This window comes from Coregonus clupeaformis, chromosome 22, assembly GCF_020615455.1.
Source record: "Coregonus clupeaformis isolate EN_2021a chromosome 22, ASM2061545v1, whole genome shotgun sequence".
In the NCBI taxonomy this organism is placed as follows: domain Eukaryota; kingdom Metazoa; phylum Chordata; class Actinopteri; order Salmoniformes; family Salmonidae; genus Coregonus; species Coregonus clupeaformis.
This window is the reverse complement of record NC_059213.1, coordinates 2,952,014-3,021,861: the sequence shown is the minus strand read 5'-3', so window position 1 is coordinate 3,021,861 and position 69,848 is coordinate 2,952,014. Positions and strand designations below refer to the sequence as shown.

The 69,848-nt window shown below is 43.2% G+C and overlaps 3 protein-coding genes across 3 annotated transcripts; all 3 read right to left on the bottom strand.

Annotated features, from left to right (window-relative positions):
• Positions 1–19,880: 19,880 nt before the first annotated feature.
• Positions 19,881–23,462, bottom strand: LOC121563739. The gene is made up of 3 exons (XM_045206307.1): positions 23,445–23,462; positions 23,241–23,336; positions 19,881–22,115 (listed from the first exon to the last, which is right to left on the bottom strand). Exons 1-3 carry the CDS (start codon positions 23,460–23,462, stop codon positions 21,393–21,395), a joined length of 837 nt encoding a protein of 278 aa, XP_045062242.1. The 3' UTR covers positions 19,881–21,392.
• A 1,287-nt stretch (positions 23,463–24,749) lies between these two features.
• On the bottom strand, positions 24,750–35,133 carry LOC121563422 (zinc finger protein with KRAB and SCAN domains 8-like). Its single transcript, XM_045206368.1, has 3 exons — positions 34,956–35,133; positions 26,472–26,602; positions 24,750–26,393 (listed from the first exon to the last, which is right to left on the bottom strand). Exons 1-3 carry the CDS (start codon positions 35,026–35,028, stop codon positions 25,173–25,175), a joined length of 1,425 nt encoding a protein of 474 aa, XP_045062303.1. The 5' UTR covers positions 35,029–35,133; the 3' UTR covers positions 24,750–25,172.
• Positions 35,134–35,667: 534 nt separating this feature from the next.
• LOC121563737 (zinc finger protein 28 homolog) lies at positions 35,668–42,430 on the bottom strand. The gene is made up of 2 exons (XM_045206370.1): positions 42,291–42,430; positions 35,668–36,784 (listed from the first exon to the last, which is right to left on the bottom strand). The coding sequence occupies exons 1-2, from the start codon at positions 42,342–42,344 to the stop codon at positions 35,891–35,893; spliced, it is 948 nt and encodes a 315-aa protein (XP_045062305.1). The 5' UTR covers positions 42,345–42,430; the 3' UTR covers positions 35,668–35,890.
• Between the last annotated feature and the right edge of the window lie 27,418 nt (positions 42,431–69,848).

Below are 69,848 nucleotides of genomic sequence, written 5' to 3'. Positions count from 1 at the left end.
GGATCTCTTTCGTACGCTCTAAGTTATTATCTAACTTGTTGGGAAAATTGGTCGAAGTAGCTGATTTTGAATGGTGGGAGTCATGTCACAATGGGCCCTTTAGAATGCTGAGGAAATTCCATGGAAGTAGATGGACAAAAATCTTAATAGTTTAAAAAGTATAAAATATATCAAAAACTTGTTTTAAAGTTTGAATGGTGTTTCTATCTTAAATTGTGTAAGAGGAGTAGCGTGCTAAATAATAATAATAACTAGATGGTAATTTTACATTAAGTAAAATTGTGGGACTTGCTTGACCTGTTTAAAAGTATTTTTGCAGTTTTAAGCACTTCACTATAGTCCAAGTTAAAATGTAGTAAAATAATTGGTCCGATTACTTTGATATACTACTATGTCAACCTTATTACTTTGGATTGTGGGGCAATTAGATCACACATTTCATCAGAAATAACTACACTCTGACTACTACTCTTTTATACACCCTCCTACTAGAATACCACAGTATATGCAAACTGTAATAACAGAAGACAATGAGGCATTGTTGAAGTTAAGTAAATGAAAAACATTTTTTCACAACGTATTTGGACAACAGTGGGATGTTCATGAAGTCCTCTCTGGGCTGGAGGAGGATCAGTGGGAAGAGGGACTCACTGCCTGGAACGGGGGAACCCATTCCCTCTGAGCATCTCGGCCCCCAGGGGTGACACATATTAACTGTGCATAGCATACTGTACATCTGAGATTCATTATTTGAAATCCAAATGTAGACCGTTAATTTATTTTGATGTTTGTTTTTTTATATACTTACATGAAGACAGAGCTAATGCAAGCAGTGAAATGTGATACCAATGTTTTGGTCAACATTCATACCTGAGAGATGTCTGAAGTGAAAATGCAGTACACTGGGTTGTGATAGCTTTAGTACCTGAGCACACCTGAATGGAAGCAACTTTGTGGTTGAGAAATTAACACTGGATCCAGCAGGGTATTATTTTCTGTGGTAGTAGCTTGTATCAACAGCGCGTACCCTCTCTTGTGAAACAACGTCAAGATGGGCTTGTCGATCGCGACAGCAGATCCTTGTGGAAGGAGTGTGTGTTTGTGTGTGTACTGGTTTCAATGTTTTTGTGACTTCTTACCAGTAGAAAACGATAATTGTGACACTTCAAACAGACTGAGTAAGCGGGGCTATTAATGCAGTGAGACCAAATGTTGCTATGGTAACCAGGGAAACGTCACCAACAGAGTTACATGACAGTGGGAGGTTAGCTCAATGAAAGCAGTTGCTGCGGTTACTAAAACAGCTCTGATTTCATATTTGAAAAGCAGAGGAAGATTTCCTACACTAACTTTTTGTCAAACTTGTTGGGAAAGTGGTCCGAATTTCAGTATTTTTAATGAGGTTACTAAAACAGCTGTATCGTTAGATTGGTAGAATATATATTTTTGCTATGATTTCAGATTTGAATAGCAGAGAAGTAGAGGAAGAGTTCATACACAAACTTTGTCTAACTTGTTGGGAAAGTGGTCAAAGTAGCAGATGTTTGTCAAAAGTTACATTGTTGTTTACAGTGAATAGAATATAATGTTGGAAGTCATGATGTCACAATGGGCCCTTTAGAATGTTGAGGAAATCCCATGAAAGTAGATTTCCAATGCCTCGCAAAGAAGGGCACCTATTGGAGAGAGAAAAAAAAGCAAACATTGAATATCCCTTTGAGTATGGTGAAGTTATTGATTACACTTTGGATGGCGTATCAATACACCCAGTCACTTCAAAGATACATGTGTCCTTCCTAACTCAGTTGCCAGAGAGGAAGGAAACCGCTCAGGGATTTCACCATGAGGCCAATGGTGACTTTAAAACAGTTACAGAGTTTAATGGCTGTGATTTGAGATAACTGAGGATGTATCAACAACATTGTAGTTACTCCACAGTACTAACATAAATGACAGAGAAGGAAGCCTGTACAGAATACACATATTCCAAAACATGCACCCTGTTTGCAACAAGGCACTAAATTAATACTGCAAAAAAATGTGGCAAACAATTCACTTTTTGTTCTGAATACAAAGTGCTATGTTTGGGGCAAATCCAACACATCACTGAGTATCACTCTATATATTTTCAAGCATAGTGATGGCTGCATCATGTTGTGGTTATACTTCTAATTCGTTATGAACTGGGGAGTTTTTCAGGATAAAAAAAGAAATGGAATGGAGCTAAGCACAGACAAATCCTAGAGGAAAACCTGGTTCAGTCTGCTTTCCACCAGACACTAGGAGATGAATTCACCTTTCAGCACAACAATAACCTAAAACACAAGGCCAAATCTACACTGGTGTTGCTTACCAAGAAGACAGTGAATGTTCCTGAGTGGCCGAGTTACAGTTTTTACTTGAATCTACTTGAAAATCTATGGCAAGACCTGAAAATGGCTGTCTAGCAATGACCAACAACCAATTTGACAGAGCTTGAAGAATTTTGAAAATAATCATGGGCAAATGTCATCGCTGCCAAAGGTGCTTCTACAAAGTATTGACTCGGGTGTGAACACTTACGTAAATGAGATATCTGTATTTCATTATCAATAAATTAGCAAAAATGTCTAAAAACATGTTTTCACTTTGTCATTATGTGGTATTGTGTATAAATGGGTGAGGGAAAAAAAAGATTTAATCAATTTTGAATTCAGGCTGTAACAACAAAATATGGAATAAGTCAAGGGGTATGAATACTTTCTGAAGGCACTGTATATTCCGGACTCTGACGCTCGTTCTGATATTTCTTAATTTCTACTTTTAGTATTGTGTGTATTGTTTTGTATTACTAGGTATTAATTACTGCACTGTTGGAGCTAGTAACACAAGCATTTGGCTGCACCTGCAATAGCATCTGCAAATCTGTGTATGCGACCAGTGAACTTTGATTTGATTAGATGTTGGTTATAAAGTGCTGTCGGGTGTATGCAGAATAGGGTGAGATCAGATGTATACTAAAGAGAGTCAATTAAAGTTTTAGAATGAAAAGCCCATTTTGTGTCTAGTAAACAAACAAGTTTTAAATATACCATATGAAAACCACACACAGAACAACAAAAAAATCAGCATTAAATAAACTGCATTCATTTTTGTCATTAAAATTGTCTTGGTGAAAAAATCTAGTAGGTGAATGGATGTAATAAAATAGGCATTTGTGAACATCATATAGCCTACACCAGTGGTCACCAACCGGTCAACTGCGATCTTCAAGGCATTCTTAGTCGATCACTAAACATTTCTGTAGAAAAGCCGACGATGTGTAGCGCTGTTGGCGGTAGGTGCACTTGATTTAGAAGCCCTGCGCACCGGGTAAGCAAAGTGTTCCCATTTTGAACCATTTCATTTGTCTGAAAAGACAAACTCCACCTACCCGGCGGACGAGAGATCTGTGAGTACATCGAGTGCACCTACTGCACTGGCCAGTCGGATAGCTCAGCTTGCTTTTTGACTGCGTAAGTGACTGCGTAAGTGATCTTGAAAAGGTTGGTGACCACTGGCCTACACAGTACAAACACAATATGTAACAGACTTTTTAGGCTTATATTTGCCTTATACAGTGGGGAGAACAAGTATTTGATACACTGCCGATTTTGCAGGTTTTCCTACTTACAAAGCATGTAGAGGTCTGTAATTTTTATCATAGGTACACTTCAACTGTGAGAGATGGCATCTAAAACAAAAATCCAGAAAATGACATTGTATGATTTTTAAGTAATTAATTTGCATTTTATTGCATGACATAAGTATTTGATACATCAGAAAAGCAGAACTTAATATTTGGTACAGAAACCTTTGTTTGCAATTACAGAGATCATACATTTCCTGTAGGTCTTGACCAGGTTTGCACACACTGCAGCAGGGATTTTGGCCCACTCCTCCATACAGACCTTCTCCAGATCCTTCAGGTTTCGGGGCTGTCGCTGGGCAATACGGACTTTCAGCTCCCTCCAAAGATTTTCTATTGGGTTCAGGTCTGGAGACTGGCTAGGCTACTCCAGGACCTTGAGATGCTTCTTACGGAGCCACTCCTTAGTTGCCCTGGCTGTGTGTTTCGGGTCGTTGTCATGCTGGAAGACCCAGCCACGACCCATCTTCAATGCTCTTACTGAAGGATCTCGCGATACATGGCCCCATCCATCCTCCCCTCAATACGGTGCAGTCGTCCTGTCCCCTTTGCAGAAAAGCATCCCCAAAGAATGATGTTTCCACCTCCATGCTTCACGGTTGGGATGGTGTTCTTGGGGTTGTACTCATCCTTCTTCTTCCTCCAAACACGGCACGTGGAGTTTAGACCAACAAGCTCTATTTTTGTCTCATCAGACCACATGACCTTCTCCCATTCCTCCTCTGGATCATCCAGATGGTCATTGGCAAACTTCAGACGGGCCTGGACATGCGCTGGCTTGAGCAGGGGGACCTTGCGTGCGCTGCAGGATTTTAATCCATGACGGCGTAGTGTGTTACTAATGGTTTTCTTTGAGACTGTGGTCCCAGGTCTCTTCAGGTCATTGACCAGGTCCTGCCGTGTAGTTCTGGGCTGATCCCTCACCTTCCTCATGATCATTGATGCCCCACGAGGTGAGATCTTGCATGGAACCCCAGACCGAGGTTGATTGACCGTCATCTTGAACTTCTTCCATTTTCTAATAATTGCGCCAACAGTTGTTGCCTTCTCACCAAGCTGCTTGCCTATTGTCCTGTAGCCCATCCCAGCCTTGTGCAGGTCTACAATTTTATCCCTGATGTCCTTACACAGCTCTCTGGTCTTGGCCATTGTGGAGAGGTTGGAGTCTGTTTGATTGAGTGTGTGGACAGGTGTCTTTTATACAGGTAACGAGTTCAAACAGGTGCAGTTAATACAGGTAATGAGTGGAGAACAGGAGGGCTTCTTAAAGAAAAACTAACAGGTCTGTGAGAGCCGGAATTCTTACTGGTTGGTAGGTGATCAAATACTTATGTCATGCAATAAAATGCAAATTAATTACTTAAAAATCATACAATGTGTTTTTCTGGATTTTTGTTTTAGATTCCATCTCTCACAGTTTAAGTGTACCTATGATAAAAATTACAGACCTCTACATGCTTTGTAAGTAGGAAAACCTGCAAAATCGGCAGTGTATCAAATACTTGTTCTCCCCACTGTATATCACACAATGTCTGGATGCAATATTCAACACTGAAATCTGTTACTCTCGTTAATCCAAATGCATCTGTGGATCTTTTCTGCTGACAACAATGAAAGTTCATCTTTGTCTTTAATGCAGAGATTGATCTAAATGTCAGAAGCTATCGAGTGGAATGGTTACTTTCTATGTTATAGAGTGGAATGGTTTTTCTGCTGGTGTATCCTGAGGTAGCTCCTCTCTGAGAACCTCTTCCCGCAATGCATACAGGCGAACGGCCTCTCTTCCGTGTGGATCTTCAGGTGCATCTTCAAATGGTGCTGGTGGGAGAACCTCTTCTCACACTGGGGGCAGCTGTAGGGTTTCTCCCCTGTGTGGACCCTCTGATGCCTTTTCAGGTCACCAGCCTGGGCAAAACGCATGTGGCACTGGGTACAGCTGAAAGGTTTCTCCCCTGTGTGGACCCTCTGGTGCCTTTTCAGGTTGCCAGCCTGGGCGAAGCGCATATGACACTGGGTACAGCTGAAGGGTTTCACCCCCTGTTTTTTGCCTGATGTTGCTCCCCCTCCCCGAGCCTGGGCTCTAGCCCTGTCGTTTGACTTCAATGCCTGATCCAAAAGGGCACGGCCATGTGAATCAGAAGGCCCCATCAACGTGGACACTGGGTCGCGATCCCTGAACGTGTGTAAAGGGGAGTGGATCGCAACATTTGGATTTGTCTCTAAGCTTTCCCTGTAATCTAAGAAATCTCTGCCCTGTGAGTGTCTGTCTCCTAGGTGACTATCTGCATTTGATGTGGGAGGAGCGTCACCCTCCATTTTCACAGTCACCTCATCTACCACTATAACCTCCCTTTTCTTATCTAGGCACCCTTCAGAGTATACACTACTACTGTACTGGTTCCAGTCCCCTCTAGACAGATCAGTGTGCGTCTCTAAATGCAAGGATACGTTGCCAGGGTCCATCTCGGTAGCGTAAGAACAAGACAGGTGATCAACGTCAGTGTATAACACCTCACCATCTCCACGGGAATGAACCGTCCTCTGGCTTTGGTGAAAAACCGGTAAGTATTCTGAGCCGGGAACAGGAGGACAGCCCAGTGGCCCCAGCCCCAGTCTCTCTGGGTCTGACCTGTGATCAGATCCTGTGTGTAAGAGCCTGTGTGTTACAGTTAAAGTATCAGTGTCCGTCTCTGACTTGAGGACAGCGTTTGGCGTTCCAATGACCTCTGTGATGCTGTGTCGGGTACTGGACTGCGCTGGGGCGGTGTCCTCCGTGGCTACAGGGGGCGCTCCAACCGGTCCAGTCTGGATGTCTCTGCTTTGCTGTGGGTCCTCCTCTCCTTCAGTCCTCTCCTGCTTGACCCCAGGACGTGCAGCCTCTGCATCTGCAGACTGACACAAGAAGAGAGGAGGTTGTAACCAGTACATGGGTAGAATTGGATAAATGTTGTAGGGAAGTTTCACAAGCTCCCTTATGGCAGATAAATAAGGATGTACATGTAAGCAAGTGAATAGCGGAGGAGAGCCTTTCTGAAATAAAAACAGGCCACATTTGATTTACAAAGTAACTAATTTTTTTATGTAACATTATTACACTAACCTCTATCACGATAACGTGCTGGGTTGAGGTTCCACTCCCCTCATCAACAGTGATTGGTTGGTCATCTCTCCATGTATTGTGTCCCACTGGCTTCACAAAGCTCCTGTGGCCTCCAGTGAGATGTCCTTCACCTGAGAATGTGATTGGGGGAAAAGAGGTGGTTAGGTTAACTTCTGTCAATGCTCAACGCTATATTGTACACTATTGACAGTTTTGAAACTGGCTATAATTGGCAGGTTGTAAGGTAACACTTCTCATAACTTATTGACATACTATTTATTGATAAATGTATTATGGTCGATGCATCACATTGTTTTCATTGAGTTAATAATAGGAAATGCAGTAAATATGAACGGCGACAGGCCGCGCAAGCTCGGCCTTCTGCAACATGTACAGTACCTCTTGCCATTCCTCTGTAGCGGTCGAGGATCTTGACACTACTTGGACGACTGGTGAGGACGCGCTCCCGTGCTACCTTCAGTTCCAGTAGCTGTAGTTTCCTCTGCAATGCCCTGTTTTCTTTCTGGCTTTGAGATATTTCCAAACGAAACACTGCATAGTCGTCGTCTACGAGTTTGCAGATGTCTGCCACGGCTGCATTTGCTAGCACCTCCATGATGGAGGCTATTTGAGTGTGAAAAACCATACTGTTAGCCATTGTTAGTTAACGTTAGCCGCTGGCTAGCGTTACCTCGATAACATTTGTCAACGAAGTCCTGTAAGTATGTGATGCTGTGCAGTTAAATTAGTCATATTTTAAGTTCCATTATGTTAATAAACGTCTAAATAACAACAATAAAAACGCTATCGTGGAAATTGTTCTTGGTCACTGTTAATTTCCGTTTACGCTTCTTCTTCTTTGGGTTTTATGGCGAACTACATGCAAAAATGTGTATTGTCGCCACCAACTGTGCGGAATTATATAAAAGATCCCAAAATACTAAAATTGATGTGGATAAAAATACTCATACTGACTAGCCGAAAATCACTCATCAACATACTCCTTGCTTCATCTGTTTAAATCAATAATTCATTGAATTCCTGAAAACACAGATACTTTCCTGCCGCAGCCACAATGCGTTCCAATTTCTTAGATTTCCTTTCTACTTGAGCTGTGCAGTTTAACACAGTTGCAATGAACGCCACAAAATCCACTTTCTTTATATACAGCATGTCCGGTTCTCTTGGTTGACAAATAGGCCGATTGACTATGGCCATTGGTGCATCAACTACAATTTCGTCAACTTCACTTGTTTACTCAATTATTTTGATTGCCTCCGCATAGGAGATCTGATGGACCGCCCTAACGTTTGCCACCTAAACCTCCTTCACCCTTAAAGGGCACTCCATGAACTCTGGGGCATGATCCCCACCACAATTGCAACAAGGCCATTCTTCACTCAAATCTGTATACTCCACCCGTCTGCACACACTTGAAACATGGCCAAATCCTTTACAATTTTTACACTGGCGACAAAAGCTCTTAGTGCGTAACTCATATACCCCAGCTTCACATGCGTATGGAGGTGCTCATCATCAAAAAACAATAGAACCGACAAACTTTCTTCCTTCCACCATGCGGGTCAAGCGACGGGCACTAACCACACCTGGGATTCCTGTCGCAAGGTTTTCCTCCTTACCTTCCATCGACACCCTACTTCGGAGTTCAAAGCACGATACTTTGGGTGACTCGATTCTTGTGAGGCCCACTGTCCTCTTCCTCTGTTCCTCAGACACAAAATTAATTAAGCCCACTCCTGGTCACTCTGATTTATTTAACTTTTCTCAACATACGATTCACCCTCTTTGAGACCCCAAATGGATTTCCCAGATAAACATCCTCATAAAAAAATTGCATCCCAACAATAAACAAATCCTTGTCCGATATACTATCATCTCCTTCAATTATTGACACTTTTCTTTTTCATCCCATTCTTCGACACTACTGTTGTCAATTCCTCTTCTCCAACTCCACTCGACACGCTTTTCATTTCAAACTCGGCATTCACTTCTGCCATTATCGACGCCTACCTCTGTTTACTTCTTCTTCTTTGGGATTGGGTTCTTCTTCTATGATATAATGGCGGTCCGCAAACAAACGTCAAAGGTGCATGCCGCCACCTACTGTGCTGATGTGTGAGGTCAATCATGGTTTACAACATTAGCTCCACATTTCTAAATCCTCCTACCTAACTCAGTACTTCTGAGAAAATAAAAAAGAGCCTTACTAACTTCTAATAGATCCTCCCCCATCCCCCCAAATCCCTTCCAAACCCCCTCCAACCCATCCAGCCTCAATGACCCTACACTTCAATCTTTCCCTCTCTTCAACATACTTACAACAATATAACATCACATGCTCCATCGTTTCATTGACCATACACTCCAGACACAAACCATTCACATTCTTGCCAACCAGATGTAATGTACAATGTCCTAGGCGCAATCGAGCAAACACCACCTCTTGCTTCCTAATCTGACATTTGATTCATGGTTCACCGACCTTTCTTTGGAGGGCATATAAATGCCGGCCCATCTCTTCTGCCACACATCTATCAAAATGGCTCTGATCTTACATTTGGCCTCACCTCTACCCAGTGGAACATTAATATAAACTTTATCTTGTTTTAAAGCTCTTTTGGCTATCTGGTCTACAATTTCATTACCTTCCACAACCGAATGGGCCGGGAGCCAGCAGAATCTCACTACTATACCCTGTCTCTCAAATCTCCATAATAATATGAATGCTCCAAATAGTAGATTACTCCTATTCGATTTGCCAGATGATAAACTATTCAATACAGACAGGGAATCTGAGCATACTATAATTCTAACAGGTTGTATGTCCTCCACCCACTGGAGGGCAACTACTATCACCAGCAGTTCAACTGAGAATACGGACAGTTCATCTGTTAATCTTCTACATATCTGCACATCAAATTCAGGAACGTAAACGCCTGCTCCTGTGTGCCCACTATCTGGGTCCTTGGATCCATCTGTGAAAAGCGGTAAAAATGCATAAAAACGTATACTAATGTAATTGTCAACTAGTTTCCCTATATCACTGACTTCTGACCAATCTTTTCTTTTCCCGACCAAGGTTAGATCAACAACAGGATCTGGGAGTAACCACGGAGGAACATCACCACAGAAGGGCCAACCTCCAACTCCCTCAGACCACTCTCATCAGCAAGCTTTCCAACTGTCCAACCAACCTCACAGCCTTTCAGCCTAACACAATAATCTAATGACAGTTTTTTAAGTCATACAGTTGAAGTCGGAAGTTTACATACACCTTAGCCTAATACATTTAAACTCAGTTTTTCACAATTCCTGACATTTAATCCTTGTAAAAATTCCCTGTCTTAGGTCAGTTAGGATCACCACTTTATTTTAAGAATGTGAAATGTCAGAATAAAAGTAGAGAGAATGATTTCTTTCAGCTTTTATTTCTTTCATCACATTCCCAGTGGGTCAGAAGTTTACATACACTCAATTAGTATTTGGTAGCATTGCCTTTAAATTGTTTAACTTGGGTCAAATGTTTCGGGTAGCCTTCCACAAGCTTCCCACAATAAGTTGGGTGAATTTTGGCCCATTCCTCCTGACAGAGCTGGTGTAACTGTGTCAGGTTTGTAGGCCTCCTTGCTCGCGCACGCTTTTTCAGTTCTGACCACAAACTTTCTATAGCATTGAGGTCAGGGCTTTGTGATGGCCACTCCAAAACCTTGACTTTGTTGTCCTTAAGCCATTTTGCCACAACTTTGGAAGTATGCTTGGGGTCATTGTCCATTTGGAAGACCCATTTGCGACCAAGCTTTAACTTCCTGACTGATGTCTTGAGATGTTGCTTCAATATATCCACATAATTTTCCTTCCGCATGATGCCATCTATTTTGTGAAGTGCACCAGTCCCTCCTGCAACAAAGCACCCCCACAGCATGATGCTGCCACGCCCGTGCTTCACGGTTGGGATAGTGTTCTTCGGCTTGCAAGTACCCCCTTTTTACTCCAAACATAACAATGGTCATTATGGCCAAACAGTTCTATATTTGTTTCATCAGACCAGAGGACATTTCTCCAAAAAGTATGATCTTTGTCCCCATGTGCAGTTGCAAACCGTAATCTGTCTTTTTTATGGCGGTTTTGGAGCAGTGGCTTCTTCCTTGCTGAGCGGCCTTTCAGGTTATGTCGATATAGGACTCGTTTTACTGTGGATATAGATACCTTTGTACCTGTTTCCTCCAGCATCTTCACAAGGTCCTTTGCTGTTGGTCTGGGATTGATTTGCACTTTTTGCACCAAAGTACATTCATCTCTAGGAGACAGAAAGCGTCTCCTTCCTGAGCGGTATGACGGCTGCGTGGTCTCATAGTGTTTATACTTGCTTACTATTGTTTGTACAGATTAACGTGATACCTTCAGGCATTTGGAAATTGCTCCCAAGGATGAACCAGACTTGTGGAGGACTACACATTTTTTTCTGGCGTCTTGGCTGATTTCTTTTGATTTTCCCATGATGTCATGCAAAGAGGCACTGACTTTGAAGATAGGCCTTGAAATACATCCACAGGCACACCTCCAATTGACTCAAATGATGTCAATTAGCCTATCAGAAGCTTCTAAAGCCATGACATAATTTTCTGGAATTTTCCAAACTGTTTAAAGGCACAGTCAACTTAGTGTAGGTAAACTTCTGACCCACTGGAATTGTGATACAGTGAATTATAAGTGAAATAATCTGTCTGGAAACAATTGTTGGAAAAATTACTTGTGTCATGCACAAAGTAGACGTCCTAACCGACTTGCCAAAACTATAGATTGTTAACAAGAAATGTGTGGAGTGGTTGAAAAACAAGTTTTAATGACTCCAACCTAAGTGTATGTAAACTTCCGACTTCAACTGTATATCCAAAGGCATCTCACCTGCCTCCACAAGTAAGAAACATACGGATGTTGATTTAAATGCACCAATACATATCCTTAAAGCTATATACTGGATTCTGTCCAGCCTCTGAAGCCAAGTGTTCTCCGCAGTTCCATAAACTATACACCTGTAATTAATTGTTGTCCTGATCAGAGCTCTATAAATATCCATCAACGATTGTCTGTCAGCACCACATTCATAACCAGAGACCGAGCGCATAAGATTCACCACCTTCTTACAGTTAGTTTCAACATCTATGACATTTCCATGTATATCGGTCATTGAACCATAGGCACAAATATTTGTACTTAGAAACCCTCCTCATAGGCTATCCATACAGAAACAACTGTATATTATCAGCAGCATTCTTCTTCGAGAAGAACATACAGCAAGACTTTGCCACTGAAAATGTAAAACCCCAGTCAATCGACCATCTTTAAAAATCCACTATAGCTTGTTGAATAGATTTGGTCACGAGAGACATTCTTTCCCCTCTTCCAAATAGCTCCATCATCAGAATATAGGAAAGCCTCAATACCCCTACGTACATTCGGAAACACATCGTTAATCATAATATTGAACAAAATAGGACTGATAGCACTGCCTTGAGGAATATCATTGTCAACTCCAAAGGCATCAGATAAAATGGATCCTATTTTAACTCGAAAAGAGCGATTAAATAAGAAGGCCAAAACCCAGTTATATAATCTCCCACCAATATCTTTCCATCTTAATCAGTAGGCCTTCTCTCCACATAGTGTCGTATGCCTTTTCAATGTCAAAAAAGACAATAGCCATTACTTCATAACGAGAGTTTTTTCCAATTTCATTGCTCACCTTTACTAATGCTTCCAAAGTAGATCTACCTTTATGGAATCCACTTTGACATTAACTCAATAAACCTCCATGTTCCAGGAAATATAATATATATGATAATATTAATTATCATCGTTTCCATCAGTTTACACAAGTTAGAGGTCAGTGCTATTGGTCTGTAACTATCAGCACATGAAGGGTCCTTACCAGGCTTTACAAAAGGTAATATTACTGCACGTTTCCACTAGAAGGAATAACCCCCTCACTCCAAATCTTATTAAATAATCCTAGAAAAACATGTATGACATCCTCAGGTAGATGTTTAAACATTACATAGCACAACTGATCATGACCTGGGGCTGTATATCCACAGCCTATTAAGGCTGAACGCATCTCATGTGTGGTAAAAACTGCATCCAAAAAATAGCCCTTTTCTTATACACATTAACATGAACATTTAAAATCTCACACCTGCGTTGCTTATATACTTCATCCAAAGTAACCCCACTGTATACCCTAGCAAATATCTTCCCCAACAAGTCAGCTTTGTCTTTATCAGTTACTGGACCCATTTTTGGACCCACAACCAAAACTGGAATTTGAGTGGACTTGCTTCTTCCAGTCATCTTCTTCAACATAGACCATATATCCTAATACCTCATTTCTACCAGCATGTTAAATGTGCAACCAGAGGAAAAAAAACTCTAGACCACCTTTACTCCACACACAGAGACGCATACAAAGCTCTCCCTCGCCCTCCATTTGGCAAATCTGACCATAACTCTATCCTCCTGATTCCTGCTTATAAGCAAAAACTAAAGCAGGAAGCACCAGTGACTCGGTTAATAAAAAAGTGGTCAGATGACGCAGATGCTAAGCTACAGGACTGTTTTGCTAGCACAGACTGGAACATGTTCCGGGATTCTTCAGATAGCATTGAGGAGTACACCACATGGCTTCATCAATAAGTGCATCGATGATGTCGTCCCCACAGTGACCGTACGTACATACCCCAACCAGAAGCCATGGATTACAGGAAACATCCGCACTGAGCTAAAGGGTAGAGCTGCCGCTTTCAAGGAGCGGGACTCTAACCCGGACGCTTATAAGAAATCCCGCTATGCCCGCCGACGAACCATCAAACAGGCAAAGAATCAATACAGGACTAAGATTGAATCGTACTACACTGGCTCTGACGCTCGTCGGATGTGGCAGGGCTTGAAAACTATTACAGACTACAAAGGGAAGCACAGCCGCGAGCTTCCCAGTGACACAAGCCTACCAGACGAGCTAAACCACTTCTATGCTCACTTCGAGGCAAGCAACACTGAAGCATGCATGAGAGCACCAGCTGTTTCAGATGACTATGTGATCACACTCTCCGTAGCCGATGTGAGTAAGACTTTTAAGCAGGTCAACATTCACAAGGCCGCAGGGCCAGACGGATTACCAGGACGTGTACTCTGAGCATGTGCTGACCAACTGGCAAGTGTCTTCACTGACATTTTCAACATGTCCCTGACTGAGTCTGTAATACCAACATGTTTCAAGCAGACCACCATAGTCCCCGTGCCCAAGGACACTAAGATAACCTCCCTAAATGACTACCAACCCGTAGCACTGACGTCTGTAGCCATGAAGTGCTTTGAAAGGCTGGTCATGGCTCACATCAACACCATTATCCCAGAAACCCTAGACCCACTCCAATTTGCATACCGCCCCAACAGATCCACAGATGACGCAATCTCTATTGCACTCCACACTGCCCTTTCCCACCTGGACAAGAGGAACACCTACGTGAGAATGCTATTCATTGACTACAGCTCAGCATTCAACACCATAGTGCCCTCAAAGCTCATCACTAAGCTAAGGATCCTGGGACTAAACACCTCCCTCTGCAACTGGATCCTGGACTTCCTGACGGGCCGCCCCCAGGTGGTAAGGGTAGGTAACAACACATCTGCCACACTGATCCTCAACACGTGGGGCCCCTCAGGGGTGCGTGCTCAGTCCCCTCCTGTACTCCCTGTTCACCCATGACTGCATGGCCAGGCACGACTCCAACACCATCATTAAGTTTGCCGACGACACAACAGTGGTAGGCCTGATCCCCGACAACGATGAGACAGCCTATAGGGAGGAGGTCAGAGACCTGGCCGTGTGGTGCCAGGATAACAACCTCTCCCTCAACGTGACCAAGACAAAGGAGATGATTGTGGACTACAGGAAAAAAAAGAGGACTGAGCACGCCCCCATTCTCATCGACGGGGCTGTAGTGGAACAGGTTGAGAGCTTCAAGTTCCTTGGTGTCCACATCACCAACGAACTATCATGGTCCAAACACACCAAGACAGTCGTGAAGAGGGCACGACAAAGCCTATTCCCCCTCAGGAGACTGAAAAGATTTGGCATGGGTCCTCAGATCCTCAAAAAATTCTACAGCTGCACCATCGAGAGCATCCTGACTGGTTGCATCACCGCCTGGTATGGCAACTGCTTGGCCTCCAACCGCAAGGCACTACAGAGGGTAGTGCGTACGGCCCAGTACATCACTGGGGCCAAGCTTCCTGCCATCCAGGACCTCTATACCAGGCGGTGTCAGAGGAAGGCCCTCAAAATTGTCAAAGACTCCAGCCACCCTAGTCAAAGACTGTTCTCTCTGCTACCGCACGGCAAGCGGTACCGAAGTGCCAAGTCTAGATTCAAAAGACTTCTCAACAGCTTCTACCCCAAATCCATAAGACTCCTGAACAATTTAACTCTACCCACATGTACATATTACTTCAACTACCTCAACTAGCCAGTGCCCCCGCACATTGACTCTGCACCGGTACCCCCCTGTATATATAGCCTCCCTACTGTTATTTTATTTTACTTCTGCTCTTTTTTTCTCAACACTTTTTTGTTGTTGTTTTATTTTACTTTTTTATTAAAAAATAAATGCACTGTTGGTTAAGGGCTGTAAGTAAGCATTTCACTGTAATGTCTGCACCTGTTGTATTCGGTGCATGTGGCCAATAAAATTTGATTTGATTTGATTTGACATCCCCTAGCTCAGTACCCCTGCCTATTGTAGAGCAGAACTGTCTCCATACATTTCTCTTGACAGACTTACGTACTAAAGCTATTTTCCTTTGGAAATCAACTAGATTCTCAGGAGTCATATTCCTACGCAACACTCTGTAAGCCCTATTTCTTTCTCGAATAGCCGCAGTGCACTCTTCAGTCCACCAATGAATCATCTTCCTTTTCTCACCCACTTCGCTCACTGGTACATATACATTTGTAGCACTCAAAATCAGTGATGTCACAGAGGCAGCACATACATCAACCGGCCTCTCTAACTCTCCAACAGACTTTAAGCAATGATCAGCAAACTTTTCTCAGTCTGCTTTATGAAAGCACCATCTTCTGAATGGTATCCTATCTAGAATAGTAACATCAAAGTTCATGGTACACGAAATCAAGAAATGATCACTTCCAACAGTAGAATCATTAATTCCATTCCATTCACACATAGATGCAATAGAGTTAGAAGCCAGTGTGAGGTCCAGGCAGGATGTAACCCCTCTAATAACATCAACTATTGTACCACATCCATTGTTAAGACATACTAATGCTCTTGTTCCCATCATATCTTCCAAAATAGTACCATAAGAATCTGTATGTGTGCTTCCCCATAAACTATTATGTGCATTAAAGACGCCATACCCTATCTCTCTAGAGCCCAATTCTCCTGATATTTCATCAAACATCGCTACAGATAGTTGACAACAAGGGTTGTAAAACAATGTGTGACTTCATAGTACTACCTGCACTGTAGATTTCCACCATCACACATTCATATTCAGATGGGACAGGGACAGGGACAGTGCATTCGGAAAATATTCAGACAACTTCCCTTTTCCACATTTTGTTACGTTACAGCCTTATTCTAAAATGGATTAACTTATTTTGTTTTCCTCATCAATCTACACACAATACCCCATAATGACAAAGTGAAAACAGGTTTTTAGAAATGTTTGCAAATGTATTACATATAAAAAACAGAAATACCTTATTTACATAAGTATTCAGACCCTTTGCTATGAGGCTCGAAATTGAGCTCAGGTGCATCCTGTTTCCATTGATCATCCTTGAGATGTTTCTACAACTTGATTCGAGTCCACCTGTGGTAAATTCAATTGATTGCACATGATTTGGAAAGGCACACACCTGTCTATATAAGGTTCCACAGTTGACAGTGCATGTCAGAGCAAAAACCAAGCCATGAGGTTGAAGGAATTGTCCGTAGAACTCAGAGACAGGATTGTGTTGAGGCACAGATCTGGGGAAGGGTACCAAAAAATGTCTGCAGTATTGAAGGTCCCCAAGAACATAGTGGCCTCCATCATTCCTAAATGGAAGAAGTTTGGAACCACCAAGACCCTTCCTAGAGCTGTCCACCCAGCCAAACAGATGGGGGAGAAGGGCCTTGGTCAGGGAGGTGACCAAGAACCTGATGGTCACTCTGACAGAGCTCCAGAGTTCCTCTGTGGAGATGGGAGAACCTTCCAGAAGGACAACCATCTCTGCAGCACTCCACCAATCAGGCCTTTATGGTAGAGTGGACAGACGGAAGCCACTCCTCAGTAAAAGGCACATGACAGCCCCCTTGGAGTTTGCCAAAAGGCACCTAAAGGACTCTCAGACCATGAGAAACAAGATTCTCTGGTCTGATGAAACCAATATTGAACTCTTTGGCCTGAATGCCAAGTGTCACATCTGGAAGAAACCTGGCACCATCCCTATGGTGGAGCATGGTGGTGGCAGCATCATGCTGTGGGGATGTTTTTCAGTGGCAGGGACTGGGAGACTAGTCAGGATCGAGGGAAAGATGAACGGAGCTAAGTACAGAGAGGTCCCTGATGAAAACCTGCTCCAAAGTGCTCAGGAACTCAGACTGGGGTGAAGGTTCACCTTCCAACAGGACAACGACACTAAGCACACAGCCAAGACAATGCAGGTGTGGCTTCGGGACAAGTCTCTGAATGTACTTGAGTGGCCCAGCCAGAGCCCGGACTTCAATCCGATCTAACATCTCTGGAGAGACCTGAATATAGCTGTGCAGCGACACTCCCCATCCAACCTGACAGAGCTTGAAATAGAAATAGACCTCTGAACCTTTCACCTGTTACTACCTGTCAGGGCAAGGAGATTGAGGTTGTAACCTCATATAAATATCTTGGAATTCTAATTGATGACGGCCTCTCTTTTAAATTGCATATTCAACAACTTACAAAAAAATTGAAGCTGAAATTGGGATTTTATTTTAGGAATAAGGCCTGTTTTTCTTTTGAAGCCAGAAGGAGGCTAGTATCAGCTACATTTATGCCTTTACTAGACTATGGGGATATTTTATATATGAATGCTTCCGCTCAGTGTTTGAGATCAATTGACACTCTTTATCATGGTACTTTGAGATTTATTTTAAACTGCAAAACCCTTACGCACCACTGTACTTTGTATACCAGGGTTGGCTGGCCTTCTCTAGTCACTCGTAGGCTCAGTCACTGGTATACTTTTATTTACAAAGCCATTTTGGGTTTACTACCTTTTTATTTGGGCATTTTTATTGTTCAGAAATGTGGTGGGTACTCTCTTCGTTCACTGGACTTTATCCTGCTAACTGTTCCAAATGTCCGAACTGAATTTGGTAAAAGGTCTTTTATGTACTCTGCGCCATCGTCTTGGAACACCTTACAAAATAATTTTAAACTGGAAGAACTTGTCCCGATTGGTGTTTTTAAATCTCTGATGAAGGATTTTGAGGCTGATTCCCTGACCTGTCAATGTCTTTAATTTGCTGTTTTTGATATTGTTATACTCTTGTGAATTCATGAATGGTTTTTACTAGATTACTTGTAGTTTTTCATGTTGTCTGTCTGTAATTTTTTGTAATGACATGGTGCTGCCTATCTTGGCCAGGACGCTCTTGAAAAAGAGATTTTAAATCTCAATGAGCCCTTCCTGGTTAAATAAAGGTTAAATAAAAATAAATAAATAAATTGAGAGGATCTGCAGAGAAGAATGGGAGAAACTCCCCAAATACAGGTGTGCCAAGCTTGTAGCGTCATACCCAAGACGACAAGAGGCTGTAATCGCTGCCAAAGGTGCTTCAACAAAGTACTGAATAAAGGGTCTGAATACTTATGTAAATGTCATATTTCAGTTTTTTATTTTTAATAAATTTGCTAGCATTTCTAAAAACCGGTTTTTGCTTTGTCATTATGGGGTATTATGTGTAGATTGATGAGGGAAAAAACAATTTAATCAATTTTAGAATAAGGCTGTAATGTAACAAAATGTAGAAAAAGTCAATGGGTCTGAATACTTTCCGAATGCACTGTAGCTTACTTACTTTCTCGTGTTCCTCTTATATCTATTCCTTGTGTGTTTTGGTTCTCCTTGATTTTATAGTACTATGGATATTGATTACTGCATTGTTGGGAAAGAGCTTGCAAGAAAGGCATTTCACAAAACTTTAAACTTTAAACAATATGAAAAAACTATTGGATTTAAATGAAATAAATGAATAAAATAAATTAATAAATAAAATGAGCAGTGTAAACTTTGTGGATTTGGAAACTAGAAGTGCTCCTGAGTAGAATAGACCCCCCTTTACTGCGATACACTGTACATAAAATTGTGTACAGTGCAATAAATTATAGGAGTACACACACAATTTTAGTTATTTATCATATCTTATAGAAATAATTTACATTATTTTTTGTATTATAACAAGTATAAAATATATTGATAATTTTACACATTTTCGCCATAATTATTAATTTATAAAGTACACAGGTCAGGACTCTTATTTTGAAGGATTCTACAAATCTGTGACCTGTAAGTACTTAGTTATTCTTGCCTGCTTCACAGCGGTGGCTAAGAGAGCATTTTAGCTAACCCCAACCCTTTTCCTAACCTTAACCTATTTCTCCTAACCTGCTACGTTAGTTTTCCTAACATGCTGCGTAAATTCTCCTAACCTGGGTTATGTCTAGACGGGATACAGCTTTTGTCAAATTGGATGTCAAAAGTAGATTATTTTGCATTTTTGTTAACCCTAAACCTTTTCCTAACAAGTTCTCCTAAATCTGCTACGAAAAGTCAATTTTGACAAAAGCTGTATCCCTTCTAGACAAACCCCTAACCTGCTACGAAAAAGTCACTTCCGGTCGTAGGTGTATACCACCTTGTCAAAACCATGAAAAGAGTATGCGTGCTTCTTCTTTTTTGGTGTATTGGCGGAACACGCTGTTCTTTGAAATACAGTACTGCTTATTACATCAAATATCCTGTGTTAGCAAGAACAGAGTATAATAGAATAGAATATAATACAATATGACTTTATTCCATCTACATCACCTCAGTAAGGTAAATATTAAACTGTCCTTTATCACGCCAAGGATTACTCTCTCTCTAAAAACAGGTATTTCCAAGCATGTTTCAAATGACAAGTTAACAAAGGGTTAATGAGGGTATGTGGTTAAATACCCTCCTAAACAGAAGTAAACAGGTCGTACACTTTGACCCAGTTTGTAGAGGCCAGTCAGTCTGGAATATCAAGTACATGTGCACTTTAGTTCATGTTTAATATTTAACCTCAGTCATCACAGGACTTATAGACCAGTGGTCACTAACCTTTTCTGAGTCAAGATCACTTTCTCAGTCAAAAAGCAAGCCGAGATCTACCGCTCAGAATATTTTTCAAACATGACTTAAAAAATGCAACCTTAACCTATTAAAAACTGTTCTGTAGGAATGAGGTTGTGCAATAGGCTTAATACATTATCACAGCATATTGCTATATGCCTGGCCTGCCAATATTGTTCTTATCAGACAATATCATATTTCAAAACTTGAGCTTTGATAACAAAACAGATCAGTTCGTGTAGCACTTGCTGAGCATAAATTGAAATAATTTGTAAATAATTAGCTTTTTTTATTTTACTGGACTGATGGTCCTAGGGAAAAACTAGGTCAATTCCTTGATGTCCGTGATCTTCAGGTTGGAGCTTTAGAAAGATGACTGAGTTTCCCAGTTGTCTTGGACGCACTGAAGTCTGAGATTTTCCGAGTTCCCAGTTGTTTTGAACACAGCATTAGTCTGAGCGGAGGGAAGGAGAAAGCAGCAGAGGGTCTGCCTCTTACGGTCCCTGCTCTCTCCTTTTCACTGACCAGAGAGGGGACACCGTCTTCCACCTGATGGCGAAACTCGAGTCGCACCGCATCCGCCTCATGCATCATTGTTACAATACACATTTCTACAAGTCAAAATTGTGTCCCACCCTTAGCCTTGTAAAGATGGCCTCCTCTTCTGTCTCTTCCTGCTGTCCTCCCCTCACCAACTTTACTCTGTAGCCTACTTGGAATAGATGCCTCCCCTTAGTGTCTCTAAGCAGTTCCACTGCTCCTGCCATCTCTGCACCACCACTGTCCATATCATTCCCTTAGCCGCTGCCTTGCTCATGGGCACCTCCACCTCCTCTCTCCTAACGGCCAGTTTAGCTAGCACATCTACTTCCTCATTCCCTTCCACCCCCACATGGGCTGGGACACAAGCTAAACTTATTTTGTAAACCAATCTGCCTCACCGGGAATGAATTTGGAGTACCTCATATAGCATGTCTTGTCTCCTCCGTGATCTAAAGGACTTCACTCATCAATACTGCACACGAGTCAGAACACACAACAACCCCGTATGGCTTAATTTCCTCCACCCACTGCAAGGCCAACAGTACTGCCATCAGCTCTCCTGTGTATACAGGCAGTTGGTCTCTGTGATACGTCTGCAGATTGCCACCCCACGTTCTTTCACTACAAGTTTGGTGGAAAAATTACCGTAAATGACCTGCAAAGCGCTTCCCACACGTGGGGCAGGCGTACGGCTTGTCGGCGTCCGTCCTAATGCTCGGCCTCTTACGTTGTGACCCAATGACACCAGAGGAGGTAGAAGCAGGATTTGAGCTCCCTTCTTGACCTCTAGCCATTGTTTGGGTGTTGTTGGGATTGTGTGCTGTGTTATAGGCTAGGTACCTCTTGTGGTGAACGCCCATCCTGACCCTGTCTGTATTGGTGGTGTAACCCCGAGGCAGCTGAGGAAGGCTAGACCCAGGCCTTCTATGAACCCATTTACCAGGCATTAGACGAGATCCTGATAGACTACCACCAGGGGGGTCTCCCACCACTCTCTGTGAAGGCTGAAGCCCAGGGTGACCTGCTCTGTTCATCATGGATACTGTGGTGTTTGTATCATAGGAACAGGAGGGTCTATCTCTATCAGCCCCAGGCCCTGCTTCATCCCTGCACTGAGACTGTGAAGAGAAGGGTCTGGGCTGCAGACTGGATCCCTGACTGGAACCTCTGTCCCTCTTATGACCACCAGGACTGAGGTTGTTCAGTCCACCTGTCCACTGTTTGTGTTCTGTGTGGTGGTGGAGTCTCTGTCCCTCGTGGTTCGGTCCTGGTTCCGACTTGGGAAGGAAGCGACCATCCGATTCAGAGGTCCAGTCTCTCCCTCCAGCAACACCGGATATCAGTAGGTCCTCATGGACTGCAGACTGTAAACACAAATTGAACAGAAAAGCATAAAGGTTTATATAAGAAAGTCTTTGTTGTACACAGAAACATGACATTATAAAATGTTAACCACAGTCAAGGCCATCTCTATAACTGTGATTCAAGTACCTACCAATATGGAGCCATTGGATATATTATAAAAAATACCCTCGCTTTGATAACATACATTTTAGAATACTTTGGAAAAGGTTCAACATTACAAACATCTTAATGTTCTTATCTTTATCTTTCTTTATCTTAACTTCATGTCAAGTAAACATGAATTAAGGCACTATCATTTCCTCATTATAAAACACCAGCATCAAACAACAGGACAAGGTTGTCACTTTTCATCAGTAAAGCATTTTTACAGACACCATCCCACCAACCATCACCATATAATCTACTCTGCTTCATCATACTCATTCTTTCCTCAGTTCACCTCATCCAGTTCCCTACTACATCCAAAACCAACAGAATTAACTACAAACTAACTAGTACTACATTACGTCACTATAGTCTATACATGGGATTTGTGCATTTTCTGCTGGTGTATCCTGAGGTAGCTCCATCTCTATAGAGCTGCCTATGCTGTCTGACAAAATCACAATCTTAGCAGTTCTTCAAAGTAAATAAGGCATACTTTCATGACTGATGAATACCAAATATCAATCTTAGATCATGTATTTACTACTACTGTCATTTGTCAATGGGCTTGTGTAGCCATTTAGTGTTGAGGCACTGGCATTGTCTGAGGTCTGGTTTTACATTAGGAGAGTGTGAGGAGGACGAAGGCCAGGTAGTGTCTGTGTTGTCGCAGGGTCCATGTTCCAGTTGATAGATCCTATAGAAGGCAGGCTGAAGGCAGCACCTGTTAGGGGGTTAACCTGAGGTGCCATCAGTCTCTCTGAATCACAACTATAGGAGCAGGACGGAGCATCGCTAGCCGAGTCTATGTCTGTTCTCTCTCGCCACATACGGACACCTCCACATAGACCAAATCTACACCTCACCCTGGTCTCAGCCAGTCTGTTGTCATGGAGACTAAGTTTGGTTGTTGTTTTGTAGTCAACTGTCTGTTTCTGGTTGTGATTAAGAGTGTTGTGGACACTGTCCCATCCACTGACCTCCACTATGTCGCCTCTGGTCCTGGCCTGCTCAGTGATGCCGTCCCCCGGGCCCTTGGCTTCACCGGTCTGGGTCTGGGAATCCAAGATGGCCTCCTAGTCTCCTGTTAGCCTCCAGCCAACCACCTGCAGGAAGAGGTTAGAAATAGACTTTACAAACATGGCAGAGAACATTCTACATATGGAGATTTTTGAGTCAAGTACCTGGTGAAGTTCATACATTATAATGTGTGTTTTTATATGTAAACATAAGTTGTATTGATTTCATTTTATGAATTAAGAAAAAAATAGCCAGGTGTATCACTATTCCCATTCCAGATCTATTACTGTATGTAGGCTTTATGTATTTCTTCCTTACCTTGCTCCCCCATCTTTAGTCCACTCAGCAGACCAATGATCTCTGGTCCATCTTCTATAGTTTCCTCTTTGACTATCAACAGATCAGGCTTCCCGTCCACCATGTCTACTGACTGTAAGAGATACAGAGTGAGAGGATGTTGGAATGAAGAAATCTGATATAAGCACCCTGCTATGGAGCATCTTGTGATTGGGCAATGAGGGATTGCTGTGAATACTATGCAAACATGTTAGTTCATTTGATACTATGCAAATGTGTACATTGATTTGACTATTCTACACTCTTTAAATGGTTTGATAATGGTCCCACACTTACAGATCCACAAAAGCAGAAATGCCCTTTGTTTTGCTGGAATACTATGGCTAGAACAGGTTGTCCCTGTACAATAGGGGCGGCATTGTCCTCTCTCAAGACCTGGGCCTGTTTCCACAAAGCCTCTCAGAGTAGGAGTGCTGATCTAGGATCTTTCCATATAATCTTATTCATTATGATCTAAAAGGCTAAACTGATCCTAGATCAGCACTCCTACTCTGAGAGGCTTTGTGGATCCGGGCCCTGACCTAATACCATTCAGACAGTAGTTTATATTGGGCTCACCTCAGTGAGACTGTGTGTGGTCCTGTGCTGCTCAGCTGGTTCCTCTGTGGGTTCAGGAGGAGGTGTAGTCTGGTTGTCCTCCATGACCATGGTCCCCTCAGGGTTCCCCAGACCCTCCTCCTTCACCAGCAGCACCTCTGGACCCTCCTCCTCCTGGAAGAGACAGGTGATACAGATTACACAGACATACACTCCCTCAGGTACGTACACACACAGATAATAAACACACTTTCAACATGGAGTGTTTAACCATCCCAACTACATTTGAGTCCTATACTGTAGTTACAGAATTATTTCATTGTTGGTGGACATAAATATGATGTGGGTAAAAATAAGTCAGCTATGATAAGTCAAAAGTCATCATCAGACAAACCTGACTAAACTATTGTGACGTGTACAGTAGGTGTTTGTTAGTGTGTGGGTATGTGTAGGTATATTTAGTAAGAGTATAATGGTTATAAAGTGCTGTTGGGTGTATGTAGAATAGGGTGAGATCAGATGTGATGTATACTAAAGACAGTTTCAATGAAAGTCTTAGAATGAAAAGTCCCATTGTGTTTATTAAACATAAACAAGTGTTAAATACACCATATGAAAACCACACATACACATGTCTCAACTAAAAATCTGCATGAACTTGATAAACTTAATTAATTTTCTCATTAAAAGTGTCTTGGGGATAGAATTAAGTAATTTAATGGAAGTAATGAAATAGGCATTTGTGAACATCATATAGCCTACACAGTACAAACACAATATGTAACATACTTTTTGGGCTTATATATGGCTTATATATCACACAATGTCTGGATGCAATATTCTACCCAGGAATATTCTACACTGAAATCTGTTACTCTCGTTATTCCAAAGTCATCTGTGGATCTTTTCTGCTGACAACAATGTAATTATTCTTTCTCTTTAATGCAGGGTTTGATCTAAACCTCAGAAGCTATGGATTGGAATGGTTACTTTATATGTTATAGAGTGGAATGGGTTTTCTGCTGGTGTATCCTGAGGTAGCTCCTCTCTGAGAACCTCTTCCCGCAGTGCGTACAGGCGAATGGCCTCTCTCCCGTGTGGATCTTCAGATGCATCTTCAGCTTGTCCTGGCGGGAGAACCTCTTCTCACACTGGGGGCAGCTGTAGGGTTTCTCCCCTGTGTGGACCCTCTGGTGCCTCTTCAGGTCACCAGCCTGGGCGAAGCGCATGTGACACTGGGTACAGCTGAAGGGTTTCACCCCTGTGTGGAACCTCTGGTGAATCTCCACCTTCTGGAGGCAGCTGAATCCTTTGTTACAGAACATGCAGAGGAACCGTTTCTCTTTACTATTGTCTGATGTGGCTCCTCTTCCCTGAGCCTGGGCTCTAACGCTGTCGTTTGAGTTCAATACCTGATCGAAAAGGCTGTGTGAATCAGAAGGCTCCATCGATGTGGACACTAGGTCGCTATCCCTGAGCGCGTGTAAAGGGGAGTGGGTCGCGTTATTTGGATTTGTCTCTAAGCTTTCCCTGTAATCTAAGAAATCTCTGCCTTGTGAGTGTCCTTCTCCTAGGTGACTATCTGCATTCCATGTGGGAGGAGCATCACCCTCCACTTTCACAGTCACCTCATCTATCACTATAACCTCCCCTTTCTCATCTAGGCACCCTTCAGAGTATACACTACTACTGTACCGGTTCCAGTCCCCTCTAGACAGATCAGTCTGTGTCTCTAAACCCAAGGGCATGTTGCCAGGGTCCATCTCTGTAGTGTAAGAACAAGAAGGATCATCAACACCAGTGTCTAACGCATCACCATCACCATCTCCACGGAAATGAACCGTCCTCTGGCTCTGGTGAAATACCGGTAAATACTCTGAGCCGGGAGCAGGAGGACAGCGGAGTGGCCCCAGCCCCAGTCTCTCTGGGTCTGATCTGTGGTCAGATCCTGTGTGTAAGAGCCTGTGTGTTTCAGTCAATGCCTTGGTGTTGGTCTCTGACTTGAGGGCGGAGTTCGGCGTTCCACTGACCTCCGTGATGCTGTGTCGGGTCCTGGGCTGTGCTGGGGCGGTGGTGGGGTCCTCCGTGGCTACAGGGGGCGCTCCATCCGCTGCTCCAGTCTGGATGTCTCTGCTGTGCCGTGGGTCCTCCTCTCCTTCAGACCTCTCCTGCTTGACCAGAGACGATCCTCCAGGACCTGCAGCCTCTGCATCTTCAGACTGACACATGAAGTGAGGAGTTTATTACCGGTACATGAGTTGAATTGGATAACAACGTCGTAGGGAATGCTCTCTAACCTCTATCACGATAACGTGCTGGGTTGAGGTTCCACTCCCCTCATCAACAGTGATTGGTTGGTCATCTCTCCATGTATTGTGTCCTGCTGTCTTCACAAAGCTGCTGTGGCCTCCAGTGAGATGTCCTTCACCTGAGAGAGTGATTGGGGGAAAAGAGATGGTGAGGTTAGCTACTGTCAATGCTCAGCTGTATATTTATTGACACTGTCTAGAATTGGCAAGGATGTAAGGTAACACTTCTCAACTTCTTGATATACTATTTTTTAAATCGATGTATTATGTTCCATGCATCACATTGTTTTCATTGAGTAAATAACAGAAAATGCAGTAAATCAATCTGTTTAGAATATGATATTTGGTCTTTGCGCAAGATAGCTAAGTAATCCAGGGAATTATTTCTTACTATCCAAAAACTGACCAAGACCCAATTCTGGGTAACACATCTGAACACATGTGCAGAGGGGAACGGGGCGAGCTGTAATGCTGCATTCACATCGTGACGTATTTTATTACGCCGTACGTCATCTTCACGCAATCTCATTCCGCTACTGGACGGAGACGAAGGCCTTTTCTCAATTCGATTTCTCAAGTCATCTCTCCTCCGTCCTCTCCCGCCTCCTTTTGAAATGTGGCAGATCAAGGCAATTTCCATAGGCAGCCACATAGAGAAGTCAGATTTGAAAACTCCTAATAAGACACTTTAGTCCTCATCTTTGTGCACAAAACATCCATTGAATTATATTTGAAAAAATTATAATAATCACTCACAGCCAAAGATATTAACATTTTATATTCAGCCAATGTCTGCCATGTTTTTGGATGACGTGATCACGTCGTCGCTGCTCGCGCTGCTACCTGTTCGCATTGAGTGCTAGTGCGCATGTGATGTTAGTCTGTATAAACCGGATGCAACCTGGATAGACGGTCCATGAATCGGCGTATGCGAACATGAGTTGATTACCTTAAACTACGGTCTGACATTTTAGATGCAGTCGGCAGTTCTTATTATACGTCAGTGAATGACACGCTCCTCGACCACTTATCGGTTTCTGGATCACGGAAGAGACAAAGATTATGTATATACTGACAAGATACACGTCTCTCCGCCCTAACAATGGGAGTCATTGTCAACAAAGCGGCACGGAGGGCTGTCTAGCTCCCGCCTATCCTTTCTTTGGATTGGTGGATACGTCTCATTATTGTAATCCATTTTTGAATATTCGATGAGGGTTGTTGACGTAAACCGCCACTATTCAATGGAGAGAGATGCTATGCTACTAGCCTCATGTAATGAATATGCATAGCCATCTCGAGACGACTCCGATATAAAGTGTTGCTGGGATGTCACGTGTCCTACTTACATCAGTACACTCATAACGTAAGCATTACAAAACTTGTATTTGATCAAATACATTTCACGTACCAAGTAAGCCATAACATTTTTTTGTTGACCAAATTCGACACTCTCTCATTGACCTCCCTACAAAAACTCCTTGCTTGGTGGGCGAAACAATGATAAAACGCCACCTGCTGGAGGGAGACAGATTTTCCTCCGAGTTGGGCCTCTCTCTTCCTCTTCGGGTCAGATGCCAAGCAGTTACAGTCAAGATGCTCTCAATAGTGCAGCTGTAAAACTTTGAGGATCTGAGGGCCCATGCCAAATCTTTTCAGCCTCCCGAGGGGAAGAGGCGTTGTCGTGCCTTCTTCACGACTGTGTTGGTGATGTGGACACCGAGTAACTTGAAGCTCTCGATCCGCTCCACTACAGCCCTCTCAATGTGGATGGGGGCGTTCTCTGCCCTCCATTTCCTGTAGTCCACGATCAGGTCCTTTGTCTTGCTGACGTTGAGGGAGAGGTTTCCAGGTCCCGTTTTGAGGACCCATGCCAAATATTTTCAGTCTCCTGAGGGGGAAAAGGTGTTGTCGTGCCCTGTTCACGACTGTCTTGGTGTGTTTGGACAATGATAGTTTGTTGGTGATGTGGACACCAAGGAACTTGAAACTCTCGACCCGCTCCACTACAGCCCCGTCGATGTGAATGGGGGCATGTTCGGCCCTCCTTTTCCTGTAGTCCACGATCATCTCCTTTGTCTTGCTCATGTTGAGGGAGAGGTTGTTGTCCTGGCACCACACTGCCAGGTCTCTGACCTCCCTATAGGCTGTCTCATCGTTGTCGGTGATCAGGCATACCACTGTTGTGTCGTCAGCAAACTTAATGATGGCGTTGAGTCGTGCTTGGTCACGCAGTCGTGGGTGAACAGGGAGTACAGGAGGGGACTAAGCACGCACCCCTGAGGGGTCCCCGTGTTGAGGGTCAGCGTGGCGGATGTGTTGTTGTCTACCCTCAGGATCCAGTTCAGGTCCAGTTGCAAAGGGAGGTAATCAGTCCCAGGGTCCTGAGCTTAGTGATGAGCTTGGAGGACACTATGGTGTTGAACGCAGAGGTATAGTCAATGAACAGTATTCTCACGTAGGTGTTCCTCTTGTCCAGGTGGGAGAGGGCAGTGTGGAGTAAAATAGAGATTGCATCATCTTTGGATCTGTTGGGGTGGTATGAGAATTGGAGTGGGTCCAGGGTGTCTGGGATGATGGTGTTGATGTGAGCCATGACCAGCCTTTCAAAGCATTTCATGGCTACAGATGTGAGTGGTTCGGGGTGATAGTCATTAGAGACAGGTTACCTTGGCATTCTTGCGCACAGGGACTATGGTAGTCTGCTTGAAACATGTAAGTATTACAGACTGGGTCAGGGAGAGGTTGAAAATGTCAGTGAAGACACTTGCCAGATGGTCGGCGCATGCTCTGAGTAGGCGTCCTGGTGAGCCGTCTGGCCCCACGGCCTTGTGAATGTTAACAGGTTTAAAGGTCTTACTCACATCAGCTACGAAGAGCGAGATCACACAATCATCCGGAACAGCTGGTGCGCTCATGCATAAATAATAATACATTTTATTTGGCGGAAGCCTTTCAGGGTCCTCAAGGACATCTTACTTAGTATAAAAATGTATGCACTCACTAACTGTAAGTCGCTCTGGATAAGAGCATCTGCTAAATGACTAAAATGTAAAAAAATGTAAATTAAAAGTAGGCCTACATAAAAGCTAGTGCAGTACATAAAATCAATCAAAGTAAAATGTTAATAAAAGGACCAGACGAAATAGGACAGATAAAAAGAGGAGGGAGGGGTTGGGAATAGGATACAGACCCAGTTTAGGGTAAGGGTGTGGGTTGGGGGGACACGTAGGGATGCATAGGTATACTGAGAATGCACAGAAGGAGGGGGGTAGGAGAGAGTCAATCATAAACTCAGCAAAAAAAGAAACGTCCCTTTTTCAGGACCCTGTCTTTCAAAGATAATTCTTAAAAATCCAAATAACTTCACAGATCTTCATTGTAATGGATTTAAACACTGCTTCCCATGCTTGTTCAATGAAACAATTAATGAACATGCACCTGTGGAACGGTCGTTAAGTCACTAACAGCTTACAGACGGTAGGCAATTAAGGTCACAGTTTTGAACACTTAGGACACTAAAGAGGCCTTTCTACTGACTCTGAAAAACACCAAAAGAAAGATGCCCAGGGTCCCTGCTCATCTGCGTGAACGTGCCTTAGCATGCTGCAAGGAGGCATGAGGACTGCAGATGTGGCCAAGGCAATAAATTGCAATGTCCGTACTATGAGATGCCTAAGACAGCGCTACAGGGAGACAGGATGGACAGCTGATCATCCTCGCAGTGGCAGACCACGTGTAACAAAACACCTGCACAGGATCGGTACATCCGAACATCACACATGTGGGACAGGTACAGGATGGCAACAACAACTGCCCGAGTTACACCAGGAACGCACAATCCCTCCATCAGTGCTCAGACTGTCCGCAATAGGCTGAGAGAAGCTGGACTGAGGGCTTGTAGGCCTGTTGTAAGGCAGGTCCTCACCAGACATCACCGGCAACAACGTCGCCTATGGGCACACACCCACAGTCGCTGGACCAGACAGGACTGGCAAAAAGTGCTCTTCACTGAGTCACGGATTTGTCTCACCAGGGGTGATGGTCGGATTTGCGTTTATCGTCGAAGGAATGAGCGTTACAACGAGGCCTGTACTCTGGAGCAGGATCGATTTGGAGGTGGAGGGTCCGTCATGATCTGTGGCGGTGTGTCACAGCATCATCGGACTGAGCTTGTTGTCATTGCAGGCAATCTCAACGCTGTGCGTTACAGGGAAGACATCCTCCTCTCTCATGTGGTACCCTTCCTGCAGGCTCATCCTGACATGACACTCCAGCATGACAATGCCACCAGCCATACTGCTCGTTCTGTGTGTGATTTCCTGCAAGACACGAATGTCAGTGTTCTGCCATGGCCAGCGAAGAGCCCGGATCTCAATCCCATTGAGCACGTCTGGGACCTGTAGGATCGGAAGGTGAGGGCTAGGGCCATTCCCCCCAGAAATGTCTGGGAACTTGCAGGTGCCTTGGTGGAAGAGTGGGGTAACATCTCACAGCAAGAACTGGCAAATCTGGTGCAGTCCATGAGGAGGAGATGCACTGCAGTACTTAATGCAGCTGGTGGCCACACCAGATACTGACTGTTACTTTTGATTTTGAACCCCCCCCTTTGTTCAGGGACACATTATTCAATTTCTGTTAGTCACATGTCTGTGGAACTTGTTCAGTTTATGTCTCAGTTGTTGAATCTTATGTTCATACAAATATTTACACATGTTAAGTTTGCAAGGGAGCGGGCATAGACTTGGAGAAGGTCAGAGAGGTAGGTGGTTCAGTGTCGCTTGCCTCGAAGCGAGCATAGAAGGAATTAAGCTTGTCTGGTAGGTTCGCGTCACTGGGCAGCTCACTGCTGGATTTCCCGTTGTAATCATGATAATTTGCAAGACCTGCCACATCCGACGAGCGTCAGTAGGATTCGATCTTAGTCCTGTATTGACGTTTTGACGGCTCGTCAGAGGTCGTAGCGTCCGGATTAGTGTCCCGCTCCTTGAAAGCGGCAGCTCTTGCCTTTAGCTCAGTGCGGATGTTACCTGTATTCCATGGTTTCTGGTTGGGATATGTACGTACGGTCACTGTGGGGACGACGTTGTTGATGCACTTATTAATGAAGCCAGTGACTGCTGTGGTAAACTCTTCAATGTTATCGGATGAATCCCGGGAAAAAAATATTCCAGTCTGTGCTAGCGAAACAGTCCTGTAGCTTAGCATCTGCTTCACCTGACCACTTTCGTATTGAGCGTGTCACTTGTACTTCCTGTTTGAGTTTTTTTCTTGTAATCAGGAATCAGGAGGATAGAGTTATGGTCAGATTTGCCATATGAAGGGCAAGGGAGATCTTTGTATGCGTCTCTGTGTGTGGAGTAAAGGTGATCTAGAGTGTTACCTCTAGTTGCACAGGTGACATGCTGGTAAAAATGAGGTAAGACGGATTTCAGTTTCCATGCATTAAAATCACCAGCCACTAGGAGTGCACCACTTGAAGTGCATTTTGTTGTTTGCTTACGGCCCTATACAGCTCGTTGAGTGCGGTATTAGTGCCAGCATCGGTTTGTGGTGGTAAATAGACAGCGAAGAAAAATATAGATAAACTCTCTTGGTAAATAGTATGGTCCGCAGCTTATCATGAGGTATTCGAACTCAGGCGAGCAAAACCTCAAGACTTCCTTAACATTAGAGATTGCGCACCAGCAGTTGTTAACAAAGAGACACACACCTCCCCCCTTAACTCAGACTGGCCTGTGCCAGAAAGGAAAAGCAAAAAACGTATTTACTAAATTCCTCTTGCCACAACACTATATCTGACTGGGTAAATAGCTTTATTTTTGAGTTAATGTGGACCCAGTGACTCAGACTTGAGCAATTGGACCAGGACTCGGGCACTGGGACTCGGACTTCAGCCATAGGGACTCGTGACTTGACTTGTGACTCGAGCACAGGGGACTCATGGTTTAGTGACTCTACTACATCACTGGACGAAACAGTCATTAGCCCCCATTCTACTTTTGGACATCAATGTGGCTGCGGCTTCTGTGGAACGTTGATAACAATGGCAATGATGTGACCGAGTGATTGACGTGCAACCCATACTACTTTGCCACCAATACTTTGCGGCGCAATCTTGTGATTGTACTACTCTCTCTCTGCGCTTGTGTGTGTCTGTTTGTTTTGTATGTAATGTGCAATATCTATGTAGCCTGAATTAACATTTACATGGCCAGATAATTTTTATATATTCAGGGGTGAAAGTAAATTTAATTTCTTCCCGGTACAGGACCTCCTGTGTGTGCACGCGCTTAATCATATAATTAAATATAGAATCCCTATTAATTCAATAGGATCTCTGTGGGCCTAGTCGTAAAGATTTGCTATTTAACTTTTTTAATGTATTACATTTTATTGTGGTATAAACACAACCAGTCATGTTTTCATCTGATCAGTGGAGGCTCCTCAGGAGGAAGGGGAGGACCATCATCCTCAGTAAATTTCATTAAAAAGAAAAATGTTAAACATGAAAAAAGTTATCCTTTTAAGATAAAACTATAATAAATATATTCACATCTCACCAAATAATTGATTAAAACACACTGTTTTGCAATGAAGGTCTACAGTAGCCTCAACATAACTGTAGTTTCCGTCCTCCTCTGGGTACATTGACTTCAATACAAAACCTAAGAAGCTCATGGTTCTCACCCCCTTCCATAGACTTACACAGTAATTATGACAACTTCCGGAGGACGTCCTCCAACCTATCAGAGCTCTTGCAGCATGAACTGACATGTCCACCCAATCAAAGGATCAGAGAATGAATCTAGTACTGAAAGCATAAGCTACAGCTAGCTAGCACTGCAGTGTATAAAATGTGTTGAGTAGTTGACTCAAAGACAGAGAAAGACAATAGTTGAACAGTTTTGAACAAATTAATTTCTTCAAAAATGAAGGAGAAGCAAGAAAGAGAGAGAGGGAGAGAGCGAGCTATATTTCATATTTTTTCCCCCACTTTCACTTAGCTAGCGAATGCAGCTAGCTAGTTTAGCCTACTCAAACACCCAGCTCAAACAGAGAGGAATGCCATGTTAGCTAGCTGGCTATGGCTATCCAACACTGGAAATTTTCCAAGTCAAGGTAGGCGTTTAGTTTTATTAATTTATTGCCACCGGGGCCAGCCAGTGTAACTGCTTGCTAACTGTACTGCATGATTGTAGCGGGTTTACTAACATGTTAATTCTAATAGCTATGTTGACAACAATGTAGGCTGTTTGTAGCGGTTAGCGGTTATGATATGAAGGTTTGGCTTGGAAAGGTTTTGTCGCCTGGTCACACAGCCTGGGTCACAGACAGCTGATGTGTTGTGCACTAAAGCCTGCAAGCGAAGTGCGTAGATGTGAGAAGGAATTACCGAGAAAAGTGATCATGCTGTTTGTATCTGGCTGCTATGAAAGTGAACTGAGTTTGCGTGTGATCAGGGGTGTATTCATTCTGCCAATTCTGTTGAAAAACATTTCTTAAACGGAAGCAAACGGAACGAAACGGGGATAAACATACCTGAATTTGTACAATAGATGCTCTCGTTTGCAACTGTTGGATTAATGATTACACCCTAGATCAGCTAGATGTATGCGCACATGACTGTAAGTCGCTTTGGATAAAAGCGTCTGCTAAATGGCATATTATTATTATTTTTATTAAGAGTGTGCAAGGCGGTATTGAATGTGTCACTGTCACCTTGTTTACTCAAATTTCTCTCGACCTGTGCACCTACGTTGTAAACTTTCATTCATAGGCAAGGTTGTAGCAACCTCATGATGGGTATAGAGAAAATGTGAGTCTCATGTAGTAACCTAAACCTATCGATGTTACATTGAGCTGAATGAAAGGAATATGAATGACAGTCACCCAATATGTTATAAAAGAAATAAGGCAATGCTCAACAGTTTCCCGTGTGTATCAAGAATGGTCCACCACCCAAAGGACATCCAGCCAACTTGACACAACTGTGGGAAGCATTGGAGTCAACATGGCCAGCATCCCAGTGGAACGCCTGACACCTTGAGTCCATGCCCCAACGAATTGAGGCTGTTCTGAGGGCAAACATTTGGAAGGTGTTCCTAATGTTTTGTACACTCTGTATATGTTTGTCATATTTCTGCTGTTGGGAAGGGAATAGGATGTTATGCAGAAAAATATTTGGTAGGACAGGGGTATGTATGTGCACATGGAAGTCAGTGATTTATGTTTACTATATGTTTACTATAGGTTAATGAAGCAATACAAATGTGATGTGACTAAAAATGAAAGGGCATTTAGTTGACTAAAATGGCCCACTGTTTTCGTAATTTTGACAATAACTAGACTAAATCATTATTCAAACGACAAAAATGTGACTTAATTATATTTTATAAGACTGAATGATATGTTTGCCAAAATGACTAGACTAAATCTAACATGAACACTGCTCGCGCCTGCAAAATGTACCTCCTGCCATTCCTCTGTATCGGTCGAGGATCTTGACACTACTGGGACGACTGACGAGGACGCGGTCTTGCATTGTCCTCTCTGCGCGCTCCCGTGCCACCTTCAGTTCCAGTAGCTGTAGTTTCCTCCGCAATGCCTTGTTTTCTTTCTGGCTTTTAGTTATTTCCAAACGAAACACTGCATAGTCGTCGTCTACGAGTTTACAGATGTCTGCCACGGCTGCATTCGCTAGCACCTCCATGATGGAGGCTATTTGAGTGTGAAAAACCATACAGTTAGCCATTGTTAGCAGTTAGATGTTCTAGGTAACGCTTGCTAGCTATCAACCAAGTCCTGTCTCCTACGCGAATTAAACACTACTTGAGGTAAGTACGTAATGCTGTGCAGTTAAATTAGTCATATTTTAAGTTCCAGGGTGTTAATAAACGTCTAAATAACAACAAAACCGCTTTCGTGGAAATTGTTCTTGGTCACTGTTCACTTCCGTTTACACTGAAGTGAAAGGAACTCATGGGTTGTTGTCATAGTGCACAGGGTGTGGTTAATTGAAAAAGTTATGCGCGCTGTTCTTTGATATACGGTACTGCTTATTACATTACACATCAAATCTCCTGTTCATGATCACTATCTTTCGAGCTCAGACCAGACTTGTTTAGAAAGAACACTGTTAGCAAGAACAAAGTAGAAAACAATGACTTTATTCAGTCTACTAAGTAAGGTAACTATTCAGTTGTGATTGAACTAGCCTAGGTTTACAGTCTCTCTAAAAACAGGTATTTACACAAACCTGTTTCAAATGACAAGTTAACAAAAGGGTTAATGAGGGGTATGTGGTTAATTACCCACTTACCCCAAAACACTAGACATGATAACTATAATATTTTAGCTAAAGAATAGTTCCCAGAAATCCCCTGCGTACATCTCAAGCCACACTGCTACGATTTCTCCCCATTGTGGACACTCCTATGTCTGATAAGGCTAGTCAGGAAGGAGAAGCTCTTGTAACATAGTTTGCACTTGAAGGGCTTGTCCTTGGTGTGAACGGTTTGATGTGTCTTCACATAGTTCGCATGAGCGAAGCACTTCCCACACGTGGGGCAGGCGTATGGCTTGTCGGCGTCAGTCCTAATGCTCAACTTCCCACATTGTGACGCAATGACACCAGAGGAGGTAGAAGCAGGAGCCACCACCCTCAGGTGGTTAGTCTTTGAGCTCCCTCCTTGACCTCTAGCTATTGTTTGGGTGTTGTTGGGATTGTGTGCTGTGTTATAGGCTAGGTACCTCTCGTGGTGAACGCCCATCATGACCCTGTCTGTATTGGTGGGGTAACCATGAGATAACTGAGAAAGGCTAGACCCAGGTCTTCTATGAACCCAGTCACTAGGCATTAGATGAGACCCTGAAGGAGAAGACAGACTTGCTGATAGATTACCACCAAGGGGGTCTCCCACCACTCTCTGTGAAGGCTGAAGCCCAGTGTGACCTGCTCTGTTCATCATGGATACTGTGGTGTTTGTATCATAGGAACAGGAGGGTCTATCGCTATCAGCCCCAGGCCCTGCTTCATCCTTGCACTGAGACTGTGAAGAGAAGGGTCTGGGCTGCAGACTTGATCCCTGACTGGAGCCTCTGTCTCTCTGATGACCACCAGGACGGAGGTTGTTCAGTCCACCAGTCCACTGGTTGTGTTCTGTGTAGTGGTTGTGGAAGAGTGACGGCTCCTGATCCATGGTCCTGTGCCGGGGCCAGGGTTTGTGACCAGCTGCTTCATAGGTCCAATCTCTCCCGCCAGTGACACCGGATATCAGCAGGTCTTCATGGACTGCAGACTGCAAACAAAGATTGTTCAGAAGAGCATATAAAGGTTTATATAGGAAACTCTTTGCTGTTCACACAGAAACATGACATGATATTATAAAATGTTAACCACAGTCAAGCCTAATTCTAACACTGTGATTCAAGAACCTAACAATATGGAGCTTTTGGAGTTTATTATATATATACAGTGGGGAAAAAAAGTATTTAGTCAGCCACCAATTGTGCAAGTTCTCCCACTTAAAAAGATGAGAGAAGCCTGTAATTTTCATCATAGGTACACGTCAACTATGACAGAAAATTGACAAAAGTTTCTCAATACTTTGTTATATACCCTTTGTTGGCAATGACACAGGTCAAACGTTTTCTGTAAGTCTTCACAAGGTTTTCACACACTGTTGCTGGTATTTTGGCCCATTCTTCCATGCAGATCTCCTCTAGAGCAGTGATGTTTTGGGGCTGTCGCTGGGCAACACGGACTTTCAACTCCCTCCAAAGATTTTCTATGGGGTTGAGATCTGGAGACTGGCTAGGCCACTCCAGGACCTTGAAATGCTTCTTTACGAAGCCACTCCTTCGTTGCCAGGCGGTGTGTTTGGGATCTTGTCATGCTGAAAGACCCAGCCACATTTCATCTTCAATGCCCTTGCTGATGGAAGGAGGTTTTCACTCAAAATCTCACGATACATGGCCCCATTCATTCTTTCCTTTACACGGATCAGTCGTCCTGGTCCCTTTGCAGAAAAACAGCCCCAAAGCATGATGTTTCCACCCCCATGCTTCACAGTAGGTATGGTGTTCTTTGGATACAACTCAGCATTCTTAGTCCTCCAAACACGACGAGTTGAATTTTTACCAAAAAGTTCTATTTTGGTTTCATCTGACATTCTCCCAATCCTCTTCTGGATCATCCAAATGCACTCTAGCAAACTTCAGACGGGCCTGGACATGTACTGGCTTAAGCAGGGGGACACGTCTGGCACTGCAGGATTTGAGTCCCTGGCGGCGTAGTGTGTTACTGATGGTAGGCTTTGTTACTTTGGTCCCAGCTCTCTGCAGGTCATTCACTAGGTCCCCCCGTGTGGTTCTGGGATTTTGCTCACTGTTCTTGTGATCATTTTGACCCCACGGGGTGAGATCTTGCGTGGAGCCCCAGATCGAGGGAGATTATCAGTGGTCTTGTATGTCTTCCATTTCCTAATAATTGCTCCCACAGTTCATTTCTTCAAACCAAGCTGCTTACCTATTGCAGATTCAGTCTTCCCAGCCTGGTGCAGGTCTACCATTTTGTTTCTGGTGTCCTTTGACAGCTCTTTGGTCTTGGCCATAGTGGAGTTTGGAGTGTGACTGTTTGAGGTTGTGGACAGGTGTCTTTTATACTGATAACAAGTTCAAACAGGTGCCATTAATACAGGTAACGAGTGGAGGACAGAGGAGCCTCTTAAAGAAGAAGTTACAGGTCTGTGAGAGCCAGAAATCTTGCTTGTTTGTAGGTGACCAAATACTTATTTTCCACCATAATTTGCAAATAAATTCATTAAAAATCCTACAATGTGATTTTCTGGAATTTTTTTCTCTCAATTTTCTGTCATAGTTGACGTGTACCTATGATGAAAATTACAGGCCTCATCTTTTTAAGTGGGAGAACTTGCACAATTGGTGGCTGACTAAATACTTTTTTCCCCCACTGTATATATAAAAAGGACAAACAGTCTCTGCAATGATACAAAATAACCAAGTTAGTCAGCAGAGTCAATTTAGTATTTAATCTAAACAAAATGGCATTAAATCATTTTTATTGCACAAAACGATAAGCTGCTGCTACTCTCTGTTTATTATCTATGCAGTCACTTTAACTCTACCCACATGTACATATCACCTCGACTAACCTGTGCCCCCGCACATTGACTCTGTACTGGTACCCCCTGTATATAGCCTCCCTACTGTTATTTTATTTTACTGCTGCTCTTTCATATATATACAGTGGGGCAAAAAAGTATTTAGTCAGCCACCAATTGTGCAAGTTCTCCCACTTAAAAAGATGAGAGAGGCCTGTAATTTTCATCATAGGTACACGTCAACTATGACAGACAAATTGAGAAAAAAAAATCCAGAAAATCCCATTGTAGGATTTTTAATGAATTTATTTGCAAATTATGGTGGAAAATAAGTATTTGGTCACCTACAAACAAGCAAGATTTCTGGCTCTCACAGACCTGTAACTTCTTCTTTAAGAGGCTCCTCTGTCCTCCACTCGTTACCTGTATTAATGGCACCTGTTTGAACTTGTTATCAGTATAAAAGACACCTGTCCACAACCTCAAACAGTCACACTCCAAACTTCACAATGGCCAAGACCAAAGAGCTTTCAAAGGACACCAAAAACAAAATTGTAGACCTGCACCAGGCTGGGGAAGACTGAATCTGCAACAGGTAAGCAGCTTGGTTTGAAGAAATCAACTGTGGGAGCAATTATTAGGAAATGGAAGACATACAAGACCACTGATAATCTCCCTCGATCTGGGGCTCCATGCAAGATCTCACCCCGTGGGGTCAAAATGATCACAAGAACGGTGAGCAAAAATCCCAGAACCACACGGGGGGACCTAGTGAATGACCTGCTGAGAGCTGGGACCAAAGTAACAAAGCCAACCATCAGTAACACACTACGCGCCAGGGACTCAAATCCTGTAGTGCGAGACGTGTCCCCCTGCTTAAGCCAGTACATGTCCAGGCCCGTCTGAAGTGCATTTGGATGATCCAGAAGAGGATTGGGAGAATGTCATATGGTCAGATGAAACCAAAATATAACTTTTTGGTAAAAACTCAACTCGTCATGTTTGGAGGACAAAGAATGCTGAGTTGCATCCAAAGAACACCATACCTACTGTGAAGCATGGGGTTGGAAACATCATGCTTTGGGTCTGTTTTTCTGCAAAGGGACCAGGACGACTGATCCGTGTAAAGGAAAGAATGAATGGGGCCATGTATCGTGAGATTTTGAGTGAAACCCTCCTTCCATCAGCAAGGGCATTGAAGAGAAACGTGGCTGGGTCTTTCAGCATGACAATGATCCCAAACACACCGCCTGGCAACGAAGGAGTGGCTTCGTAAGAAGCATTTCAAGGTCCTGGAGGCTAGCCAGTCTCCAGATCTCAACCCCATAGAAAATCTTTGGAGGGAGTTGAAAGTCTGTGTTGCCCAGCGACAGCCCCAAAACATCACTGCTCTAGAGGAGATCTGCATGGAGGAATGGGCCAAAATACCAGCAACAGTGTGTGAAAACCTTGTGAAGACTTACAGAAAACGTTTGACCTGTGTCATTGCCAACAAAGGGTATATAACAAAGTATTGTGAAACTTTTGTTATTGACCAAATACTTATTTTCCACCATCATATGCCAATAAATTCATTAAAAATCCTACAATGTGATTTTCTGGAATTTTTTTTCTAATTTTGTCTGTCATAGTTGACGTGTACCTATGATGAAAATGACAGGCCTCTCTCATCTTTTTAAGTGGGAGAACTTGCACAATTGGTGGCTGACTAAATACTTTTTTTCCCCACTGTATATTTTTTAACTTATCTATTTTTTACTTAAGACTTATTTTTCTTAACTGTATTGTTGGTTAAGGGCTTGTAAGTAAGCGTTTCACTGTAAAGGTCTATACCTGTTGTATTCGGCGCATGTGGCAAATACAATTTTATTTGATGTGACAAGTAGAATAACTTTGGTAACACTTGACCTTTTCTGTAAATCTGGTACCTACGCTTTGATAAAATGAAGTTTAGAATACTTTGGAAAAGGTTCAACATTACATTACACACAGCTTCATGTCACATAAACATGAATTAAGGCACTATGATGATCTAAAACGCCAGTATCAACCTAAAGGGATAATGTGTCACTTTTCATCAGTGAAGCATTTTTACAGATGTCATCACCATATCATCTACTCTGCCTCATCATACTCATTCTTTCCTCAGTTCACCTCACCCAGTTCCCTACTACATCCAATACCAACAGAATGAACTACAAAAAAACAAACTAGTACTATATTACACGTCACTACCCACTGGGCACAAACTTGTTAAATCAACGTTGTTTCAATGTAATTTGTCAACATATTGTGACGTGGAATCTACATGGAAAATACATTGGATTAGAAAAAAGTCATAAACGTATAATTGTTTTTATTTTGACCTTTGAAACAACGTCATCTTCAACGTAATATCCACTATCAGAGAAAAAACAACATGCTGTGCAGCACCTCCTGCTGTGGAGTTGATCTATATACAAGCCCTGCTTAACTTTGATATTCGTCACTGACTATTACCAATGTGCTATCGTTAGAATGATTGCTGAGAAATGTCCACTTAATAGATTCACTGTTGCTATCGAAGTCATTCTAAAGGGTAGGTTTAACAGAGCAAATGAAATGTGACCATACTTCATCAATGATACTATTTAGGCCTATATAGCATTTGCAAAGTCATCAACAGCTATTGTTTCAATTCAACCTGGGTTCAACTAAAAATAGACAATACATATAGGCCTAGAGTTTTCAAGCTTTGGTTGTTTTCAAATGGAATCTATAAGTTAATATTAAATATGTTGGATTCACATCAACCAAGAATAAAAGTTAAAGAATAAGATTAAATCAAACTATTTAAAGTGCATTATTTGATTTGATTTAGTTCTATTTAAAAAATATATATATATGTTGGCAAACTTTTTATAAAATAAATAAGGCATGAGAACCTGGGAATTATTGTGTGATAACTCTCTCCTAAGGGCTGTTTCCCCAGCCCTTGGCTTCGCCTTGGGCATAAATTATCACACGATAATCCCGGGGTTCTCATGCCTTATTACTTAAACAACATCTAGGTTGCTAAAATAAATATCTAAATAGTCATCACCAATTTCAAGTTAAAATAGTTGTTTTATGAGATCGCCAGTGTCTCAAGTATGTAATTGCACCACTATAGGACAGCCAGCCGATAGTGGCCGCTAGATCTGCACTATCGTCTAGGATTTATGTGCATTCCCGGTAATACACTTGTTTCCCCCGTGGACCGGCTCGTACATAAAGCATCCCTCCATTCAGGCTGCAAAGGCATCATTTCCCTCCTTAACTAGCTTTAAATGGTGAGCCACAGGGGAAAGAAACAGGGAAAATATGTGTAATGTCTTAATAAAACAAACTGTTCCACCACTATTTTCGGACACCTTAGGATATTGCACACCCTTGGCTGAACGCAGTGTGCAACATCTTAAATTCTCAGAAAATCCAGCTCATTTGGTTGTGCTATTAGATCAATCACAGTCATAACACATTAAGTTATTGTATAAATAAACAAAATATCTGACAATGTATTCCCATTTTAACGTTAGTGTGCTTTTAAATGGTTGAAAGTGCAGTGATAACACATTGGGAATTCAACAAACTTTTGGCTATCTTTTTGAGTGGGTAAAAATAGGTTGGAATCTCATTGACCGACGTATCTACCAAATATTACCCAATTCTCCATGTTGAAATGACGTGGTGTACCCAGTGGGTATACACTATTCATGGGCCATGTGCATTTTCTGCTGGTGTATACTGAGGTAGCTCCACTCTAAGAACCTTTTCCTGTAATGCGTACAGGTGAGCGGCCTCTCTTACGTGTGGACCTTCAGGTGTATCTTCAAATCGTGCTGGCGTGAGAACCTCTTCTCACACTGGGGACAGCTGAAGGGTTTCTCCCCTGTGTGGACCCTCTGGTGCCTCTTCAGGTTGGATGATTGTGAAAAACTGGCCCCGCACAGGTGGCAGCCGAATGGTTTCTCCCCTGTGTGCATTCTCTGGTGGATCTCCATCTGTTTGGGGAAACGGAAGGCTTTCCCACAGAATGAACACGGGAAGCGCTTATTTTTGCCACCAGATCTACTGATAGCGTCACTACCACTGTCATTTGTCAATGGGCTTGTGTTGCCATTTACTGTTGAGGCACTGGTATTGTCTGAGGTCTGGTTTAACATAATGAGAGCGTGAGGAGGACGAAGGCCAGGGAGTGTCTGTGTTGTCACAGGGTCCATGTTCCAGTTGATAGATCCTATAGAAGGCAGGCTGAAGGCAGCAGCTGTTAGGGGGTTAACCTGAGGCGCCATCAGTCTCTCTGAATCACAACTATAGGAGCAGGACGGAGCATCACTAGCAGAGTCTGTGTCTGTTCTCTCCCGCCGCATACGGACACCTCCCCGTACCTGCAAACCAAATCTACGCCTCGCCCTGGTCTCAGCCAATCTGTTGTCATGGAGACTAAGTTCGGTTGTTGTTTTGTGTTCAACTGTCTGTTTCTGGTTGTGGATAACTGTGTTGAAGACGCTGTCCCATCCACTGACCTCCACTATGTCACCTCTGGTCCTGGCCTGCTCTATGACATTGTGCCCTGGGCCCTTGCCTGCACCCGTCTGGGTCTGAGAATCCAAGATGGCCGCCCAGTCTCCTCTGTTAGCCTCCAGCCAACCACCTGCAGGAAGAGGTTACAAAATAGACTTTACAAACATGGCAGAGAAAACTCTACATATGGAGTTTTTTTTTTGTCAAGTTCATACATTATAATGTGTGTTTTTGTATGTAAACATAAGTTGTATTGATTTGATTTAATGAATGAAGAAAAAGAGGATCACTATTCCTGAAGATGTAAACTCAGCAAAAAAAAGAAACGTCCTCTCACTGTCAACTGCGTTTATTTTCAGCAAACTTAACATGTGTAAATATTTGTATGAACATAACAAGAGTCAACAACTGAGACATAAACTGAACAACTTCCACAGACATGTGACTAACATAAATGGAATAATGTGTCCCTGAACAAAGGGGGGGTCAAAATCAAAAGTAACAGTCAGTATCTGGTGTGGCCACCAGCTGCATTAAGTACTGCAGTGCATCTCCTCCTCATGGACTGCACCAGATTTGCCAGTTGTTGCTGTGAGATGTTACCCCAAGTTCCCAGACATTTCTGGAGGGGAATGGCCCTAGCCCTCACCCTCCGATCCAACAGGTCCCAGATGTGCTCAATGGGATTGAGATCCGGGCTCTTCGCTGGCTATGGCAGAACACTGACATTCCTTTCTTGCAGGAAATCGCGCACAGAACGAGCCATATGGCTGGTGGCATTGTCATGCTGGAGGGTCATGTCAGGATGAGCCTGCAGGAAGGGTACCACATGAGGGAGGAGGAGGTCTTCCCTGTAACGCACAGCGTTGAGATTGCCTGCAATGACAACAAGCTCAGTCCGATGATGCTGTAACACACCACCCCAGACCATGACGGACCCTCCACCTCCAAATCGATCCCACTCCAGAGTACAGGCCTCGGTGTAACGCTCATTCCTTCGACGATAAACGCAAATCCGACAATCACCCCTGGTGAGACAAAACCGCGACTCGTCAGTGAAGAGCACTTTTTGTTCGGATGTACCGATCCTGTGCAGGTGTTGTTACATGTGGTCTGCCACTGCGAGGACGATCAGCTGTCCGTCCTGTCTCCCTGTAGCGCTGTCTTGGCGTCTTACAGTACGGACATTGCAATTTATTGCCCTGGCTACATCTGCAGTCCTCATGCCTCGCATGCCTAAGGCACGTTCACGCAGATGAGCAGGGACCTGGGCATCTTTCTTTGGTGTTTTTCAGAGTCAGTAGAAAGGCCTCTTTAGTGTCCTAAGTTTTCATAACTGTGACCTTAATTGCCTACCGTCTGTAAGCTGTTAGTGTCTTAACGACCGTTCCATAGGTGCATGTTCATTAATTGTTTATGGTTCATTGAACAAGCATGGGAAACAGTGTTTAAACCCTTTACAATGAAGATCTGTGAAGTTATTTTGGATTTTTAAGAATTATCTTTGAAAGACAGGGTCCTGAAAAGGACGTTTCTTTTTTGCTGAGTTTATTACTGTATGTAGGCTGTATGTATTTCTCTTGACCTTGCTCCCCATCTTTAGTCCACTCAGCAGATCAATGCTCTCTGGTCCGTCTTCTATTGTCTCCTCTTTGACCAGAAGCAGATCAGGCTTCCCATCCTTCATGTCTACTGACTGTAAGAGATGGAGTGAGAGGATGTTTGATAGATTAATTTGTATTTTAAGAATAATGACTAAAGGATTTCACCCCAAATACAGTATAAATGTGTGAACGGTGTTAGAGTTATAATGTAGTGTCAACCCACTAACAGAGGGGGAGGAGTTAGAAACTGCTGAGAAAGCATTCCAGGGTGAAGGGGACTGAGAAGCTGTTTAAAGGTGGGCGGAGCAAAGTGCCTTTGTGTGTCAGGGGGTATAAAGGCTGTATATGTATTTTTTGGCGGCAGAGCTCTCCATGATTAAAACATACAGATCATTCTTGTTGGTTGCGGACCTTCGTTTAATTCATGATTAAACCAGAGCCTTACACCCTCTGGGAATTATTCAAAGGATTAAGTTTGATTAATTAGAGATAGAAATTCTCGTGACAATGTTGGATCAAGAATTCTGATTGGGCAATGAGGGATTGCTATGAGTACTATGCAAACGTGTTATTTATTTAGATTACTTGACACTCTTTAATGGTTTGATAATTCAAAGACATGGTCCCACACTTAATTAAAGACAAAATTAATCAAGACCTGGGCCCGTATCCACAAAGCCTCAGCGTAGGAGTGCTGATCTAGGATCTTTCCATATAATCTTATTCATTATGATCTAAAAGGATGAACTGATCCTAGATCAGCACTCCTACTCCGAGAGGCTTTGTGATACGGGACCTGACCTAATACCATTCAGACAGTATTTCAGTGGGCTCACCTCACTGAGACTGTGTGTGGTCCTGTTCTGCTCAGCTGGTTCCTCAGGAGGAGGTGTAGTCTGGTTGTCCTCCATGACCATGGTCCCCTCAGGGTTCCCCAGACCCTCCTCACACCCCTCCTCCTTCACCAGCAGCACCTCTGGACCCTCCTCCTCCTGGAAGAGACAGGTGATACAGATTACACAGACATACACTCCCTCGGGTACGTACACACAGATAATAAACACACTTTAAAGATGGATGGGCCATACTTGTGAACATTAGAAACAGTTTAAATTCAAACAGTTGCTCTGTCACAAAATATGCATCAGCCAATTAAAATCGTCAATTTACTTGCACGTGATAGAATGCTGCATTGTAGCTGGTCCCATCAGATAACCTGGCACACGTTAGCCCTATGCTAACTTCACCAGATGACTGATTATTTCCTGGAACAAAATTCCACATCAGCCTATCAAAGATCTTAGACTTTATATCCACCAACAAATAGTATTTCTCCAAATAGGTCAACCCTGGCCACCAGAGGGATATTTTAAACCAAAAAATTCAAGGTTGCCTTTTGTTCCGTTGGTCTGTAACAAAATGTTGTGTGCCAATATTGCATTGATGCATCCTTGACTAGGCTACTAGCTAATAGTACTAATGTTAGACAATGTTGAGCAATAAAGATGCAGGAGGATTATAATGTTAGACAATGTTGAGCAATAAAGATGCAGGAGGATTATACAACATGTAAGTTTATATTCATACATCATTTTTTTTTTAAGTCGAAGACGCTCGTAGTCTTGTCAAATAGTTGTAATTTACCCTTACTGCCATCACTAATTGGTGGTGTGATCCACTAAGGCAGTAAGCCCAGAGACGGCAAGGTACGATTGCCGCGAGTTCTAATCCCCTTCGAGGCAAGGATTTCATTTGACGACAAAGCGCTCCACTGTGGGCCCTCGACTCAAATAATGCATATGTGACAAAGAAGATGACTATAAAAATACATCTAAAACATTGTACATGTAAATGTAGCCTACAATGTTATGTAATATAGCGTATAGTAGCAACGATTATTTATGTAGCAGTGCCAGTAGCCTGTGTGTCGTCAGCAAGAGGGACTGCAACAAGAAGCTACTCATAAAATGTATTGGTAATCTTCATTTACAAGGTTTTGCCTGCATTTCTCCTCACAACACACTACCACAATTAGTGTAGGTCTAATATCTAGCTAATATTTAGCTTCTTACTGTCAGTTGTCACTATGACTATGAACACACCCTGAAAGCACTGAATGGTCTTGTCTTACCACCTTATTTGTATTTGTATTTGTATTTATTAGGGATCCCCATTAGCTGCTGCCTTGGCAGCTACTCTTCCTGGGGTCCAACACATTAAAGCACTTACATTACATATAAAACAAAAAGATAAAACAGTACATCATATAACATTATTACACCACTACATATCTACAATACAAAATGTATAATACCACCATACAACAATATTACAATGTATGCATGTGTCGGTACCTTTGTGTGTGTCTCTTCACAGTCCCCGCTGTTCCATTAGGTGTATTTTTACCTGTTTTAAAAAATCTGATTCTACTGCTTGCATCAGTTACCTGATGTGGAATAGAGTTCCATGTAGTCTTGGCTCTATGTAGTACTGTGCGCCTCCCATAGTCTGTTCTGGACTTGGGGATTGTGAAGAGACCTCTGGTGGCATGTCTTGTGGGGTATGCATGGGTGTCCCGAGCTGTGTGCTAGTAGTTTAAACAGACAGCTCGGTACATTCAGCTTGTCAACACTTCCTACAAAAACAAGTAGTGATGACATCAATCTCTCTTCCACTTTGAGCCATGAGAGATTGACATGCATATCATTAGTGTTAGCTCTCCGTGTACTTTTAAGGGGCCAGCCGTGCTGTCCTGTTCTGAGCCAATTGCAGTACCTCTTTGTGGCACCTGACCACACTACTGAACAGTAGTCTAGGTGCGACAAAACTAGGGCCTGTAGAACCTGCCTTGTTGCTAGTGTTGTTAAGAAGGCAGAGCAGCACTTTATTATGGACAGACTTTAGCTACTGTTGTATCAATATGTTTTGACCATGACAGTTTACAATCCAGGGTTACTCCAAGCAGTGTAGTCACCTCAACTTGCTCAATTTCCACATTATTCATTACGAGATGTAGTTGAGGTTTAGGGTATGATTTGTCCCAAATACAATGCTTTTAATTTTTGAAATATTTAGTACTAACTTATTCCTTGCCACCCATTCTGAAACTAATTGCAGCTCTTTGTTATGTGTTGCAGTCATTTCAGTTGCTGTTGTAGCTGACGTGTATAGTGTTGAGTCATCCGCATACATAGACACACTGGCTTTACTCAAAGCCAGTGGCATGTCGTTAGTAAAGATTTAAAAAGGTAAGGGGCCTAAACAGCTACCCTGGAGAATTCCTGATTCTACCTGGATTATGTTGGAGATGCTTCCATTAAATAACACCCTCTGTGTTCTGTTATACAAGTAACTCTTTATCCACAATATAATAATAATATAATAATAATAATATGCCATTTAGCAGACGCTTTTATCCAAAGCGACTTACAGTCATGTGTGCATACATTTTTAAAAACGTATAAAGCAGGGGGGTGTAAAGCCATAAAACATACTTTTTTCCAGCAGCAGACTATGATCAATAATGTCAAAAACGACACTGAAGTGTAACAAAACAGCCCCCACAATCTTTTTATCATCAATTTCTCTCAGCCAATCATCAATTTGTGTAAGTGCTGTGCTTGTTGAATGTCCTTCCCTATAAGCATGTTGAAAGTCTGTTGTCAATTTGTTTACTGTAAATTAGCATTGTATCTGGTGAAACACCATTTTTTCCAGAAGTTTACTAAGGGTTGGTAACAGGCTGATTGGTCGGCTATTTGAACCAGTAAAGGGGGCTTTACTATTCTTGGGTAGCGGAATGACTTTTGCTTTGCTCCAGGCCTGAGGGCACACACTTTCTACTAGGCTTAAAGTGAAGATATGGCAAATTGGAGTGGCAATATCGTCCGCTATTATCCTCAGTAATTTTCCATCCAGATTGTCAGACCCCGGTGGCTTGTCATTGTTGATAGACAACAATAATTTTTTCACCTCTTCCTTTTACGGAATTCAAAAGTACAATGCTTGTCTTTCATAATTTGGTCAGATATACTTGGATATTTAGTGTCAGCGTTTGTTGCTGGCATGTCATGCCAAAGTTTGCTTATCTTGCCAATTAAAAAGTTATTACAGTAGTTGGCAATATCAGTGGGTTTTGTAATGAATGAGCCATCTGATTCAATTAATGATGGAGCCGAGTTTGCCTTTTTTCCCAAAATGTCATTTAAGGCTCTCCAAAGCTTTTTACTATCATTCTTTATATTATTTATTTTTGTTTCATAGTATAGTTATTTTTACTTAGTTTAGTCACATGATTTAATTTGCAGCACATTTACATTTACATTTTCGTCATTTAGCAGACGCTCTTATCCAGAGCGACTTACAAATTGTCATATTGGCACTGAAAGGTATAGATAGTTAGACATAGAGCTGGTGCTAAACTGTAACATCCTGCTAAGTGACCAATAAAGGAGCTGCTATAGAAGGAGAAGGGATGTTATTGGTGCCAGAAGCAGACTCAGTCAAGACAGCCAATAGGCTACAGATGGGGACATGCATGGCTGTTCAATAGTTACATTTGGTGCATTATCCCCCCTTCCCCTGTACTGCTGTTTGGAAGCAGGTTGAGACTAGGTGAGCCATGCATTGAGTCTGGATTTTGAAAACCTTAAGAAATGTTTTGTGAATCCAGACCCTGCAACTTTGGTATTAGGTAAGAGAATGCCACAAGGCTGGCTTGAGCAATGAACGGAAACGATGTGCAACAACTAGACAAACAGAGACACAGCCTGAGAGAAAGTCTGTTTGGGCCATCCAGACAGATCTGGGACCAGGCTACTAGAGACAGACCGGGACCAGGCAACTAGAGACAGATCTGGGACCAGGCAACTAGAGACAGATCTGGGACCAGGCAACTAGAGACAGATCTGGGACCAGGCAACTAGAGACAGATCTGGGACCAGGCAACTAGAGACAGATCTGGGACCAGGCAACTAGAGACAGATCTGGGACCAGGCAACTAGAGACAGATCTGGGACCAGGCAACTAGAGACAGATCTGGGACCAGGCAACTAGAGACAGATCTGGGACCAGGCAACTAGAGAGAGATCTGGGACCAGGCAACTAGAGAGAGATCTGGGACCAGGCAACTAGAGAGAGATCTGGGACCAGGCTACTAGAGACAGATCTGGGACACAGACAACACCAGTTAGACAGTTCTCAGTAGAAACAGAGCAGATGTTCAGGCTAGTGGTCAAAATGGCACCATAATCCCTATTTTAGTGCACTACGTTTGACAAGGGCCCATTGGTGTCAGTGTGCCCCATAGGGTCAAAACTATTGCGCTATAAAGGGGATAGGGTACCATTCAGGAGGTTTAGTTTTTGGACTGTACCGCTGCTGCCAGACTGGTTTGTTAAACACCACCAGAGCTCTCTGTTTATCTAAAGAGAACAGAAAACACACCACTGACTGATGTTACTACACCCTGTTAGCTACTACAGCACGTTTGCCAATCGATTGGGCTGCCAGACTTATTTGCCATACCTTTGGCCTCATCCCTCTCAACCATACAATTTTTCAATTCCTCATCAATCCAAGGATTTAACCGTTTTTACAGTGATTTTTTTATAGGATGCGTTGATCATTTGATTTACAGGTGTACTGTAGAACAGGGCCGGTCCAAGGCATAGCGGCATACACCCCATGGCAAAATGTGTAGAATTGCAGGAACTTTAAACCTGAAATTCTCTCTCCGCCCTCAAAGGGGGACCACTAAAGTGTTTTGCCGTGAGGTGGTGGGCCCCCAACCAAATCTCTCTTAGGGCCCCCCAAAAGGCTAGGGCCGGCCCTGCTGTAGAAGATAAACGATATACTTTCCTCTAGTGTGGATGCTCACCAACGTGGTTTTGAGTTTGGACTCGTGATCAACTTCTTTAAAATAACTAAAACTGTTACTGCCATCTGTAGGATGATAGAGAGTGCTTGACTTTAAGGTCGCTCTTATGGTAGTTTGTTCACCTCAATCTACGTCAACATTTATAATTGGCTGATGCAGAACTTGTTCCAGGAAATAATCACTGTCATCTGGTGAGGTTAGCATAGGACTAACGTGTGGCAGGTTATCTGATGGGACCTGCTACAATGTAGCCTACTATCACATGCAAGTAAATCAATGATTTTAATTGGCTAATGTGCAGAGACAGTAACTGTTTACATTTAAACGGTTTCTAACGTTCGCAAATATGGCCCCGGAGTGTTTACCCATCCCCACTATGTTTGAGTCCTTACTGTAATTACAGAATGACTTCATTGTTGTTAAACCCATCATGGTGGACATAAATATGATGTTGTGGGTAAAAAATAAGTCAAGTCATCAGACAAACCTGACTAAACTATTTATGTGTACAGTAGGTGTTTGTTAGTGTGTGGGTATGTAGGTATATTTAGTATGTGTATGCCGAATAGAGTGAGATCAGATGTGATGTATACTAAAGAGAGTCTCAATAAAAGTCTTAGAATGAAAAGTCCCATTGTGTTTATTAAACATAAACAAGTGTTAAATACACCATATGAAAACCACACATACATATGTATCTCTGCGTGCCTGACAGACATCTCAGCTTGGATGTTAGCCCACCACCTCAAGCTCAACCTCGACAAGACGGAACAGCTCTTCCTCCCGGGGAAGGCCTGCCCGCTCCAAGGTTCATGGTCCTCACACAGGAAGCGAAGCAGGCCCTAATCCAGGCGGTTGTCATCTCCCGTCGAGACTACTGCAACTCTCTGTTGGCTGGGCTCCCCATTTGTGCCATCAAACCCCTGCAACTTATCTAGAACGCTGCAGTCCGCCTAGTGTTCAACCTTCCCAAGTTCTCCCATGTCACCCCGCTACTCCGCACACTCCACTGGATTCCAGTCGAAGTTCGCGATCCACTACAAGACCACGGTGCTTGCCTCCGTCCCCACCCCCTACGAGGGGTCAGCTCCCACTCAGCCCAGTCAAAGCTCTCCTCTGTCCTAGCACCCCAATGATGGAACCAGCTTCCCACTGAAGCTAGAACAGCAGAGTCCCTGCCAAAAAAGAATGTATCTTCCTACTAGCACTGACTTTGCTGATAAGTACTTTATTTAGGGAAAATGTACTTGCTACGACTGTGTTATGTGGTTGTTTAACCCAGCTTTCTTAAAATGAATACATTAACTGTACTTCGCTCTGGATAAGAGTGCCTGCTAAATCACTCAAATGTAAAAGTCTCAATCTGTATGAACTTGATGACCTGCATTCATTTTCTCATTAAGTGTTTTGGAGAAAATAAAAAAGTAGTTGAATGGAAGTAATGAAATAGGCATTTGTGAACATCATATAGCTACAGTACAAACACAATATGTAACATACTTTTAGGCTTATATATGCCTTATATATCACACAATGTCTGGATGCAATATTCTACACAGGAATATTCAACACTGAAATCTGTTACTCTCGTTATTCCAAATTCATCTGTGGATCTTTTCTGCTGACAAAAATGAAAATGTATCTTTGTCTTTAATGCAGGGTTTGATCCTAAACGTCCGAAGCTATCGCGTGGAATGGTTACTTTCTATGTGGACCTTCAGGTGCATCTTTAGCTGGTTCTAGTCGGTGAATCTCTTCTTACACTGGGGGGCAGCTTTAGGGTTTCCCTTGTGTGGACCCTCTGGTGCCTCTTCAGGCTGGACGAGTGGGAGAAGCGCATCTGACACTGGGTACAGCTGAAGGGTTTCTCCCCCTGTGTGGACCCTCTGGTGCCTCTTCAAGTCACCAGCCTGGGTGAAGCGCATGTGACACTGGGTACAGCTAAAGGGTTTCACCCCTGTGTGGACCCTCTGGTGGATCTCCACCTTCTGGAGGCAGCTGAAGCCTTTGTTACAGAACATGCAGAGGAACCGTTTTTCTTTACTATTGCCTGATGTTGCTCCCCTCCCTGAGCCTGAGTTCTAGTCATGTCGTTTGAGTTCAATACCTGATCGAAAAGGACGCGGCCATGTGAATTGGAAGGCCCCATCAACGTGGACACTGGGTCTCGATATCTGAGCGTGTGTAAAGGGGAGTGGGTCACGTCATTTGGATTTGTCTCTAAGCTTTCCCTGTAATCTAAGAAATCTCTGCCTTGTGAGTGTCCTTCTCCTAAGTGAGTCTCATCCACATTCCATGGGAGGAGCGTCACCCTCCACTTTTACAGTCACTTCATCAACGACTATAACCTCGCCTTTCTTATCTAGGCACCCTTCAGAGTATACACTACTACTGTACTGGTTCCAGTCCCCTCTAGACAGATCAGTCTGTGTCTCTAAACCCAAGGGCATGTTGCCAGGGTCCATCTCTGTAGCGTAAGAACAAGACAGATCACTGCCAGCCTCCTAACGCATCACCTGAGTCTCGATGGGAATTAACCTGAACCGCCCTTGAGCACAGGTTATCACAAAGTAAATACTCTGAGCCGGGAGTAGGAGGACAGCCCAGTCGCCCCAGCCCCAGTCTCTCTGGGTCTGACCTGTGGTCAGATCCTGTGTGTAAAAAGCCTTTGTGTTACAGTTAAAGTCTTGGTGTCTGTCTCTGACTTGAGGATGGCGTTCGGCGTTCCACTGACCTCCGTGATGCTGTGTCGGGTCCTGGGCTGGGGCATGGTGGCGGTGAGGTCCTCCGTGGCAACAGGGGGCGCCACTCCAGCCGCTGCTTCAGTCTGGATGTCTCTACTGTGCTGTGGGTCCTCCTCTCCTTCAGACCTCTCCAGCTTGACCCCAGGACCTGCAGCCTCTGTATCCTGACACAAGAAGAGAGGTTATTACCGGTAAATTAGTTTAATTTGATAACAATATCTCAGGGAAGTTTCACAAACTCCCATATGTTAGATATATAAGGATGTACATGTAAGCAAATTAATAGCTGAGGGGAGCCTTTCTGAAATAAACGGGCCACATTTGATGCACTGTAATTTCTAATGTTACACTGTGACACTAACCTCTATCACGATAGCATGCTCGGTTGAGGTTCCACTCCCCTCATCAACAGTGATTGGTTGGTCATCTCTACACGTGTTATGTCTTGCTGGCTTCACAAAGCTTCTATGGCCTCGAGTGAGATGTCCTTCACCTAAGAGAGTGATTGGGGGAAAGGGGTGGTTAAATTAGGTACTGTCAATGCTATATTGTACACTATAGACACTGTCTAGGATGTAAGGTAACACTTCTTATAACTTCTTGATATACTATTTATTGATTGATTATTTTCCATGCATCAGATTATTTTAATTGAGTTTGACAATAGGACATTCAGCAAATCATGAATCTGGTTAGAATATGATTGTCTTTGTGCAAGAAGCCTGGTCAAATAAAGGTCAAATAAAAAAAATAGCAAAATGGCTAGGTAATCAAGGTAAGTATTGCATACTGTCCAAAACACTGAACAAGATCCAATTCTGGGTAACACATCTGAACACATGCGCAGAGAGGAATGGGGCGCCAACCCCCGCATTGAACAAAATCAAAATGTACCTCTTGCCAAGCCTCTATATCGGTCGAGGAGTTTGACACTACTGGGACGACTAGCAAGGGCGCGCTCTCGTGCCGTCTTCAGTTCCAGTAGCTGTAGTTTCTTCCGCAATCCCCTGTTTTCTTTCTGGCTTTGAGTTATTTCCAAACGAAACACTGCATAGTCGTCGTCTACGAGTTTACAGATCTCTTCCACGGCTGCATTCGCTAGCACCTCCATAATGGAGGCTATTTGCGTGTGAAAAACCATGCAGTTAGCCATTGTTAGCAGCTAAGTTAGCTAGCGTTACCTAGATAACATCTATCATCCACGACCTGTCTCCAACGCGAATTAAAGACTACCTGGGGTAAGTATGTGATGTTGTGCAGTTAAAATATTCATATTTTGAGTTCCAGGGTGTTAATAAACGTCTAAATAACAACAAAAACGCTAACGTAAGAAATTGTTCTTGGTCAATGTTCACTTCCCGTTTACACTGACGAAAAATGTTGTTTTACTTCTTCTCTGGTATAATGGCGTTCGCAACAATTGGATGTGCATGCCGCCACCTACTGTACGGGTAGATAATACTACTCTACTCGACCCACTATCAGCTTTAAACAGCACTTGCGCTTCCGCCATCACTCCAGCGTCTCACCGACGGCTTTCTTCAAGGATCTTGTTGGTTGGGGTCATCATAGAGCAAAGGGTGTGGTTAAATAAAAAAAAGGTATGCGCACTGTTCTTTGAAATAAAGTACTGCTTATTACATTACACATCAAACCTATTCATCAGTGTTTTAGAGAGAACAGTGTTAGCAAGAATATAGTAGAACATTTTAAAAAAATTACTTTATTCCATCTAAGGTAAATATTCAACTGTAATTGTTATAGCCCAGGTTTACTGTCTCTCAAAAACAGGTATTTACACAAGCCTGTTTCAAATGACAAGTTAATGAGGGGTATGTGTTTAATTACCCTCCTACCCCAAGACACTTCACATAACTATAATGTCAGCTAAAGAATAGTTCCCAGACATCCCCTGTGTACATCTCAAGCCACCTCTACAATTCCTCCCCATTGTGGACATTCATATGTCTGGTAAGGCTACTCAGGAAGGAGAAGCTCTTGTAACAGTTTGCACTTGAAGGGCCTCTCCTTGGTGTGGAACGGTCTGGTGCTTCTTCACATAGTTCCGCCTCAGCGAAGCGCTTCCCACACTTAGGGCAGGCATACGGCTTGACAGCGTCCGTCCAAATGCTCAGCCTCCCACGTTGTGACCCAATGACACCACAAGAAGTAGAAGCAGCAGCAATCACTTTCAGGTGGTTAGTCTTTGCGCTCCCTCCTTGACATCTAGCCATTGTTCGGTGTTCTTTGGATTGTGTGCTGTGTTATAGGCTAGGTACCTCTTGTGGTGAACGCCCATCCTGACCCTGTCTGTATTTGTGGGGTAGCCATGCACTGAGGTTCTGGGCTGCAGACTAGATCCCCTGACTGGAGCCTCTGTCTCTGTGATGACCACCAGGACTGAGGATGTTCAGTCCACCTGTCCGCTGGTTGTCTTCTTTGTGGTGGTGGTGTTGTCTCTGTCATTCGCAGTTGGGTCCTTGTTCTGACTCGGGAAGGAAGAGTGACGGCTTCTGATCCAGGGTTCTGATCTAGAGCCAGGGATTGTGACCAGCCACTTCAGAGGTCCAGTCTCCTGCCAGCAACACCTGATATCAGCAGGTCCTCATGGACTGCAAGACTGTAAACACAAATTGAACAGAAAAGCATAAAGGTTTGTATAAGAAACTCTTTGCTGTACACACAGAAACATGACATGATAATATAAAATGTTAACCATAGACAAGTTAATCTCTAACACTGATTGAAGTACCTTACAATATGGAGCCATTGGAGTTTATTATTAAAAAAATGGCAATGTGTTGATTCAAGAATGACATATTTTGGTAAGACTCCGATAAGAAAAACAAAAATATTCAGAGAGTCAACTTTGTATTTAAATAGTACAGTATTTTTATTCCACAAAACGATATAAGTAGAATAACTTTTCTCACTATGGTAACACTAGATTTTCTGTAAATCTGGTACCCTCACTTTGATAAAAAATTATTTTAGAATACTTTGGAAAAGGTTACACATTACACACAGCTTCACTACTTTATGTCAAGTAAACATAAAAAGTAAGGCCCAATCATTTCCTCATTACAAAACATCATCAAACAACAGGACAAAGTTGTCACTCTTAATCAGTGAAACATTTTTACAGACACCATCACCATATCATTTCCTCTGCCTCATCATACTCATGCTTTCTCAGTTCACCTCATCCAGTTCCCTACTACATCCAAAACCAACAGAATTAACTACAAACTAACTAGTACTACATTACATATCACTATACACTATACATGGGCCGTGTGCATTTGCTGCTGGTGTATCCTGAGGTAGCTCCTCTGAGAACCTCTTCCCGCAGTGCGTACAGGCGAACGGCCTCTCCCGTGTGGACCTTCAGGTGCACCTTCAGATGGTGCTGGTGGGAGAACCGCTCTCACACTGGGGGCAGCTGTAGGGTTTCTCCCCTGTGTGGACTCTCTGGTGCCTCTTCAAGCTGGATGATTGTGAAAAACTGGCCCGGCACAGTTGGCAGCTGAAAGGTTTCTCCCCTGTGTGCATTCTCTGGTGGATCTCCACCTGTTTGCGGAAACTGGAAGGCTTTCCCACAGAATGAACAGGGGAAGCGCTTCTCTTGCCACCGGATCTACTGATAGCATCACTACCACTGTCATTTGTCAATGGGCTTGTGTAGCCATTTAGTGTTGAGGCACTGGCATTGTCCGAGGTCTGGTTTAACATTAGGAGAGTGTGAGGAGGATGAAGGCCAGGAAGTGTCTGTGTTGTCACAGGGTCCATGTTCCAGTTGATAGATCCTATGAAGGCAGGCTGAAGGCAGCACCTGTTACGGGGTTAACCTGAGGCGCCATCAGTCTCTCTGAATCACAACTATAGGAGCAGGACGGAGCATCGCTAGCCGAGTCTGTGTCTGTTCTCTCCCGCCGCATACTGACACCTCCCTCGCCCTCGCAGACCAAATCTACGCGCCCTGGTCTCAGCCAGTCTGTTGTCATGGAGACTAAGTTTGGTTGTTGTTTTATGTTCCACTGTCTTTTTCTGGTTGTGATTAACAGTGTTGCTCCCCAGCCCAGAGTTGAAGACGCTGTCCCATCCACTGACCTCCACTATGTCGCCTCTGGTCCTGGCCTGCTCAGTGACATTGTCCCCTGGGCCCTTGGCTGCACCTGTCTGGGTCTGGGAATCCAAGATGGCCACCCAGTCATCTGCAGGAAGAGTTTAGAAAATTGACTTTACAAACATGGTAGAGAAAACTACATATGGAGTTTTTTTGTCAATTACCTGGTCAGGTTCATACATTATAATGTGGCGTTTTTGTATGTAAACATACGCTGTATTGATTTCATTTTATGAATTAAGAAAAAATAATAGCCAGGTGCATCACTATTCCCACTGAAGATCTATTACTGTATGTAGGCTATATGTATTTCTCCCTTACCTTGCTCCCCATCTTTAGTCCACTCAGCAGATCAATGGTCTCTGGTCCATCTTCTATTGTCTCCTCTTTGACCAGCAGCAGATCAGGCTTCCCATCCTCCATGTCTACTGACTGTTATGAGATACAGAGTAAGAGGATGTTGGATCAAGAAATCTGATATGTGCACCCTACTATGGAGCAACTTCTGATTGGGCATTGAGGGGATTGCTATGAGTACTATGCAAACATGTTAGTTAATTTTATACTATGCAAAGTTGTTAGTGGATTTGATTACTTGATGTGCTGAGAAGATACATTTTACTCATACACTTATGGTGTCGAAATAAAAGCTATGCATGAAGCGTCTTTAGTCATAAGAGTCCCACCTAGTCGACATATATTTAAGAGACCTCATGAGCTGTCCTTACCAGTTACCAGTCTTGGTAATAGAAAAATGCAGCGAGCCAGTGGTTCCTGAGCCACATGCAGCCACATGCAATTGCTTTGAAGTTAGTAGAATAATGTTTCGATATTGCTATATCATCTTAACCTAGAGAAGGACTATAGTATGTTTCTGTGAAAGGCCCCTTCCCTTTGTAAGCCCAGTGACCCGAACCCCCGCTCTGTTTTGCTTAACCCTGTTGTTTATTTTCCAATAACAAACATATGCAACAACCTCGACTAACGTGTACCCCCGCACATTGACTCTGTACCGGTACCCCCTGTATATAGCCTCGTTATTGTTATTTTATTACTTGATTTTTACTTTAGTTTATTTAGAAAATATTTTCTTAACTCTTATTTTTCTTAAAACTGCATTGTTGGTTAAGGGCTTGTAAGTAAGCATTTCACGGTAAGGTCTACACCTGTTGTATACGGCATGTGACAAATAAAATTAGATTTGATGTGTTCTAAAACTTACAGTAATGGTTTTACATCAATTATATCTACTGCAGATTAAATATGCTTGCCCGGCCTTTCCAAGTGTTTTATTGTTCCTTTTCTGTATTTTACCACTAGGTGGAGACATTGACCACAGTACCCCTCACCCTGAGGACCAACCTGTATAATCTACCACAGCCTCTCTTATTAGCGCCACCAGCTGAAGAGAGTTCTCCCCTGATTGTATTCCACATGCCTTATATACAAGTGATGGGTAACTCCAGTCCTTGGGCGCCGGAGTGGTGTCACACTTTCCCCACATCTCTAGCAAACACAGCTGATTCAACTAATTGCATTCTAAACTGAAGATCATGATTAGTTGATTGTTGGAGTCAGGTGTGTTAGCTGGGGCTGTGGGAAAAGTTTGTATTATTATTATTTAATTACCTACATCATGTTATTTCAAGTAATTCCTTTGGGAGCGCAACATCACGTTATAAATAAATTGGGCATGCCTATAAATTGGGCAATTGATGGCATTTAGGGCTTATGTTAACTTTGATTGTGTCTCGATGAAAATGATAAACCTTTCAAACATTATATGCAACGTTGTACGCAACATTATCAGCAGGTGACTTGATGCCTAGGCTTCTGTGCCAAAGCAATTTAGAAAATTAAGATGTAGTCACATTCACCGCGGTTGTTCTGAAGCGTGCTATATAGTTCACAGCTGGCGATGCCTCACCGCGATTGGTTATTCCCATAATTTGCAACAATGTCAATGAGCATCATAACTCCCAGTTCAGAGTAGGTTTTTAGGATGATGTTAAGACAGTACCTAGATAAAGTCTGAGCCAGGAGTAAAACCAACTCATAAAAAGTTTATATCTCAGCTGGTAATCACAACAGTTTGAGGTACCGCAAAAGGTAATATCAGTTAACCCAGAACTAAAGTCTTGCATAATTGCTCAGATGCTTGATTAAGTTCTGGGTCTATACGTGTTGCAAGAGAAGAGATAGAATGAGGATCGGAACCGGAAACGAAGAGCTCCACCCTCTCTTTGCAAGTTATGGGTAAGTCTATGGGCCAAATGTCCCATCCACTTCCGAAATACAAAAAGATGCTAACATCTGCGAAATCGTGATTTGCCTAAATAACCAGTGAGGAAAAACCCAAGCACAGGAACTACTGCTGCTGATCTCATGCATCCCATTGTACCATGACAGATCTACGGTCCCATTGAATGTTTCCGCAGTCTGTCCACTAGAGATTACACAAAGGAAAGATAATGATGACACTCATTGACATTTTTGCAAATCGCGATGTGGCGATGAGGTATTGCCAACTTGAACTCTATAGAGCTCACCAGCTTGAGTAATAGAAAACAGAAATGAGTTACCTCTGGTTCGGTTCAGCCATTGTTACAGGTGAAATGAATGGGAAAAGATTGGGTTTTATGATAAACGCAGAAAATAAGGTCTGAGGTTAACCCCCTAGAGCAGGGATGGGCAACTGGTGGCCTGACCCCTTTCGTAGGCCTGCGGACCAATAAAAAATAATAATTGTTAGGAACTCAGTCGGGGTCTCAACATATTGTTGAGAGTTAGAATAATAGAATACACAAGGTGCAATTTCGAAATTTGGTTGTGCCTCAGCAGTCACTCAATTAGCCCATGTCAGCACTTTTTTATTTTTTTATTGGTAAATGAGTCTAGCGGCCAGCTATCTAAACTTGTAGTAAGCATGGTCGAACTACCAACCGGATGTGGGGGCCCATTGATCATCAGTTATCATAATAAAATCTGCAAACATTTGCCTCCACCCCTATGGTAAAATGAGTAGAATTGCATGAAATTAGTTATAAAATTGCAAAATCTTCTCTACGCTCCATGGCAAAATGTGCAGAATTACATGAAATGAACTTTAAAACTACAAATGTTTCTGCTGTCACGAGGGATGAGGGGGCCGCTAAAATGTTTTGCTTGCAAGGTGGGGGGGGGTGGGAGAGCCACTGCGGCCCCTCATGATGAGCTCAATTTTTTTGTGGCCCCCACCCCTATCAAAGTTACCCATCTCTGCCCTAGAATTGAAGTAACAAAAAAAAATCCCCATCAAAATCCGTCCAGTTTAAGATAGAGATACTGTATGTTTCTTTGCATGGGCTGCGTCTCAATCCACGCGTCTGCTTATGCCGCCCTTGCGCAACTGCGGTGGAAAGTGGCAGAGCTACAGCGCTGTTTGTCAGACCAGGAGACATCCCAAAAATTGGTATTCTCACGAAACGTCTGTAGTATCCAAACGATTTGGCCTACAAAACTAATATGAATGAACACTCCATAGAAAGGGGAGACTCACGATTGTGTTCTACGCTTCAAACTAATATCACCCCACTGTAGAACACCGATGGTGTTCTCCATTTGGTCTACAACCCCACAAGTGTCACGGGACTGGTCTAAAGGTAATCCATACAAATGAATGGAAGTATTGAGGTACTTTTGTGCCAACAAAATAAGGGGGTTAAATATGTGTACAAATATACACTGCTCAAAAAAATGAAGGGAACACTTAAACAACACATCCTTGATCTGAATGAATGAAATAATCTTATTAAAAAAAAATCTTTACATAGTTGAATGTGCTGACAACAAAATCACACAAAAATTATCAATGGAAATCAAATTTATCAACCCATGGAGGTCTGGATTTGGAGTCCCCCTCAAAATTAAAGTGGAAAACGGGATGGCAGGTAGCTTAGTGGTTAAGAGCGTTGTGCCAGTAACCGAAAGGTCGCTGGTTCTAATCCCGAGCCGACTAGGTGAAAAATCTGTCGATGTGCCCTTGAGCAAGGCACTTAACCCTAATTGCTCATGTAAGTCGCTCTGGATAAGAGCGTCTGCTAAATGACTAAAATGTAAATGTAAATGAAAACCACACTACAGGCTGATCCAACTTTGATGTAATGTCCTTAAAACAAGTCAAAATGAGGCTCAGTAGTGTGTGTGGCCTCCACATGCCTGTATGACCTCCCTACAACGCCTGGGCATGCTCCTGATGAGGTGGCGGATGGTCTCCTGAGGGATCTCCTCCCAGACCTGGACTAAAGCATCCGCCAACTCCTGGACAGTCTGTGGTGCAACGTGGCGTTGGTGGATGGAGCGAGACATGATGTCCCAGATGTGCTCAATTGGATTCAGGTCTGGGGAACGGGCGGCCAGTCCATAGCATCAATGCCTTCCTCTTGCAGGAACTGCTGACACACTCCAGCCACATGAGGTCTAGCATTGTCTTGCATTAGGAGGAACCCAGGGCCAACCGCACCAGCATATGGTCTCACAAGGGGTCTGAGGATCTCATCTCGGTACCTAATGGCAGTCAGGCTACCTCTGGCGAGCACATGGAGGGCTGTCGGGCCCCCAAAGAAATGCCACCCCACACCATGACTGACCCACCACCAAACCGGTCATGCTGGAGGGATGTTGCAGGCAGCAGAACGTTCTCCACGGCGTCTCCAGACTCTGTCACGTCTGTCACATGTGCTCAGTGTGAACCTGCTTTCATCTGTGAAGAGCACAGGGAAGGCGCCAGTGGCGAATTTGCCAATCTTGGTGTTCTCTGGCAAATGCCAACGTCCTGCACGGTGTTAGGCTGTAAGCACAACCCCACCTGTGGACGTCGGGCCCTCATACCACCCTCATGGAGTCTGTTTCTGACCGTTTGAGCAGACACATGCACATTTGTGGCCTGCTGGAGGTCATTTTGCAGGGCTCTGGCAGTGCTCCTCCTGCTCCTCATTGCACAAAGGCAGAGGTAGCGTTCCTGCTGCTGGGTTGTTGCCATCCCTACGGCCCTCCTCCACGTCTCCTGATGTACTGGCCTGTCTCCTGGTAGCGCCTCCATGCTCTGGACACTACGCTGACAGACACAGCAAACCTTCTTGCCACAGCTCGCATTGATGTGCCATCCTGGATGAGCTGCACTACCTGAGCCACTTGTGTGGGTTGTAGACTCCGTCTCATGCTACCACTAGTGTGAAAGCACCGCCAGCATTCAAAAGTGACCAAAACATCAGCCAGGAAGCATAGGAACTGAGAAGTGGTCTGTAGTCACCACCTGCAGAACCACTTCTTTATTGGGGGTGTCTTGCTAATTGCCTATCATTTAGCTATTTGATTTAGAACTTTAGGACCCCCTTTAGGTATCAAACAAATGTTATAAATCAAATAGCCAAATGATCCATGATATGACCTTCTTAAAAAAACAATTCCATATGCCAGCTTAGAACAACCCCCCCCGTCTGCTCAAACGGTCAGAAACAGACTCCATGAGGGTGGTATGAGGGCCCGACGTCCACAGGTGGGGGTTAAGCTGTTGGGGGGGTTGTTCTAAGCTAGCGATATGGAATTGTTTTAAGAAGGTCATATCATGGATCATTTAGCTATTGGATTTAGAACTTTAGGACCCCTTTAGGTATCAAACAAATGTTCTAAATCAAATAGCTAAATGATCCATGATATGACCTTCTTAAAACAATTCCATATGCCATCCTGGTCATGAGGTGTCCTAAATATGTCAACTAGGACTACAGAGGTGACTTAGGACTGCAGAGGCTTCATGCATAGCTTTTATATTTACCCATTAAAGTAGGAGTAACATTTCTCTATTCTCAGCACTTACTACCAATGTTGTACTCAGAGAACCTTAGTGGAATACTATTCAGACAGTAGTTTACAGTGGGCTCACCTCAGTGAGACTGTGTGTGGTCCTGTGCCGCTCAGCTGGTTCCTCTGTGGGCTCAGGAGGAGGTGTTGTCTGGTTGTCTTCCATGACCATGGTCCCCTCAGGGTTCCCCAGACCCTCCTCACACCCCTCCTCTTTCACCAGCAGCACCTCTGGAACCTCCTCCTCCTGGAAGAGAGAGGTGATACAGATTACACAGACATACACACCCCCAGGTACGTACACACACACACACACAGATAATAAACACACTTTCAACATGGAGTGTTTACCCATCCCCACTACGTTTGAGTCCTTTACTGCTAGTTACAGAATGACTTCATTGTTGTTAAACCCATCATGGTGGACATAAATATTGATGTTGTTGGTAAATATGAGTCAGCTATGATAAAGTGAAAAGTCATCATCAGACAAACCCGACTTAACTATTTCGTAAAGTAGGTGTTTGTTAGTGTGTGTGTTATATGAAAACCACACATACACATGTATATCTGTGTGCCTGGCAGACATCTCTGCTTTGATGTTTTTTCAAGATGAGTGATAAGAGAATCGTCCAGCACATTGGGTATCTCACTACACCCCCCATATGCCATGTCTTGATATATGCAGATAGACTGATTAAAAGTAAGTTTACATTGTAATACTTCTGACAGCCAACTTTCTAGCTCCACCCACAACTTTTGGACTTTATAGCATTACCAAAAAGCATGGATTATGGAGTCATTATTAGTTTTACACTTAAGACATGACTCTGCTGTTGTGCTGTAGAATTTGTGAATTTTGTCTTGTATATTATAGTTTATACTGATTAACCGTACATTTTCATAGTTATGCTCAACTTTCCCTCCATCTTGTGCCAACATCAGTTATTTTAAGTCTTGGTTCCAATAGTTTATATTTCTTTCTAAGAGATTGTCAGATGGATATGCTCTCTGCAAGGTTTTGTATATCTTCCTATCATATGAACATCCTTTTCTGACTTGAATAAGATTCCCTTAAGGTTGCTCTGATGTCAAAAGATTTCAAATCAAAATTGATTTGCATGTATTTGAAACTAGCTACATTGGTCAGTCCAGAATTACTTTTTCATTCTGTCATGGACATACATTTATTTCCTGTTACCAAGTCATGTACGGTTTTCTATACCTTTTGTTTTCCATGTGGTCCAATTTATCGGTGAATTCTGAAAAGCTATCCAAGATTGTTCCATAGGGTTGTGTTGTTAGTGAGGATATTGGTTCTTGTAGAATACATTGAATGTTCTTCCATATTGTTATTGTGTTCTTAACTATAAAGTTGTTAAAGTTGTTAGCTTTATCCTTTGAAAATAGACACGGTAAAGAGATTCTGGGGATGAGCATACCTGGCCACGGTTTCAAATAGATAACTTTTTAGCATTTGTGGCACAAATCAATGCAAGTCAATGCTAACTATATTATCATTTTCGCGCTTCATATCCAAACATCATATTGTTTGTGTTTTTTGGGATGTCACTTCTTGCCACTGTGGGGGCAGTAATATATAAGGTGATGGGTCAGGTCATAGGTTAGGTTTAAAGGGGCGATAGTAAACCCAAATTACAAAATTACACATTGGTTTCCTTACCCTGTAAGCAGTCTATGGACAAGATATGACGGCAATCTATGCATCTCAATGGGTGCGTTTCTCTACTCATAGGTTGCTGACTCCTTACAACACCTGGATAGGTATTTGACGTATCAACTAACCACATCATGGTCACGTTCCCCTGCTCAGGACGTTGCAAGCATCGACCAATGGTTGCGAGGGACGGGAATGGGGTGTGCGTTAGGGACGGGGGGAGGAGTTTAGACCATTCCTCCATTCACGGAATCTTTCCAGATCCTTGATATCCTTCGTTTTGCGCTTATGGACTGCCCTCTTGGATTCAAACCACACAGGGTATTCACAATGGGATTTGGGTCCGGAGACAGATTCTGTGTCAATCAACTATTTATTTGTGGATTTTGATGTGTGCTTGGGGTTATTGTCTTTCTGGAAGATCCAGGTTTCTGGGAACTAAAATGTCCTAGTACTGGGCAAAGTTTCTGATGCCCCTTGACCTTAACAAGGGCCCCAGGACCAGTGAAAACAAAACAGCCCCATAACATCAAAGATCCACCACCATATTTTACAATAGGTATGGGGTTCTTATCTGCTTATGCATTCTCATTTCCACCGCCAAAGCCACCACTGGTGTGCATGGCCAAAAAGCTCAGGGGTTCTCATCTCAGTTCTTCCATCAATAATGAGCTTCTCCGAAAGTTTTTCTTTATTTTTTACTATTTTCTACATCATAGAATAATAGTGAAGACCGCTTTGTTATGGTCAAGCCTAAGTAAGTTCAGGAGTAAACATTTGCATAACCAATCATAATCAAATTGCATGGACTCTCTCTGTGTTTTGAATGACTACCTCATCTCTGCTTACACCACACATACAATTACGAATTTCAAACACAGATTCAACCACAAAGACCTGGGAGGTTTTTTCAATGCCTCACAAAGAAGGGCACCATTGGTAGACGGATAAAAAAATGACATTGAATATCCCTTTGAGCATGGTGGAAGTTATTAATTACACCCAGTGACTACAAAGATAGCGTCTTCCTAACTCAGTTGCGAGGAGAGGAAGGAAATGTTTTCATAGAAGTAAAATATAGTCTGACTCGTTTACACATCACCGACTAGAATATCGGCGAGCTGATGTCTCGTTAAAGCATCACTAAATTCACCCGCACTTTGCTTTGATCTCAACACAGTGGTGAGGGAGGAGTCTACCATGTTAACCGGAAGCGATTCTACCATTAACTTTCACTCAAACATAATTTTTAAGCTTTGTTTTTACTGTTGACCGTTAGGCTGATTTCGGGATTGTATATCAATTTGCTCTCCTTAGACACTACATGACAAAAAGTATGTGGACACCTGCTTGTCGCACATGTCATTCAAAAATCATGGGCATTAATATGGAGTTGGTCCCCCCTTTGCTGCTATAACAGCCTCCACTCTTCTGGGAAGGCTTTTCACTAGATGTTGGAACATTGCTGCAGGGACTTGCTTCCCATTCAGCCACAAGAGCATTAGTGAGGTCGGGCACTGATGTTGGGTGTGATTAGGCCTTGGCTCGCAGTCGGTGTTCAATTCATCCCGGGTGTTTGATGGGTTGAGGTCAGGGCTCTGTATGGACCTCGACTTTTTCCCGGCATTGTCATGCTGGAAACATGAAAATGCCTCACTAGTCTCAACTAAAAATCTGCACAAACCACGATTAAACTGCACATACATTTTCTCATTAAAAGTGTATTGGGGGAAAAACAGTAAAGTTGAACAGAAGTAATGAAACAGGAAATGCAGTGAACATCATATAGCCTACACAGTACAAACCCACAATATTAACAGACTTTTAGGCATTCATTTTCACACAAAGTCTGGATGCAATATTCTACCCAGGAATATTCAACACACTGTTAGTCTTCGCTCATTATTCCAAATGCATCTGTTGATGTTTTCTGGGCTGACAATGAAAATGTATCTTTGGTCTTTAATGCAGAGATTGATCCTACACTGTCAAGCTACCTAGTGGAATAACGTTCTTTACATGTTATAGAGCAGAAATGGTTTTCTGCTGGTGTATCCCTCTCTGAGAATCTCTTCCCTCAGCGCGTACAGGTGAGCGGCCTCTATCCCGTATGGACCTTCAGGTGCATCTTCAGCTGTTCCTGGCGGGGGAAAACCTCTTCTCAAGCACTGGGGGCAGCTGTAGGGTTTCTCCCCTGTGTGGACCCTCTGGTGCCTCTTCAGATGACCAGCTGGGCAAAGCGCATAGGACACTGGGGTACAGCTGTAAGGTTTCTCCCTGTGTAGACCCTCTGGTGGATCTCCACCTTCTGGAGGCTGCTGAAGCCTTTGTTACAAGAACATGCAGAGGAACCGTTTCTCTTTACTATTGCCTGATGTTGCTCTACCCTCCGAGCCGGCTCTTTAGGTCGTTGAGTTCAATACCTGATCGAAAGGACGCAGCCGTTGAATCGGAAGGTGCCAGTGACGTGGTCACTGGGTGGGATCCCTGAACTCGTTAAAGGGGAGTGGGGTGACAATATTTATATTTGTCTCTAAGCTTTCTCTGTAATGTAAGAAATCTCTGCCCTGTGAGTGTCTGTCTCCTGGTGACTATCCGTAATTCCATCTGGAAGGTTGCGTCCAGCCCCTCCTCTTTCACAGTCACCTCATCAATGACTATAACCTTCCCTTTCTTATCTAGGCACCCTTCCAGAGTATGCACACTACTACTGTTACGGTTCCAGTCCTCTCTAGACAGAGCAGTCTAGGTGTCTCTAAACCCAAGGGCATGTTGCCAGGGTCCATCTCTGTAGATTACAGAACAAGACAGATCATCACCACCAGTGTCTAACGCATCACCATCACCACAAGGAATTAACAGTCCCTCTGGCTCTGGTGAAATACGGGTAAAATACTCTGAGCCGGGAGCAGGAGGAAAGCCCAGTGGCCCGTAAGCCTGTCTGATCTGGTCGGGTATCCTGTGTAAGAGCCTGTATGTGTTACAGTTAAAATGTCGGCGTCTGTCTCTGACTTCCCAGGATCAGGCCGCCATCCACTGCCTCCCGTGGATGCTGCAAGGTCGGGGCTGCGGTGGTGGGGTCCTCCCCAGTGCGGGTGCTCCAGTCTGGATAAGTCTTTGCTGTAAGTTGTGGGTCCTCTACTTCAGTCCCATTGCTTGACCCCAGGACTTGCTAGTCCTCTGCAATCTGCAGACTGACACAAGAATAGCTTTGGATGTTACTACCGATACTTGACTGGAATGCTGGATAAAATGTCATCTCACAAGCTCCCCTGTGGCGATAAATAAGGATGTACACGTAAGGGGAAGTGAATAGCTGAGGGGAGCCTTTTCTGATTTATAAACTGGCCACATTTGAGATGTACTGTAATTCTTATGTATACTACACTAACACTCTATCACAATAACATGCTGGGTTGAGGTTCCCTCTGTCAACAGTGATTGGTTGGTCATCTCTCCATGTGTTGCATCCCCAACTGGCTTCACAAAGCTCCTGCAGCCTCCATGAGATGTCCTTCACCTGAGAGAGTGATTGGGGAAAAGAGGTGGTTAGTTTGGCTTCTGTCAATGCTCAACGCTTCTATTGCACTAATGAAATGTCTAGAATTGGCAAGGATGACTTCGCATAACTTCTTGATATAAGATTTATAGATCGATTGATTATGTTCCATGCATCATATTGTTTTAAATGAGTAAATTATAGGAAATTCAGTAAATGAAGAATCTGGTTAGAATATGATAGTGTGTTTGTGCAAGATAGCAGTAATCCATTGGCCATGCGTTCCAAAAACTAACCAAGCCCAATCAGGGCCGGATTAATGCAAGGCTTTGAGGCTGACCCTGGGCCCAGTTTCCGATGGGGACAGAGGCAGCAAAAAAAAATACAAAAAAATAAATATATATATATATACACACACTATATATATTATACAGTTTTAGATATGTAGTACATCTTTGTTTTACTGCAACTGCCAACACAGGACGATTCAGGACCGCTCTCAATAAGTGTAGACAGCCTGCTTAACTGCTGAAGTCGTCAGCTGAAGGGAGGAGAGGAGGTATGGGGCCCTGCCTTGATTGGGTAACTGATTCATAAAATAAAATTAACTGCATAATAAATAAATGTACTGGTCAATTGTGTGAATCAGGCTGGGCCCAAACCCATAACGCGGGCCCAGAGGCATAAATAATAAGCGTATTTTATTTATTATCACCGACTGCTCTCAATGTTCAAAATACACCAGATAGCATAATTTAGCCACAGAGGATCAATCGTTCACAAAAAAATTCTCACAAGCACATACACCAAGTAACTGCCAAAATAAAGGAAACACCAACATAAAGAGTCTTAAAAGGGTGTTGGGCCTACGAACTTTGCCAGAACAGCTTCAATACGCCTTACATTTAGTCATTTGTAACGCTCTTATCCAGAGCCACAGTTAGTGAGTGCATACATTTTTCATACTGGCCCCCGTGGGAATCAACCCACAACCCTGGCATTGCAAGCGCCATACTCTACCAACTGAGCTACAGGAGGCTGGCATAGATTCTACAACTGGATTTAAACCATTCATACTTAATGAATGCCATCTATGGATTATATTTCTATGGTTGGTTGTGGCTTTTTCCATTGCCTTTTGCTCATTTGAAAATACAATAGTGGGGGAAAAAACATACAGCTTGGAAGCAAATGCCTACTGCTGAAAATAGAAGACTAATCTGTCTGTAAAACCAAAATAAACTTATTTTCTCAACAACTCCCATTTGTTGCAACAACTTGTACTGTTTTTTCAAAGTAGCTCTTCTTGAGATAGGCTATTGCCA

Excerpts from the sequence above, each read along its gene's own strand:
- LOC121563739 (XM_045206307.1), bottom strand. Across the intron at positions 22,116-23,240 it reads CCAGAGGCGACATAGTGGAG|TCTGCAGTCCATGAGGACCT; the intron begins GTCAGTGGATGG and ends TTGTGTTTACAG.
- LOC121563422 (XM_045206368.1), bottom strand. The coding sequence starts at position 35,028 with ATGCAAGACCGCGTCCTCGTCAGTCGTCCCAGTAGTGTCAAGATCCTC. Across the intron at positions 26,603-34,955 it reads ATACAGAGGAATGGCAGGAG|GTGAAGGACATCTCACTGGA; the intron begins GTACATTTTGCA and ends TCACTCTCTCAG. Across the intron at positions 26,394-26,471 it reads AGCACGTTATCGTGATAGAG|TCTGAAGATGCAGAGGCTGC; the intron begins GTTAGAGAGCAT and ends TTCATGTGTCAG.
- LOC121563737 (XM_045206370.1), bottom strand. The coding sequence starts at position 42,344 with ATGAATAGTGTATACCCACTGGGTACACCACGTCATTTCAACATGGAG. Across the intron at positions 36,785-42,290 it reads ATTTCAACATGGAGAATTGG|TCTGCAGTCCATGAAGACCT; the intron begins GTAATATTTGGT and ends CTTTGTTTGCAG.